Genomic DNA, 69,990 nt, shown 5'->3' with positions numbered 1-69,990 from the left:
GGTTATTACGAGGATACCTCAAAGTATACACTCAGACAGTTCGCCGATACTTCCGCTGCACTGTCTTCGTGCATAATTTGATGCGTAATAACCTCATAATATGACACAGTCACCAGTGGGGCCCATAATAATTGGTATACACTAGAGTTAATATTAAAACATACTGCAATACACATTTTTGTGAAGTAGTATTAGGATATAGGATAAATACGAGGGCGATTTGGTTTGTAGATTTTGACAAAGATTAAACACAAATATGCTGCATTCACTTATTGTGCTGTTTTGCAAATATTCGACTTATTAATCATTTTCTGTCGTTTCAAATATATTTTAAAATTATACTAGAAAAGAAAAATTGCTTATTGATAATCTTTTATTTACAACAATTATAAACCATAAATATGTTTAAGAAACAAAAATCATAAACAGGCATTAATTAATCTAACTTAAACTAATATTGTTTGATACTTTTGTCAAGATATATCATTTTAAACATATTTAAATAAGAAATTACCAAAACCAAATGGATGTATCACAAAGTTGCTGTCGGGAACGTGGTTTCAAGCCTGATTAAAAATGGTGTGGTTTCTGCCCTCGCATATGCGAATATAACGGCTTTGGAGGACGAACTCCAGCTGGTAGGTGTCACACGTTGCTATGGTGATAAACAATGATAATATGTATTAATGACAATACAATTAGGAGAAATTATAGTTTTTTACAATGCATAAACTAGATTTGAGACGGAAACGTGAGTGAGATGGCAGTGATTTGAAGTACTCAGGGATGCGACAGGATGCGAGTATTCGATGACCTAGTTATAGGAAGCTGTGTCTGTTGACACCCGTAGAAGTAGTACCGTATCGTTCTCTCTCCGTCACCCACAGTTGAGTGTCGAGTATGTGTAGACACTGGTAGATGTTCCTCGCTGTTCCTGGTTATTGATATGCAGGTGTGATAAAGCCTAAACAAAGAGTCCGGATGTATAGCTGGTGACAGCGTCGTCGAGTGACAACAAACCAAACCCTATGCGAACTTCTCGTTTCAGATACACCAACTACTGGTATAATCACTGTACGAGTCCATCCTTCTAGAACCATATCATGCCGTCCGTTAGTGTTCGTTTTACACTCTTTGGACCGTACGGCTTTATCTTTAGTGTGAGAATCCCGCTGAAATCTCTACATTTTGAGGGCCACCATTTTTGAACAGGGAAGTACACAGGCTGTCGGGAACACACATTTAAATATAGCAATATATACATAAAATTAAAAAAAAATCTCTTTTAATTTCAGGCGTGACTCACCAGTGTCGAGATTCCTTTCCTTTCCTTTCAGTTGTACCTGTACCTCTAGACATGACTGGCTTCATCGATATGAACTTGTGGTATACAGTATATGTAGGTAGAATTGAGAGTATTAACAATACTGACACGAAAAACATAATAATGCGCCTTGTGCTAATCATTTTGTTGTCTGTCTGTCTGTCTGTCTCGTCAGGTCCGGAATCGCAGCTCCAAATTTACACTGTTGGAATTTTCAACGATCAACGTACAAGTGGACCTTGTACCAAATGTAGTCAATGTTTGTTGCTTTGCATTTAGTTACTCTTCAATTTTGATAAGGATCTTAAACTCTGAACTACGCACGTTTTGCAAAATGACTAGACAGACGCTCACCCCCCCACACAAATATTGGTTACACTTGCCGAAATTGCAAAATATAATGCGAAATATAATATTTCTCAGTCTTCGTCCGCTCTGTCATATTGTCATATTGCCAGTAACACAGATTCTGGAGTGAAAAGTGACACTTTGTGGACATGGCTACTGCATTACCAATATTCCAAGCTTTTTTTGCATATGAGGGCTCTACTTCTATTGGTTCTCGATGGAAGAATTGATTAAAGAAATTTCTTAGTGCCTATAATATCCAAAATAATGCAAGAAAACGAGTAGTACTGTTGTTTATCGTGGTATTGATGTTTTTGAAACACTATCTGACGTGGATGGCAGCAAATGTATGCAAATCAGCTGTAGATACCGTGAATTAATATTTCCCACCAAAGGTGATGAGGTCGATGTTTTTAGGCATGCTACTCAGAAAACAGACGAAATGTATAAATTGTAGTTTTCATGATGTCAATGAAAAAAATAAAATCCCAGGATTTCCATTTGCGTCAACTAGGTTGCGTCGTAAACTCTGAGAGATGATTTAACATTGGAGGCACTGTTTCTGGTCGCTCTGGCCTACAATTACCATGACAACAGCAAGCAACTTTGAACTGTAAATGCTGTGTTTAACGAAAGAATCTAGAAAATACATTTGCAGAACGGTCGTATATTATAATTATAATTATTATACGCCTGTCACCGTAACGCCAAAAGTTAAAGCGTGCCGTAATTTTGCGGTATTTTACGAGGTAAAATGGGAAATGCGAATGCGAATATGGAATGATTACGCGCATAAGTATTCTCTAATAATAAAAACAAACATGGCTGCCACTTGGGTTTGACCGGACTCCACACAAAGAATTTTGCTGATTCTGTTCTAAACTTTTTAGATTTTGGGATTCCCATGATGCATCCTTGGAAGGAAAAGTTAAGATTATTACAAGGATAACTCAAAGTATGCACTCAGACAGTACGCCATCGCCTCAACCTCCGCTGTGCGTCGGTCGATATTCCAGCTGTACTGTCTTCGTGCATACTTTGAGGAATCTTCGTAATAACCTAATATTATTACAGCAATATATGCGCTAGTGATAAATTGAAGTGACTTCTGAAGACTGAATGTTTTTGCGTATACGGGGCCGGTTTTAGTTATAAACCAACGTTATCTTCACGTTCATGTCCTATCCCGTCCTATCCTAGCAACAGCCGAAAAACCTGTTCTTGTTGTATTTTGAGCGGAGCGATTCGCTAGCCAGTTTAGTCGTAGTGCAACGTTTGGGGTTGATGAGAAAATAGACTTATTTGAAAAGATTGGTCAAGTAAAGGGTTCGAACCCACAAGAGCCTCTAACAAGAGAACTATTGGATTACCGGTTGAGGTCTCTGACAAAATCGGTATTAGAAAGGTCCCCCGTATGTCAAATGTAAATGCAAATCATTGCCGATCTTTAAATGTTATCACACTCTTTCATGGTATAAGTCAGTTTATATTTCTAAACATAGGGTACATTCGTTATCCAAATTACATTACACACATATATATTCACGAGTTTCCTCATATACCTAAATGAAAAGAGGGGTGTATTGTTTTACTGCTGTGTTGTTGTAACCTAGTTTTGACCTAATGTTACATTGAATTAATTATGCGGGCATGCTCAGTTGTGTCTATCAGCCAGGAGACAAGTTCTGTCATCATTCTGGCTATATAAAAAACTGTTCTTTCCAATGATTCTTAAAGAACTATTACAGTATGCCGATAAAACCACATCTAGCTAAAAAACGCTTTGGTATTCTTCGTCTGAACTATGTTATGTACAATATATAGACTCTATAAACCAATGGCGGCCGAGGTTTCGTTTAGGGCGAAACAGCCACATAATCCCATAAAGTGATCCATTTTATTGCGTCTGTAGTATATTAAAATGAATTTTGAATATTTTGTAGAAGTGAGCTTGTAGACTGAATATTGTAAAATACTTTATTTTAGCTGGAATTAATTTTCACTGAAAAGACATTTTGGGTGTTTTGTATGGAATTTATTTTCACTGATTTTTGACAAGCTCAATGTAATTTAGGGGAAAAGGTATATTCGCTGAATTTTATTTTCACCGAGTCATCCATTCAGCGAAAACAGCGAAAATTAATTTTTAGCAAAAATAAAGTATTTTACAGTACACGATAATCTCTGGCAGTGACTCGACACATTGTCATATATTTGCGTTGCCAGATTAAATACCAAACAAAAAAAGTAGGATATCAAAAGTAGCAATTTCAATATAGTCAGTTTTTGACCATGGTAGATCAATCATGTGTGGTTCGATCGATTCGATTTGTCTGATTCGATCGATTCACAAGCAATACCGGATCTTAATCAAGTTTAGCAAGATTCCTGATTGAGCAAAGTGTAGCTTTGGTTGACAATAATAACAATTTAATATCCTTGAGTGATGCGTAAGTTCGTCGATGCAATCAAAATAGTCTATACAAAGCCCTGCAGAAATTGACCAGACAAATCGGGGTGAATCCTTCAAAGCTCATAATTTGCGATAAATCTGTTTAAATAATAGCGAGTACGAACAATTTCAGGAATGTCATACAGTACATTGACAATTATTTGCGTTGAGATAAGGTGAACCCCAGGCAGGGTTTGACAGTTGACAATGATTCTGTATTTTTTCTCATTTATGAAATAAAATATTGATTAGACATTCGTCGTTTGTACGTCATCATTTGAGATTATTGCAGAACTCTGATTGGCCAATATTGAAAAGTCATTCTCAAAATACAGACTAGCAAACAGAGATGGTAGATTCGTTTATTCATGAAACAAAGTTAAATTATACATGACGTCGTGTTCCTTTGCCATAATAATTGTTCATCCTTCTGCACATAGCACGCATGAGTTGTTAGTTAAACCCATAATATAAATGACATTTTGTGTATTTTGCGTTTTATATAATTGTCTTCTCTAGGGAGCCAATATTTGTTATTGGCACATACACTATTATACATACTAGATATAAATAATGGCTTATATTCCCATGTAATTATTGGTATACAAGTCGCTGGTTAGTTACCATGGTTACACATATGCATACGCTTCATTTGTGGAGTTTATTCAATAGAATAATAATCCACAGCTTGTGTGGATAACAGGATTAATATTATATGTCCTACAGATAAAAACGAAAAAGTAATCAGCATTTAACGAAATCCCAAGCTCAGAACTGAAATAGTAGATATAAAACCGACAGGTGTGGTTTACAGTAATGCCGTACTATTGCACGTGTAACAGCAGTGGTAATAATTGTAGTCTATAAACAGCTGTGCCCCTTGCAGTTTCAGTCGTGGCGCATTAGACGACTAGGGACACAGACTTCGTCGATATTGTCAATATTGTTGTTGCAGGATTTTACATATCGCCTACCTTACCGGAGGTGAGTATTTACTATGATGTTTTGTGCCGATATCACAAATATTGACTAATAATATGAAAACATGAACAACATATTGATTTTGTACAACGCAGGTGAGATACCTTGAACAAATTATTGCATGTGTGTATTAAGTGTGTACACGTCTCATCGGATGTTTATTTGTTTTGAGATGACACATTCAAAGAAAGATGATAGAGAATACTTACTATTTACTTTTCGAAACATTTCGTTTGGTACACCCCTTATGAAATATAAACGTTGACTAAACTTATTAATTTATTTAAACATACCCCGTGTTCCTACCTGGCATCACAGAACGCATACGTCGTATACGATTTTCGTGCTATGTATGCCTGCACACGAAATATCGTAAGTGTTATTCTGTGTCTCTGTTTCAGTGACCGGTCTCCGAGCGCTACATTTCCATGTGTGATTATAATTTCTACGTTCATATAGTTTAAATATATTCAAATATATTCATTTATATTCAGAAAACCAGGAAATGTCGAAGAAACATAAATTGTTTCGACACTATGCGTGAACTATCATTACGCATGTAATATATTGATTATACATCTATTACTGCAGAAATTCAATAACTATGCAAATTAGAACGCAGAATCCAATAATCGGACGAATTCACAACGTTATTGGATTATGCTCGACTTCCAGATCTCATGAGTAGCTCAACGTAAATACAATGATCAAAATTACCCTTTCTGACTTGAATCCGAAAATATATTTTCGTATTAAAATGACGACTTGCTGTCTTATTCCTTCGCGTAACTTTGTAAGAACGGCATAATTCGGCAGTAGTTGCCAACAATTTCCATCAATTCGGCAGTATTTACTGGTGCCGATCTTTAATGTTGGTCGTACATTCGTCTAACGCCCGTTAAGAGAAGATATATAGGAATATGTTTATTAACAAATAACTGAACTTATATCATCATCGCCTAACAACCTTAGGTCATGTAATTATGCACAACGTCATATTGAAGTCACCAAACCGGCAATGCTTCATACATGCTATTCAGGTAACAATGCGATGGTTGTGTACTCTCACAACTATCCGTTATATAATTGGAATAATTAGGGTAATTGTTTTTGTTTTGAATTATTATTAATATACGTTCACTGTGACAGTTTTACGAACGGACGGAGTTCTCAGAGACCTACATTATGCATAACAAAGCCGCTGAATACGTCAAACCAGGGGATCAACGAAATTGAAAACGTAATAACCATGAAAAACTGATTAACATAATCTGTCTAGAATACGTGTTCGTAAATATCGCCAGCGCTGTTGATGTTCACGTTACGAGAGTCTGAATGTTTTGTCTGCACTTGTCAGTGATAGGACTCTTCGTCCAATTGTTCTTATAGAACGAACGTAATTTTGAATCGATCGTTTCATCTAATGGGAACACGGGTAACTTTATACTTGTGCAGACTGTTATATTATTTATTTAAACGACTTATCTTTTAAACATTCAATGGAATTAGTGAGAGGATTAAATTCATTCAGTTGGAGAAAACAACATATCTCTGGCAGTTCAGTATTTAGAGTTAGTCAGATGAAAAAAAAGTTATAAAAATATAAGTAATATATTTGTATATAATTTCCAAACTGTCCACATAATGTATGTGAAGAAAAATAAATTTAAATTTCCGTGATTATAAAATTTACTAATGAATAAACTAAATAAATCATTCTAATCAGGGTCGTTGCACGGTATAGTGCACAACGTATGCTGTCCGATCATCGATTCCAATAAAGCGTTTCAAGAATTGCTGATTATATTTTTGAATTAAAGTATATAATTCCACTTATTTTAATTGCATATATAACTTTTCAAACCTTCTTTGTTTTCGGGCGCCATGTGTCTGTTAATGGTGTCAATGTATAATACACTACATTGTTCATCCACATGTTGCAATCAAATACACCGTCATTCCAGCTTGACTACTGTAATTTCAAGTGTGCAGTTATGAGCGTAGACTCGCAGTCAACATCCCGTTCTTATTACGCATAGTTCAATGCACTGTATTAAGTTGCAAATATTATTGTGAAGGTGTATCATAGCAAAAGATTACTATTATTATGGAGGTGAGATCGCAAAATCAAGACTGTTAGACAAATTTTATGCTGTTCATGTAACTAGGATTTTACAAAGAAATTTACAAATAACACGTGATAATAAATAATATTCTTTTATATTATCAGAAATGTTTTCAATGCCATAAAATCACAGTTATTGCCAATATGCGAATTAATAACACATACTATTTTAGCAAATATACAAAATGTATGCTTGTGAGTGTAATAGTCTCCCCGCAGTGGGAAAATAGGTGAAAATAAAATTATTAGCTATTAGAAACTTTATGAAACCATTAAAAGTTGCCTTATACACAGTCGTACATTTAATTCATAGTGGGGTGAACGGAGTACGGGTGCGTATTCTTGTTATCTATGTTGACAGTTTGCTTTTCACAGTGACCATTCCCATATTTCCAAATGCTCTACCCAACGTAAGACTTGATTCCCCTATCCATAGTCTGGAACATGGTAATAAGTGTTGTGACAAATTACTAAACTCCTAGGGGCAATACGATTGGCTAAATTTCCATCAAAAACAAGGAAGCCTGTATACCGTCTAGTGTGAGGCCAATGAAATTTATTCTAGCAAGGGAAAGAGCATATACGAATAGGACAGAAAACATGCTCATGGAACACTAAATTTGACAATTGCCTTACTCCCTGGGCTGATTTACCACATATCGTCCGAGGAGGTCGACTTATATGAAATCCACAAGTACATTGTTACAGTCAATATAATGTAACACATAAAGTCAAAGACAATGAAAAGAAAAGATATAAAATATATATATAAAAAAAACGGGCTTATAAATAATAACTTTCTAGGATCTGTATTTGTTCCTAGTAATCTACAGATAACGAGATGAAGCAACGCTACAGTCCATCATCGTTATTTTATTTGGATGCAACCATTAATTTATGGAAGGACCACAGGACATAACTTGAGCGGAGTTAACGCCCCCTCCCCATTTAAAAATGCCTTGATCATTGCAGGGTAGCGTTATTTTGATTTTTCCAAGGACCAATGAATGCATTTTACAGGAATATTCAAAAACTGCAATTAAAACAGCTTGCTGCAATGTAAGCCTGAGCATCACATCCCCGACATATAAGTGGTTCATGCTTTTTTGCATTTTATAACGCCTTGCTAAATTCTAACTTCTATCCAATCCGGTCGGAAAATTCCAAACAAGGATGATTCTCCACAAATGCTAGAGAACGCTATAACCAAACATCTGTCTTCACTTACAAAATAGAAAAATCCAATATTTAAAAACAAAACAAGAGTTAGTCACTCAGTCACGTACTTTCCCGCGCAGGCAAGGAGAGACATGTTGGTGAACTAGCCTTGTAGTATTTGTATTTCTTTGTATGCAGTTGTAAAAAACAATATTTTTGTTACAAAAAAGTGATAAATTGAAAATGCAGACCTCACATAATTATATTTCTGAATGGGCTAGCCATGTTTTCCACATACAAAAATACACAAACTTATGTTTATTTAATCCGGTATTACAATACACTTTTTACAATGAATTCGCTTCTGAAAAAATGAAAACAAACGAATGACCACAAAATGTATTCCTACCCTTCCTTTTTACCCTTCAACATCGTTGGTTCCAATACTCATTCGAAAGTAAGTACAACAAGTTTAGCTAATATCTGTACACGACTCGCCAAACAACTCATTCCAGCCACTCATTCTATTATTGATGAATGAGGGCGCCATTAACAAGCAACAAAGATCTAATGGCGAAATTAGACAGATACAATGTATAGTTTTGTTTATAAAGTGAAAAAGAAAAACATTAGGTAGTCATCAATGTCTACTGCAAAGTAAATGTGTGTTATTTTTCATAGTGGCTGTTCAAAACACATTTTCTCTCTCAAGACATTTTATGAGTGAATTACAAATGAGAGTGCTAACATACATATTCCGTCACGAAACCGTCTGTGTCTGGGAATATTTGTCAAAGATGTAATACCGTCTTTATAGCCAAAGCTAAATTACACCTTATGTAACAAGAATGGTGGTACGCGGGTTTTAAAATATGATGCCCTAGCCTTCTAATCAGTTATTATCCTATTAACCAAAATGCTTTTTCCTATTTAATAGATCGAACAAGTGTTTTCTAATTATGATTAAAGAACTGGCCGTTGTATTAGTGGTGATATGGTACTCACCAATAACTGCTGAATTACCGAATGTAAGTTTATATTCAATACAATAATAACATGAAGTAAAACTCGATGGAATGACAAAATAACATAATGTACGAGTAAATGGGAGGAAGTGAGTGAGTGAGTGGTTTGCGTGGTATTGTGCGTGATAGGAGTTAGATGGCGTGAGTCGAATGGATTGTATGAAAACGAAGTAAGATATACTGAGTTAAATTATTCTATTCGTTTTAGACTCGTGCTGCTCACGTTGATGAACTTCTTGAACGATATCAAAGGAGCCCATTCACGCCCGACTTTCATTATGATGACGAATCGCCATATGACGGAAGTGAGTGATTTTATTAAAGAGATGATGTGCATGCGAACATGTATTTTGCGGGCTTGTGGGAGATGATTTTCAGAAGAACGTAATTTAGGAGATAGTATACCATATTTGAATTTTGCGGGCTTGCGGAGGCTGATTTTTTGAAGAACGTAATTTACGAGATATTTATTTAGCGAAGCCGTCTCACAACGACAAACCATCACAGAATTGGGGTGTTAACTTCTCATACAGGGACATTGCAAGTTTTGTTTATTCTGAAGTTGCATTTTCAAAATTGCGGCAATATTAACTACCAATAAGTATACACAGAATGACTGTATTTCAAGTAACTTGTTAAAAAGTAGCACTGAGATGTGAACAATGTGTTTTCAGAACAGCCAAGACTTGTTGGTAAACAAGAAATTATTGTTAATACTAATGTTTTGTTCCGCATGCTTGTTAATTCATTGGATTCATCATCCCCAAACCGTTGTTATTGTAGCACACGAATGAGTCTATGAAACAATGACATCTGTAATTCATATGTCCTCAATGATTATCATAAAGTTATGATATTCGGAGTATCAGAGTATTCTACCCGTTCTTTACTTGTTCCTCTTAGTTGCCAGCTGTACGTCAGAGTGTGGCGGCGAATTGCGGGAAGCTGCTATTGGATGCGATATTAGAAGCGAGGTGCAAGTCAATTGCTATACTGGATTTATGAGTGGAGTAGTATGCTGCGTCAGTAAGTACTTGTTTAGTCTAGGCACTCAGTTATGTTTTTTTAAGTAAATAAACGCGGATAACCGGTAAAAAAAGAAATTCTTGGCTACGTAAAATATGTCATCAAATTGAATCGTGGTCGGGGAGGGGGTCATGGTGAGAAAGATGGTGGGGTTGGGGGGTGTTTGACTGCTCGAACTTGTTGAACCCAATTGGGGCGGCCATTCCAACTTGAAAATAGTCAAGAATTTGAAGTTCGTAAAATGAAATAGAAAAATTGGTTATAAGTGTGTTTATAAACCGCGTATACACTACGCAAATCGATTCAACTTGATAGTTCAACGTGAATAGCGTGTAACTTTTAGTTTTGTTTGGTGAAACAATTATCGAAGATTTTGGTCGGATTGTATCGACAACTTGAAGGACCTGCTAGCGCACGTTTATCAACGGATTGGTGACTAGTGAGACTTTCTTGCATTTAGAGTAATTAACGTCAACCGTGTATACAGTGCTCTCCTGCATTATTCCTGACTGTATTTGAGTTAATGTGTGCTGTGTCTTAGACACTATTTTATTTTGGCTTATTTAGTTAAAAATACAATTTGTGTCACTGTCAAACGGCATAGAGAAAGGGTATGTCTTTTTTCTTAATAAGTGTGGGTGATACTGCATGTTCAAGTTAAAGTTCACGGTTGTTACAGGCATTATATTTAAGACGTGACAGCCTTAACTTTTTTTGTTAATTGTTTTTAGTGCATTACTTACTTTTTTCGAATTCCCTTTCGGAAGTTCTTATTTTGTGTTAACTTCACTACACTGTTGTATTGAGTACACAACTATCGATTTCAATAAGTTGCTATCCGATTTTCAAAAAACAAGTTCTGCTGTAGACTCTAAAGAAGAGGGATAAGAAACCGAGTCATTTTTTTATGTAGTGTTGGTAACTGATAATTTGTGTCATTAATCTGGACCTGCAGCTGACGGCTCGCGTCCTGTTCTACAGAAAACGTAACTAAAGTCAACACACATGGTCAACGTGAACAAGCGATCAACGCATTTTTTTGAAATTAAATAAATAATTACGCTATTTTATGCGTGGAGTATAAGCTCATAAAACCGATAATGGCTTATTTAGACATCAAATTTATACTAGTATTTTGAGGCTTTTTCAACTTATGTTTAAATTGGGGTATACGAAACGTTCCAACCACCTGTTTTGGACGAGAAATGCATGGAACGGAGACCTTTTCACTGTTTCAATGTACTTTCGCATAAATTAAGATACTTTGTGTTATAATCATCTTTGGCTGAATCTGTGTAAAAGTTCTCGTTTGTTTAGACTTTTTAATAGGGTCATCTTAAAAAAAAAACACGTACATTTCAAAATGTTCTAGTGTTGTTCAGTGAAATGTTACATGTTCATCTTTTACCAGCAAACACATTTGCTAAGTAATTTTAAAATATTACTAGGAATCAAATAAATAAAACAACATGTCTTTTTTCTTGAAAGGCAAATCTTGTCACGATGCGATGGGAGTATGTCGAAAAAACGAGCTTGATCCATTTGAATCTGAACTGGCTAGCTCTGGCATGACATGTCGAGTGGGTTACACTTGTTTTCGCAGTGAGTATCATATTCTGCCGCAAGGTATATCGATTAAAGCGGGAGGGTCGTCACCTGCGCACGCGCGAGAATTGATTCCCAAGCGACGATAACAACGCACGCTAAAAAACGCAAAGGCTCATGGATAAACTCTTGTTCGTAAAAAACGACACGCTATGGCTGTCTGACGCATGCGCAGGTGACTACTCTCCAGTTTTAACTACACCACACTTGTATACGTATAGCACATTTATTGATTAATACCCCTTCACTTCAAAAAAAATTAGTAACCATGTACCGTAAAAGTGGGCGTGTGTGTTTGTGCAACATCGTTTGACACCTGGTCCAGTTATGGACGGGAACTTTGATGCAAACGAGTCATTCAGAGACTGAATTACTCATTTTTATCATACGGAAGTTTAAAGCGGGGGAGTCGTCACCTGCGCATGCGTCAGATGGCCATAGCGTGGCATTATTTAAAAACATTCATCTACTCCTGAGCCTTTGCGTTTTTAGCGTGTGTTGTTATCGTCGCTTGGGACTCAATTCCCACGCGTGCGCAGGTGACGACCCTCCCGCTTTAACGCAGCAAAGCACAATGCCGCTGTTACTTCATATTGGTTATAATTCATCATATGTTCGCGTCCATGAGATTTATATAATTTCTTCTTGATTGACTCATACACAATTATCATCGATTATATTAGAAAACGCATATATTTCGAATAATAATATATTTTTTTTTGACTGAGCTATATATATTTTAAACTATATATGAAGATGATGTAATGACTATAACTATGAAATTGTATAGGTGTATTTCTCAATGGCCGCCAAAATCTCGTTGAGAGGGAGAGAACCACGAGACTTGGAAACCGTGTTTCATTCATTCCAATTACCGCGTCCACTAATCTAGCTACCGTTCATTGCATATTAAGAAGAAGAAGTAGCTTCTATGAGATATCTATAATATTATGTACATATGTTAAAGCGCGGTGGTCGTCGCGCAGCGCGTGTTAGAATTTCATGTAAATAAACAATGTATTTTACACGCGTTGTATACGTCGCTATGAGTCCCGTATCGAACAGGACGCGGCACGACGACTGCCGTCCTTTAAATCATTTTTGAACATTCCCTAGAAAAGTGCGAGTTTTGTGGTGGTGTGTGTACGACCAGTAGCTCATGCTCAGGAGGCTTCAGAAAATATCCCGGAAGAAGCTGCACATGTTCTAAAGGACACATTTGTTGTTTGGACCCGGATTTGGATCCAGGTAAGTTCACGTGTTTTATTGTGTATTATATTATAGCATTGTCAATACCAGCGAAGTTTATGACGTCATTGCCACAGATTATTCGCGATAATGTATTGCATTATTGCACATCAAGGTTCCGTGCAATGCATAGGAATAAAATGTTCGGGAAACAAATAAAGAGACGGGCATTTAATGATAAGGGAAATTATGTGGTGAAAACGAATAAAATGTAAACTAAAAATGAATAACTCTGAACTACATGAAAAATAATTATTTGTTCTTAGTTTACATGAAAAATGTCATTCCCGCCATAACGACAAACACAAATCGTCGTCTGGCCAATCCCAACTTCGCGAGAAACACCCGGTACCTACGTCCAACGCGTATATAAACGTAGCTCAATGTCGACGAAACCCAGTTAAATACGCTCGAAAATGCATGAAATGAAAAAAAATACTTCACAGCAGACTAAATAGAGAGTACATGTTACGCCACCAATTTTGAAGACCTTCCTGTCGTTGAGCTCGCCGACTTCCAGCGGGAATTTTACGCTTCAGCTCGCAAGCAAGATGGGGTGCAGTGAAGCAAGACGTAGCGGTCTCAAGCACACTTTGCACTCCATAATGCAAAGTGTGTTTTCGTTCATTATTGAATACATTATTGTTTAAATAATACACGTGTCATCCTAAACATTGAACTAATATTTGTTTTCTTTGTTATTTATGAACCAAATGGACGTCATTTTTTTTCTATTTTCAACGGTCCACCGTCAACTTGTTTAAACACAAATTTGGAAAAACCATGTATGTTGATGAAAGTTGATAAAAATGACTTTGATGTTTGTAAGGTTAAGACGTGAACAAAAGTGGAAGTAAAAATGTCTTGAAACAGTGATAGACAATAACAAATTGATCGTTTCGAGTTGTATAAATATATGTAATGTCATATCTTTTAGCATCAAACGTAATTTAATTATAAACACATATATACAATTCTAGATTGTCGACAGTCGGTCGTACCTAACATTAATCTGTTATTATTAATATATATTGTGTATAAATGTAATAGGCATAAATGAATTGCGAACGCCGGGACAGGAATTATGGAGTGCCGGTAAGCACGACCGTCTCTTGGGACTAAAGTCTCTCGCTTGAAATGCTTCGCATTTCCCATTAAATACATTCGGCGTTTGAATATCTAGGATACACAATTACATTAGGCCCGATGACTGTCAACAGTAAATACAATTCGTGAGGTTGTTGGAAAACGTTTAAAGTGTTAGGTTTTCTAAAAAAAATTGATAGTGACCATATCGTATTAAGACCTTATGTGCAACGTCAGTGAAGAGCAATCTTGGTAGCATAGTGGCTGTCGCATCACACTCGAACCCTTCTTTAGGCCGAACATCAAAAAGGGTCGGCCCCTACCCTGGGTGAGTGTGCCATAGACTCAATGGGAAGGCCAATTCCGCTTTTGGGAGCCTTGGTTAAATTCCGCCGGTGTTTGTGTTTGGCCGGGCCTGGTTGACGCCAGAACAGCGCATTGAAATTGCTATTTGATAGACAAATGGCCGCACAGCCCTGTCATGTAGTTCCAAACATGAATATGACTTCTTTGGTAAAAATTCACTATGTGTCAATGACTAGCACTTGCAATTTGCAAAGTCAGGAGAGACAACAGTGATATTTCAATGTCCGAAACTGTCGCCTGGCACAAAACATTTGCAAAAAAAAAGGAAAAGCAATCTTGAGTATTACGAACATGTGTGATCTCCTTCACAAACATTTTTTGTTAATAAAATTGAACGAGTTCAAAAGAAATTTATCAAATGTGTATGTACACCGTCAAATATAATATACTCTTCAAAAGATTGTGTATCACTTTGCAACCATTTCAACTTATTGCCTTTAGAAATACTTATTACAGAAATTCTTCCATTCTTATTACAATTGCTTCTAAATTTTGGCGAAAATCCCATTTTACACCTTGTCATACGAGGTTGCGCTCGCTTTTCCTTGTCCCAATATGTCAAGATGCGACTTTTGTCAAAAAATGTTAATACTATCCTCGTGTACTTGCTCTGTTCAATACAAAGTAAAAAAACAACACAATTAATATTTTTAACATTTTTAATAGTTTTTAAAACAATGTAGTCGCATTTTGTCATAGTTATTTATGGTTTTTAAATATTTGTTAAATGTTGTTTTATTTGTGATATTTTTGTGCAAGCCTATAATTGTTTTTTTTTTTGCGGTAGCTCAATAAAAATAAAAAATAAATAAAAAATAATCCACGAATATTTTCTAATTACAGGCTTCAATAGCTGCAAATTTAATTCCCACTGTCAAGGAAGGTGCATTGACAAAGACGAGGATTGTGAACCAACAGAGAAGCAATGCGTGGACGAACCTTGCGTATGCACGAAAAAAGACAAATGCTGCCTTAAAAGTAATTTCATACTTCTCTTAATCCTTGAAAAACGTGTTAAAAGAAATATGAAAAAAAACTTTAACATAATTAGTCACATTCTCTAGCGCCGATACGCTTGTGTGTCGTAAACTGACATTGATGGATGTAGGAATTGCCGTTCTAGCGACATCTGTATTTATCTGTTTCATTTTTTTTATTAAAAACGGAAAAATTAAATTTAAATTAATTCAAGTTATTCGGCATTAATGTTCTATTATTCATCTAGTTGTTTTCCTTTTTGTTTTACAGAATGTAATCTGAAAGACGGAGGTAGGTTCGGGATTTTTACGTATAGCATTACGGAGGCATTACGGATGTAATTTATGATATTTTTTATATATTATTTTTATTCAGTATGCACCCTAGGCCTCCGGCCCTTTGTGCAAAAGGAAATTACAACAGTAATTTAGTGACCTTAAATATAAATACATAAATACATGCGTATAAAAAGGACAGACTCAAGGCATGTATTGTTCTTTCTGTTTGAAAGCAAAAAATAAAAATTTGGCTAAATTTCTCACAGTGTCCACATTGGATGAGAACATAAGCTGAACAAACTTCTCTATATTGGGGTTAATAAAATACTGTCTAGGAATATACTTTTCCATCAAAGACTGGTAGGAAGTACATATCAAAAGAAAATGATACTCGTTTTCTATGTTGCCATCATGACAACTGTGGCATAACCTATTTTCCCGTGGAAGATTTACATGTCTTCCCTCTTCAGTATGTTCCTGGCTTGACACACGAAAAAACGTTAGTGCCCATTTAAAAATAGGTTTCATTGGAATTAGTAGATATTGTTCTAGGGAAAGTGCCTCCTTAAACAATTTATAAGTATCAAGTCTACTAAAGCTGTCTATGTCTATATGCCATTGTTGAAATTCAATGTCTTTACATCGTTTTCTGAACTCAAATAGAAATTTGGGTTCATTTCCAACTCCCTGGTTATACCAAGCCTCAGCAAAACCGTTATTCAATAGGATATTTTTTAGTTCATTGACCCAGCAATCAATCTAGATAACATTGATGTACATATCTGTTTGTATCTGTTTGTATCCATTTTTAGTATTTTTTCCAATATTTTACCATTCTGGGTAGCCTTAATGCACGTAAACTAAATCTCCGAAGCTCTCCTCGTACTGCAGTATTAGTTGCTGGTATATTCTGTTTCAGGGTATATTTACAAAATTCGGTATGTACGCGTTCTGTGTTCGGGGTTTACTCTCTAAGAGAGGCACAATTGTTTTCCCAGAAGAGCAACCTATTGTATAACATTCTAGTAAAGATCTTACTGATAATGGGCAGTAATGTGACCCCCCTGTAATTGTTTGGTTCATCTTTTTTACCCTTTTTAAAAATAGGGAAAATAATCAGACCAGGACACAGGAAACATACTTGTGTTAAAAATTACATTGAAAAGTTGACATAGCAAGGAAATAAATGACCACATATCTTATAAAATTCTGTCCGTATTCCATCAATACCAGGGGATTTATTGTTTTTCAGGCAATTAATATTAGCAATAACTTCATCTTCTGTGATTGGCTGGTCCAATACCTCTATGATAATATCCTCATTATGAATACCCAAGTCCCCCCAGGGTCTCTCTTATTTTTTTAAAAAAGACAAACACTTTCTGGAGTCGTTTCCTTTAAAGCTTGTCCAATTTCTTGTAGAACCTTAGCTTTAAAATTAGCTGTCTTTTCACGTCAAAGATTGCGATATCGAGTTTTTTTTCTTTTATAATTTTCCAAATTTCTCAAATTCTTAAATTTTCTATACGTGTTCAATAGGCAATATACATTTTTTTTAAAATAAAAAGCACTCTTTATCAAACCAGTCATTTTCCTAAAATGCATTATCGTGAAATGGCAATTTAGGCTTCGCAACTTTATAAAACAGTTCATTAATTTTTTGTACCAAAATATCAACACTTTCCAATAAACTATCCAAAAAAAGGTAAACTGCATCTTGCAGCATATCTTCATTAAATAAACTAGTAAACACATTATGAAGAACTTTGTAAACGGTTGAGACGACTGGGACTGATGTGCACTATTTTCTGCATAACTACCAATCATAAAATTCGTTTCTAGCGTAAATTGTAAAGGGAAGTGATCAGATTCCAATCTATTACCGATTAAAAAAATTAAAATACTGTTAAAAATATCTTTCGATACAAGTAAGTAATCAACAAGACTTTTCCCCATTGCGGACATATAAGTAAATGCGCCATAACAGTCACCTTTTGTCCTACCATTTACAATGTTCAGTGATAAAGTCTTGCACAACTCCACCAGTTTTTCACCATATTCATTGACATCTGTGTCGCAACTATTACGTAATCTTTGAACTGTGTCATAAATGTTGTTATCTATCGGTAAGTAATCAACACTGTCATAAACAATGTTGTCTTCAAGTACACCTGTTCGGGCGTTAACATTCTCACATAATAAAATTTTGCATTGATCATATTTACTATGGAACGCAGAAATTTTGCCCTCACTAGTATCAAAGATATCATCGTCAGAATATCTAGAGGAGCCTTTTGATGTAATATAAAGTAAACCAAGTATCAATGGGGCGGTAACTGGAAATGCTAACTTTAGCAATATATTGGCATTATCAGATTCCAAATATGTGATATACTTGCAAAGGCTATGTTTAATTAAAATAAGTAAACCCCCTGACGGTCTGCCCCGAGTATTACTAGGCGCACGAATTTTCGAACAACTTTGGTATCCCTCAAAGGAAAACGTTTGCCTTTTTGTAGCCCACGTTTCTACGTTTTGCAATTTAATTGCTGAATGGTAAATTACCACAGTTGCTGCTGTGATTCTTGAATCACATACACATTTTTCAAAAAAAAATATAAATAAATATAAATATTCGTCCATATTGCATCTTTTAAGATTGTCGAATGACGGGTATTTTGAGATTCGTTTTGATTTAACGTTCTCGACATGGGTGTGGGTTATTCATTATTTAAACTGGAAAGGTATATTTGTATTATTAATTGGAATAGTAAGGATAATCTTAATATAAAGTCAATGGTAACTTCTACTATTGTTACAGTTGACAAGTGTGCCGAGACTTTTCCTGGCCGTGGTAAGTGTCGTCCACAATGTCAACAAGGCTTCGAAGTTGCATATCATTTACCGGGATTATGTGAAAACAGATGTTCTTGCTGTAAACAACTAGGTAAATTACAAAATCACTCTGTGTCAACTTATTTTGAGTCGTTCGAAATATTGTCGAATTAAGTGCAAATAACTGTTCTTTCTGATTTCTTTTAAATAACGCGATATTACGTATCAGTTGACTGTGAATCGAACTGCAAGGGTGTATGCAGCACTTCGCCCATTGATGGATTTGTGGAAAAGAAGTATTGTGAATGCCCAAATAATAAACTTTGCTGGATTCCAAAAAGTAAGTAACTATACATATATGCGTTGTCAATATCTATATTATGTCATTTGCATTTGCAAACAAGTGATTTGAACATACTGAGAACCACAACATAAAGTTCTCATTTTAACCTTGTCTCGTAATTGTATAATATTTTTTTAAAGCGACGTTTAAAAAAAATTACAGTGCCGCAATAATCATTTTTGTTTCAATGTATTTTTTATTTTTTCATCAACTGTAGGAATGGGAGGTGAGTATATGAATAATATCGCACTATTTTTTTTGTTTATAAAATATACATATGCAACCATCGTTGGTCTATAATGTAAACCATTGAATGTACAAAAAAGACTATCACAGACTGTTTTTCCCTGCATTACTGCAGAACGATATTAAAAAACATTCATTCGTTTGTAAAACAATTTATCTCAAATAACCTATTGTTATTTCCACATTACGCTGTTCATGAAACGTGATTATCGATAAATTAAATTGCTACAACTGAATATGAAACAAAAATATTCATAACAAACATACAAACATACAGTACAATCGAATTCTTGTCAATGCTATTATAAGGTCACCCAAATGTCATTGGCGACCCAAAGTACAGTAGTTTCGATGGTATGGATTTCAAGTTCCACGGGATATGCTCATACGTGCTATTCCAGGAATGCGTTATGACACCTAGGTTTAAGGTTATTGCCAAACATGCATCTGCTGAAGACATGATGGGTCACCAAAAAGCTTACGTGGTTGCGGTGAGAGTCATTGTATACAACACAGTTATTGACCTTACTTCTAAAGAAGTAAAGGTAAAGTATCCAAGATGTCTATGCATGCGTACCCCGCTTCTAAAAGAAAAAAAAACAAATAACTAGATAGCGAAATAAAATTGTTATATAGAAACTATAATAGCCCTTATACTTGATCCTTGAATTTCTTTCAATTGCTTTGTTTCAACTTATGCTTTCCAAAGTACCAGTTCGTCCTCGTATTATTTTATTTATGTTGACCAGTTATACGTTGATAATAGAGTGCACGTGAAAAATGTTTCCGTAATCAAAAGCATTGTCAGGATATTTACAATACTTTTTTCTCAAACCCGAATAAATTGGATACATCATGAATAAGTGAACATTACTGTCCAGCTATTTTTTACTTCACGTGTGTATTCTATGACAGTAAATATTCTGGTAAAGCTCGGTACAAAAATTAATGCTTTTTTCTTGAATTCAGTTTTGTGCTACATAACACGTGTTTCTACATTACTCACACTGCTGCATGTAGTAAAATGTTTTAGGAAGTATGTAAACATATACATACATAATTACGTATTATTATCTTCAGATAAATGGAAGTTCTGTTCTATCAAAACTACCGATGACTGTCGAAGGTGGTGTCAAAATCTTCGTCGATACTCTTCATAAGCGAGTGCATGTTGAGCTCTCCGACATATTCACAGTCACGTGGAACGGGAATGGCAACGTGAAAGCATCTGTTGAAAACGACTGGCATGGGACAGTTTGTGGAATGCTCGGTGATTCTGACGGTGATGCCAGTAATGATATGAAGATGCTGTTGCCGACTGGTCGCTTAAAATTTACTCAAAATGCAACTGAGTTCGGATATAGTTGGGAGATTCCAGGCAGGTAAGAACGAGATGTTTTTTTACATAGCTATTAATTATTATGCACGACACAAAGAGTTGGATTTGTTTTTTTATGTTACTCAAAGTTATAGTGATACAGTCTACCTGAGAAAATGCAGGAATACAAAAGACAAACAATGAATTACGTATATTTCAGTTATATTTACGGAATCTGTGTAAAACCATAATTGGCATTTGAAGACATGCTGTAACCACTGAAATCTCGATGATAGCGAGAATGTCACGAGACTTGTTTTTGCCTTCAAATAGTGTTCCATGGCAACCACTGACCTATATATAAATAAGATCAAATTTGGACAACTGCTGCAATAATTTCTTTTACTGAAATGACTCTGCATGTTATATTCATTTCATAAACTAAATATCCCAACATAAAAAGGATGGTTATTTACTCTAATGTCAAATCTCAGCGTTTGAATTTTAAAACGCCATAGCCGTAACGTTGTGTAGTGTTCTATATGAAACCCATGCAACTTATACATTTGCTTGTAACAAACGTTTTTTCACACGAGATTAAAACGCGCGCTTCATGATGCTTCAAACCGTACCTCACGTACTTGTAATCCTCTTTCATTTCAGTTGTGATCCGAGTTATGACTTGTATTAGAAGTATATCATCATCATTCCAGCTGCTGACCGTCACCCTGGTTACTAGATGATCCGTCTAACTAAGAATGAACATTAAACAAACGGACGTTTACGATTATCTGTAAAAATTGTATCACAATCACGAAGAACGTATTGTACACATGCAGAGTTTAGTACAAACATATTAATATACTTTGGCATTATCATAAAATCATTTGTTCTGAAACAATTCCTGCACATGCGTGCCTGATTATGTAATAATTACTAGTGCTTTGGTCTTGTAAATGCAATTAAAACAATATATAGCAATAACAATAAGACTATCTGCTATCTTCATAATAATGTTACAGGGTGTAGTAAATTTGCGGTATTGCACGGGGTATCTGAAAAGCGAACTTCGAATAAGGAACGGTTATGCGATATTCCAAGGTTCAAAAGTTTTTTATTAGTTTTCATCATCTTGCTCATATATCGGCGTAACAGCCGGTTATGTCAAATGATGTACTAAGATTGTCACGAGCACTCCACAAAGTGTGCGCTCATGCACCCAGACATTACTTTCCGAACTCCGAGGCACAGACTTCTCATAGACTATAGTGTCTAAATTCATGGTCGCTTTTATATTTCATTCGCTTACTTCATCATACTTGTTCTTTAACAGGAATAAATTAAACAGATAGTAAAAACATATTCGTCGATTGACAATATCAATTTCAGAGACTGTCAACTTAAACAACAATATCATTTCCATCTCTATTGTCCTGTTTTAACATTTAGCGACGTGATTGCAATAAACTGACTATAATGATAAAGAAAATAACGTTGATTCGCATAAATCTTCATTTGGGACTGTGGTGTTTCGCAGCTTTCGACACAACTAGTACTGTCATTATTGTGGTATTAGTAATAAGAGAAGATGGTTTAACTATGCAATCGACACCTATATGTAACACACAACACATATCTATGGATCACCACAAAAGGACAGCATTTACACATAGTATATCATTCAATATGTATATAAGACAAACACAAAATTACTACATTGGAAAAGAGTTTATTACTGTTAGGTCTGTGGTGTTAAAGCGGAAATGGCTGTAATTTGGGATATTTATTTTGTTGGAAGATAACCACATAATGATGATTAAATATGGTTTTAGACACAATTGCATGGGCAAAGTGACGCTACACAAGACTAAGGTAACAGAAAATGCATTAAGAAACTTAAGACCGAGGAGTCACCATTTTGTTTAAACCAGCCACGAGGTAGAGACTGTGGGAAATTACGAGGCATGACGCACAATGTTATAAGAAATAACACATACCATCACCAGTGCGAGATCATGGGGTAGAAGCCTCTCAAGAAGGCGACATATTTGACATTTCGCCCGGGCCAGGTAAGTTCTCATCTTGTACCATACAGTCCAGTCATTCTAGCAAAAAAGAGGGGCAAACCCGTCACAAACTGCAACAGAAATAATTTCTTCACAGTGCTTTTCGGAAAGGTATCTAGATTGACATACTAAAAGTCTAGGAATATCTAGGCGTCCGATATATACCTAATTTGCATATATTCAAAATGGCGATTTTGCACATTTTTACAACATGGAAATATAACTATTTGAACATATCTTTAATTCTAGATAAGGTATTTTAAAAATTCATGATGCTATGGTATTGTTTTGAGTCATTAGAAGGTAAAAGGGTGCCAAATGTGTTGATTGGGTAGAGGAAAATTAGCATAAATCCAATATGGCCGCGATAATATAATTATTTAATGTAACTTCTGATCCAGCATAAGTAATAAGTATAAGATGCTAGAATACAATTTTAAACAGAATCGTACAGTACAGAAAAGATGTAAATAAATGGTTTCCTGGGTAGACGGATGCTTCATCTGCATAAATTCAACATGGCCGTCACATCTAAAAGAAAAACTAGAGGAATGAAACACCTTGGTTGGATCTACAAATCTGCTATACTATATACATAATAGACCATTTAAACGTACATTTTCAACTCTATAAACTATATTTTTGATTTAACAAACTGTATTAAATAGTTATAATTCTGTCCAAAAGTTTATTGTTTGATTAATGTAATTGCTAATCGTCATCACTATCTTCATCAGATATCTGAACTACATTTGTGCATCCAGATCCTAGACATTGACCACAAACTGCAGAACATTCAAGGCAGGTACACCTGAGACTGCAACAGTCTGTGGAACAGTGGCATCTCACTATCTTCAAAGCAAATTCAGGTGCTGACTCCTTGTCAGACATTACAGGAATGACGTTCGGTTGTGGATTGCGTCCTGTGATTTTCTTCCTGGCAAAAAACCTGATTCCTTTCTTTATCACAACTTGATTGTCCATAAAGGCGATACACCCGTCCGAGAAGAACAGGGCCCCTAGTTCAGTCCGACGCCTACCTGAGGCGAGGGTGAGTGGGAAGACTGTTTTCCACGTCAAAAGTTTGAGTGGTGCTGATCGGAGAAGCTCAAAGGGCAGTCAGGCTGCTTAGAGCGGCCAACACAACCGATAAGTTCCAATTATTTGGTTCCTTCATTCAGGGTCTACGCCTCTGAAAACAGCCTCTTGATGGTAGGACAACCGGCTAGCCTCGTCCCCAAAGAATCCCAATGGTGGGTAACAAGGCTGATCTATAGCCAACAATCGCTGAAACGACAAGTCCATTTTGTTCAAACAATGGACGAAAAGTCAGCTATCTGGCCAACAAAGGGATAGCATGGATCTCCCTTCCACTACACTAATCAGTGTACGCACGTCATTTCGAGGCGCAGGCTGTGTTGGTGGGATCCCTGTTCGCTCTGGCCAGGACGTTTGCAGCCCACTCAGCCACGAGAGGGCGTCTGCTTGACCGTTTCTCGCCCCTGGAAGGTGGTGTGCGGCTAGCTCCTTATTGTATTCCAGGTGCCAAAGGAGAATTTGCTCCACTAGGACTGACAACGATGGGGATCTGTCCCCCCTCCTTGTAGCTACAGAAGACCATCGCTGTGTTGTCCATGCGAACTATGGGTAGAAAGTGCTAATTGCACTTCTTTCAGTTCGAGCCAGTTGATATGGCAGTCCTGAATCTAATGCAGGGGCCATAGCCGTGGCGAGTGGGTCCAAGGGAACCCCCTGCCTGAGGTTGGCAATTGCTGACCACCTGAGGGCAAGGCATCAATCGCTTGGTCCGAGAGTGTTACTCGACTCTCCAGTTCCCGAAAGAGAGCCCCGGTGTTGCAAAAAGTGCACTGTAACGGGCGGCTGCGTAACGCGACCTGGGGGAACTACCCTGTGAACCGCTGAAATCATTCTGATGATCTGCATTACTTCTCGAAGGGACACAGAGGGAACTCTGGCTAGGCGTTTGGCTAGGTCTTTTAGGCCATTGAGACTTCAGAGTGCTGGCGCCAAACAATTCATTCCAGTGGGCTGGCCACAACTTGAAGGTTGAAGGTTGCCACTCTGCTCTCAGTGCGTGGATTGTTTCCGACTAACCAGTCGAAATATTCCATGAACACGGCCACCCCTTTTGCCCGTCCCACCGAATTAAAGAAAATTGTGGTACCGGGGTCGGGGTAGACATTGAAGAATCCGATCGGGCGCGAGATTTGACTCCAGACTCTGCTGGCTTCAGTCTCAAAGTTTCCAGCGGAAAAGGTTGAGCATAAAATTGACCTACCCTAAGGACTTTCCCACGAGGGACCAAGGTCCTCCCATCAACACCGTCTGTGCGTTCCCCCCACGTCCAGCACTCGGCGGGATCCAAAGCAATACCGAATACAGAAATCTGGATCCCAGAAGTGACAGTCCTACCGAGAGTGACTTTCAGCATCGAAGGTGGGGTGGCTAGTTGAACATCGGGTCACTAGTATCGATGTCCCCCCTCACCCCACAGCGTGGCTCACGGAGTCACTACGAGGAGCAGACTCTTAGGGGCCGCTCGAGGCTGCACATTTAAATGATACTATTTTGACGGCCATATTGGATTTATGTTATTCAATCAAATGTTTCACAATCACACACATCAAACCATATCGCAGCAACTTGAATATCTAAAAAATGTCATTTAGAATAAAAGATATGTCATATGTCATAATAGTTATATTTCCCATGTTGTAAAAATGAACCAAACGGCCATTTTGAATATATGCAAATTAGGTATATTTCGGAAGCCTAGATTTTCCTAGACTTTTAGTATGTCAATCTAAGCACCTCCCCGGAATGTATTGTGCAGAAATTATTTTTGTTGCAATTTGTGATAGGTCAAACCATAAATTGACTGGACTAATATTCCCCGCTGAGTTCGCTTGTCAAAACCGGATTTCAATAGTTTCCTCTGGAGACCATCTTCATCAATTTCCAAGTCCAATTTGCAACGTCGGCATATAGCGTATGTTGTCAGTGTCCACGCCTCGGCGATGGCCGTTACAAATTCGTACTAAGGACACAGGAAATGTTTTATTAAAAATAAGAAGATCGATAGTTACACTATTGCCTGTCACAATAACTAATAATGATACTGCAAGTGACATTTCAACACGCCAAATGAAACAAAATTTAATAAATATTTGGATGAAATATCGATTTAAGAATATCGTAATGTATATGAGAGGTCACTAACCCGCGGCGTTGTTGCACGTTATCTAACAGCTTGTATTATTATAATACTCCATGTCTCATCTTACACACGCTAGCTGAAGGAGGATCAATCTGATTAAAATATGGTGTAGTGTACGGGCTTTAATTATTTTGGCTATAAACTTATTTTAATTTTAGTTTTTATTACTTTTGTTATTAATGCCTTTTTTTATTTTATTATTTTACTTTGATTTTGATTTTGTGATTTTTTTTAATTCCGCCCTACATACATCTGATCCGACGCCTATGTAAGTCTCGTTCAAATCTCACGTAAGTAACAGCCAATCACAGTCCCCCTTTTATACAGGCTGTCGGTTGCTTACTTTTCAGTGTAGCGATACTCTACGGGCAATCTTTCTGTACATTATATTGTGCCCACTTGAATAAATCATTAATAGAAAATTACTAGTATATTTTTATTTACAAAAGAAATTCCACAACATTTTACAATTTGTGTCATTACATTGAATATTTTGTTTTCACTTCCAACAAATGTGTACACTTCCTGACACATCTTTGCCAGCCAAGGTTCGTTTATTCAGTCATTGCTGAATAAATATTTCCTGAAGAATGATTGCGATGTGTTCCAAATAAAAATATTTTATTCCAGTCCAAATCAGCTCAATTACTTTAATAAAGAGTTATTGTATAATGTACAAAATGTTGATACATTTTGATGAATATTTACAGCTACGGCTTCAATACCGTAGACGATTTTGGCCCGATCGTCAACAAAACATCACCCGTCTCCAAGGCAAGCGACTGGAAAAAGACACCGATGTTCGGTCCGGTGGAAACAAAATCGTCACTCCCAGAATAACTACGCAAAATAACGATCTAAACTCGAACCATTCGAGCCACAATATAAACATAAAAAAATGACTTAAGTAGCATTTGACAATGATAAACTTACCGAAAAGCCGCTAACGTCGGTATAATCCGCCATTTTATTTGAGTGTGTTTGCCACCTGACTCTGCCCGGTGACGTCATCATGTGCGCTATAGAAGGAGGTCTGTGATTCGTTGACTAAAATCGTCGATGAAAATGAAATGAAAATGAAAATACACTGTATCAGCTAGAGTTTTATCGTAATAAAGAGTCGATAGCGGTTTCTATGTACTGATGTACAGGTTTATTTCGAACGGTAATAAGGAGGACGAATCAGAGCGTCCGTTACAAACGATGCTGGCACTGTCATATAGTGTAGACAATGTCAGCGTCAATAAGCATCACAATATACGTGACACCGTGAACACCGTAAAAACTGTAAAAAATATAAAATAATACAGTACTGAGCGTATACATATGCACCTTACACGTGCAAAAGGTGAAAACTAGAAAGCATAATATGTTTATCATACACAGAAATGGCAGCAAATAATATTATGAACGCAAAACTCCACTCAGAAGGGTCAAACTTACACAGCGGGAACATTTACAATTCGATTTGATGACACTGAGTGAGACCGATACATAAAATGCATATTTACCACGCTGCGACCATTAAAACTCTATGATAAATACGAGTGTCTCTGACTTTCTGAGCCTCATGGTGCGGACCAAAGCGGACTGGTACATAACAAACATAATCATAAAGGTCAGAAACTTCTGACTACAGCCTCTAGAACCCGCCACTAGGCGCTAAGTTCACTTTACCAAAACCAAATCCCAAGAAAATAGGAACCTATAGCTGTTGTGAGCAACCAAACAGCGGTACTAAATTAACGCGTCATGATACACGCATGCAAACAGGTCAATGCCACAATCTCAAGTGAAAATACCAAAACAAAGAGTCCATGCAAGTTTCGACACAGAGGGCGGGCAACATACCTCCAAGTAATTTCTGCCAGTCTGCTACGGCGAGCTACGGCAGCTACATACACGGTTCACCGCCTGAGGCACCCTACTTTCACTCAAACATCACTGACCACCCACTAGAGGGCGACAGATAATTTACGCAATTGACGTATGGCATGGATGGTTCTACACACATGATTCAGTATTATAGGGAATGTGATGTTGTTCGTAGATGCTGCGTGAACCAAACGCACTGTACTATACCACTTCATTGCGCGTATACAAACTGCACAGCAAAGACCCATGAGTCAAAGTACGAGTCTAGTATCAAACGATATTCGTAACAATATAGCACTGTTAATCTACGATATAAACAGAGGTTACATATTCAACCGTTATTTGTCTTCCTTTTTGTTTGCAAATACAATAATTAAGCAAAACAACCCATATAATCCTTCGAAGCACCCGGTACATATTGCACGGATCAGCACATCATGTGTTTAGTTTCCCATTGTTTGGCAGCCAGGGATCGCTGCACATGCCGCTCAATATATGTATTGTTGGCAAGTCGAAAAAATCAATGAGTTGCGGTAACACGTACAATATCAATAGAAAGTCGTATTCCAAGGACTTTACTGTAGCAATCGCGAGAAAGAGAACGATTTATAGAAAAAGATTGCTTGAATGATCCATGACAATATAGTTAACAAATGAATGAAGATGAACGAATAAATAAATAAAAATACATGATGACAATAATTATTTTGCGCATGTTTCTTGATATATTGCTAATTCAGAACAAAAATTAAAATGTATCAGTGATATACGAAGTTATTACGACATATTCAAATACTATTTCGAAACATGAACTTATAACTAAACAATATACATGCCATTAGCAACGTAAGCGAAGATATATATATATATATATACGAAAAAATGGAGTGCATGATCATTGTTTGCTTATTTCAACCGACATAAACGGACAGTACTGACAATAAGAGTATTACCATTTTGTTTAGTCTGTCTGTGTATCATATTGTAACAACACATGCTTATAGCAGTATCAATACTGGCGTCTAGCAATTTCGTTGCATAGTCACATGGACGTAGTAAGTAACCTATTATATCACATTATTAATAATACACCACCACCAGTAAAAAAAAAATGTCATCGAAACCATTTTTAAGGAGTATCTAAGGAATATTTTCAATTATTAGAGTTTTCAACGTATGTACTTACATGATCTGCACTCTTTGGCGACACAGTAATCCAAAATTGGTCATAACAGTGAAAATCATTATTTGTAAGAAGTAGAATATTACCTCATATTTGACATTCTACATTTTTAACGATATTTGCAGTTACTATACACATACATGATGCAATCAAAATTCTCAGATTACTATTACTGTATTTAATAATTTGTAATATTGATATCCGGGGTACACGATCATCGCATAGCCCAAGACGCTTTTTTATGTCCTGTGTACGGCAAAGTCTAATGTTTCAAAAACACGGAATATGTAACAAAACACTAAACCAGCATGTCACATCATGATGCACACAATCGTCATAATGATGGTATTATCGTCTATACACGCAACATTATTAACGCCTGGTCTATCGTGATTATGTCAATGCGTACTGATAAGAGAGTGAGTCGACACTGCTGTTCTGTGCTGTACCGTGTAAAGCACATATTCAAACACGCGTTAATTTGTCTACAGAATAACTACGTCTATAGATAGTCAAAAATACACCATCATCTTTGAAGTATTGAAAGCCAACTTTTGTGAAGGATAGCGGTAAGTATGTTCAATTTATGTACTATTGTATTGTACTATTCAAAGCGAATACATACTCTCTTAATTATTAGGAGCACATCGATCGTAATGCCATCACAGTCGCTGGAAACCAAATAAATATCAGAAAATACCCCATGTTCAAGATCGTAACATTGATTGGTTAGAATGCGATCACGTGGTGGTAAAATTAGTTTATTTTGACTTGGAGTAAATAATAAAAATCCAGTGACCCCGATTTCTGTATTGTGCAAGCGCAGTCGTAGCGGTACAAAATCCAAAATGTCGTCGATACAAACCCGATTTATGTTGTTGTTTTCGGTGTAATAAAACATTTAATTACCTCAGACACGGTTGATATTCAGTTTTAAAGCCCGACATGAGAATTATTGACTTCGGTTACGTCTCGGTCAATATTATCATAGAGGTTACATTATAGTGTGATAATGTGAAGTTATGACGTCACAAAAACCTTTTAATTATGATAGTGGCGATTCATAACAAGCAATAATAGTGATCATCATCTAAAACAATAGTATATTTAAATTATAGATATTTCATTATGCTTCTTTTGATATTGGTGTGTTCGATTCTTATCGCCGTGGATGCCGATCTTGACTTTCAGGTACGCTTACATATTTATATTTTACGTGAATGCATGTGTTCGATTTCTGATTCTGATTCTCCGACGACGAGTCTCCACAGATCGTTTTTCTGCCCGGAACTTGCTGACTCATATTGTCGCAAAGCGCCGGCTTGTCATAAAACTCTTTTTGGACTATCTAAAAACGTGCCAATTTTGTCGTAAATGATCTCCTGCGCATGCGTATTGCGTTGCCTCTCGCATTAGTTTTGGGGTCTCCAGAGGATGTCATCCATAAAATTAAATCAGTGTAGCCTAATGGACAAAAACGAGATGTTATTGTTGTTAACATAACAATGGTTATATATATATATATATAGTAGCACACTGCATTCAATACACTCACATATGTACCTATACCCCACTTAGACCATCTGGCAAATATATACAATTGTAACTGCACTGTAACTCATATACACATTGACTAACTGACATTATTCACATGTGTGTAAGTGCATTGGGTTTAAATTACTTTGAAAAAAATTATCGATAGTTGCTTAGATATAAATGCTTATGTTGAATTTGAATTTAAGAGAAAAATCTATTGACTGTATTACGAAAACGACTTAGGTATTTGAAAAAAATTAAAGCAACAAAACGTGGATCTGTATTTTCTATGAATATAAATGTGGTATTTAAATTTAAATGTTCATAACTAAAATGACTTATAATTGCGTTTAGAAGAACATCGATCATAATATACATCGTTTCCAAAGAGGGCCATGGACACCACATTTTCATTTTGACGATGAAGACGGAGATGGGAGTAAGTACAATTCAGAAGAAACTGGTTCGAATTTGATAACTTTGACTTTAATTAGGCCAATAGTGTTTGCAGATACTCTATCCGCAAGCCGCAAACAGTGGACAGTGACTTGAATGCATATTATAGTTAACGAGTAAATCAACTTTAAGTATATAACCAATAGATGGCGTGCTTACTATTCTTCGGTTAATTCGGTTAATGTGTAGATATACAAAGAACAAATCAGTGTTAGTTGCAGCTAGTCAAGGTAACGAGGTACATGCTACCTTTGTACTATATGACAAGATGGATAATTACGTATGCATGCAGATGTAGAAATAAACAATTATTATTATTATTATTATTATTATTATTATTATTATTATTATTATTATTATTATTATTATTATTATTATTATTATTATTATTATTCGACTAACATTGATTTCATTGGTGATTGCCATGTTTGCGTTGTTACTCAGAGGTGCGGTGTGAAACTGAATGTGGAGGGGTTGTTCGAGATAACTGCCTCCCCGGCGAATATGACCTTCCCTGCTTTGTGGAGAAAATCTTCGTGCAGAAATGTTGTATTCGTAAGTATATCTTGGATATACATTTCAGTACTGTTATATTATGTGAATGAATTTATACATTGGCAATCAACGACAGCGTTACAGCTGGTGATTTCTTGAGAGACAGAGCATGGTATTACTGGACATAATTCCCCACTCATTGCAAACTTGTTAGTAGCTGGCCTGAAAGTTTCAATGTGTTGTTGAGAGGATGTTGTTATTTCAAGTAGCCAAGTGTAGACCCGGCTTCTGATTGGTTAGTGTCAAAATATGGTGGAATTAAAAACAAAATGATTTGTTGATGAACTTATTATGTTAATTTTGCCCAGTACTTCAATTTGAATTAAAGTAGCTAACACCAATGGATATCGGTTAGTGTGTTGTTACTCAGAGTGACCTATAGAATTGTGCCTAATTGACTACACGATCCTAACCCCAATAGTCAGACTAATCAGAAAGCAGCTCGTTTAATTTGTTTTTCGATGTGTCAAATTCTGCTATATATCCATGCTTCGACTGAACTGGATTGGACACTTGTTTCGGGCTACGCCCTTACAACCTCTCTCTGTGCTGTGCAGTTTCCCACACTAATACACCCGTCACTTGCAAATGATTGACAGCGCGAATGACCAATCAGCGACAGCGTCACAGCAAATGATTTTTAGACAAGCAATGATGTTATTAAAGGTCATAATTACCCGCTGTGAACTTTAAATCAACTGGCTCGAATGTTCCAGTGTTGTTGTTGATAGGGTAGATAGATCCTATGCAGTGTTGACCTTGGCCTCCTTCAACTTTTTGAGCAACCATTGTATAACTCGGCATCATTATGGGACAGATGGATGATGTGAGGGCGTAGACAGTTGTAATAGCCCACGTAGCCCTGGATCGACGACGCTGTCAGAGTAGAATGAAGTTTTTTTTTACATACAGTCGTTTTCTGTTCACATAAACACGGACATGAATCCTGCTGTATCAAAACGGGGTAGACGCGTAAGACAGGATACATAGAATACGTATGCGTACACCAGCAATGAACTAACTTTGATTGCTCGTACTCGACAATTTAAGCAAATTGCATTAAATGCGAGGTAATCTGGCTTCCGTAATGTTTCGCCCATATTTTATTGAAAAAAAAAAAAAATAAATAAATAAACAAGAGACTGTATGCAAGTCTGTGTTTCATGTTTTGAGTTACATTTGTTTTACATCTTATTGACTTGCGCCCTCTCGCAACCATTGTGGGGACTATGTTTGAACTCGTCGTTTGAGGGCGCAACTCAAGTTACAATTGTGAGGCGGGACTCGAAAAGTTTCACCGATCAATACAACAAATATTGCGTTTTAAAACTAATTATGTTTGCTTAAAATAATGTGTTTACATTACACCGTGTTTTGAGAAGGTCGCAAATACCTTTGTTTATATTTATATTATAACTAATACTATACAAATTGAAAATGTCATAATTCAAATCAAAATTAGACCTTGGATTATTATAAGCTTTTATTATTCTGCGAAGCTCTCACACGGTGCTCTACTGTCTTAACCCATGACCTCATTGCACGAGCTTCTTAACAGTATATGTCTTAGTTTAATTATTATTTAAACCAAAAATAGGCATGGAATGCTTTAATATTGGCGGAATTTGTCGATCTGAAGCAAAGCAGTATGAGATGGCTATAACATCAACGTACTGTGCACAGACAGGATTCCAATGCTATGTCAGTAAGTAGAATATTAGACAAAAAATATTAGGCTGTGTTTGGTTGGGCCGTACAACACGCATTACTCGTAAACAAGGATGGATGAGACTGACTAGTAAAAATGTTTAAAAGCAGTGAAAAACAACTTAAATTAAATAAACGACAAAGACAAAATAATAGCCATATTAGTTTCCATAAGCACACCAATGCGTGTAATATCGTGGCCATTTATTTATTCTAATGTATTATACATCAATGAACTTGAGATTAAGGCAAAATGTCGAATTCCAAATGTTGAAAACGATTCACAGGTTTTCAAAGACATCAACATTTTGCTGTTTCATTTAGAAAAAACTTAACAAACATTTACACTTTTGAAAGTAATGCCTACTTGAGATGCAAATGATGGCCTTTATTTTATTTGCCCAGATCACAAAGACGCCAATCAATATAATGTAAGCAGGGAAAAGAAAACGGCTCGTTTTATGCTAATTAGTCGGACGTGTCACATAACACTCCACGTTGCTAAGACGCGCACCACTGTACCTTGTACTATTTCTTAGGGCCTCCGTACGAGCTGCTTGTAGAACGTTTGAAGAAGTAATCTTTCTGTCTAAACAACTAGCCGAAAGTAGAGTTTTGCCGGGTGTGTTTCTACCAGTTAATTGTCTCTGAAATTACGATGGAATGTACCAAGACGTGTGAAATTATGGCGCCCTCTTAGTCCACTGAGGGATACCGATATATTGTTATAATATTTTGTTGTCGCTTGATTAATAAGCAGTATACTGTTCGATGTATAGCAATGTTGCTAGCAAAACAGCAATGTAAATTGCAAAATTCAAGTTGCCCAGCGGATTATTCTCGCGATGACAAATAAAACGGAAGGGTCGTCACAGGAATTGAGTCCTAAACGACGATAACCACACACGCTAAAGTCGCAAAAGCTCATTTGTAGACGCTTATGTTTGTAGATATCCTTACACTATTGCCGTTGTTCGTATGCACAAGTGACGCCCCCCTCCGCCCGCGTTTACTGACAAGTATTGACAAGTATTGGACTTCACATTACGTGTCACAGAACATGCACTTCGTGGTGGGCGTGGTGTCAACTTTTAACCAATAAAACCAATGATATTATTTACATTGTATCTATCGGCGTCTTTGTGGTCTGGTCGAACTTTTCATAACAGACTAAATTGAAAATTGGAAAATTGAAAGCACATTTTATTTGGGGTTGAACCTTTGCGTTAAATATATCCTAATTCACATTTATTTTCAGTCACTTCTTATAAGTCTATTGTCGTAATGAAAATCGAATAAACCAATGGCCACCTGATGCGCCTCAGGGGGCATTAAAGGCGGTGGTCGTCGCGCCACGCATGCGCGAGATATATGGGTCTCTTATAAACAAAGATGGCGACTTTGACTGTTGCACAGATCAACAAGTACAAACTGAGACGCTACCAAATTTTAATTAGGTATTTTTTAGGTGATTAGAAGGTATCGAAGGAGTCACCGGCGGTAATTAGTGCAAGTCGCGCCCACATCACATCTCATACTTGAGAATATCATTACAAGAGCGCATTGGATTATGGGAAAATCAATGCTTATCAACACAAATTTCGCACATGCGCAGCCCGACGACCTCCGCCCTTTAATATCAAGTTTGTTAACGCATTATACAATAGACACAGAATAAACGAATGACCAGCATATGCCACGGATTCGCAATCCAAGTTATAGGATGATTTTCATACATACAATTTTTCTTCTGAATTGTACTCAAATTTCAACTTCCTGTGTTACGAGCGTTCGTAACATGAACTGTGGTTAGTGTGGCTGTACGTACTGTACACATGATTGCCCATTGAATTGACAGCCGCCTGAGGGCGCCGTATCACTATAACAGTTGACGGAAAGGAACTCGTGTATGTTTATGACAATATTCTATTTTCGTCCTCAAAGAACGATGTCATGCGTGCAATGGTGTGTGCATCCAGGGCCCCAACTGTCCCCATGCCACCCAACCATACAACGTTCATGGTATGTCCTGTAAATGTCTAACAGGTGAAACATGCTGTCTTCTAGAATGTGAGTTCAAGTTGATGTTTTGGTGTTGGAATTGATATAAGGTGTTAATACTGTTCCTTAAAAAAACATTTGTTAATGCTAGTGACATTGGAGGTAGGCCGCCGCTGTCTCGCCTGACTTGTTTTCATATGCAAATTTCAAGTGTTAATACTGATGACACATGGAGTGCGTTTCGATATACACCGTATTCGTCATTTAGGGTCACGCGACACGATTGTGTGACAGTCTTCCGAGTGTAATGCCATTAATACGATATTCTAGCGTGAACGAGGCCTAAACAAAGATAAACACATTCACACTTTTATCACCGTTTTCCGGAAGTTATATCCGTATAAAGTGAATTAGTGTCCGTCAGTAGCTTCTCTTTATTGAATCTGTGGCACACTCACCTGTAGGCTAGCGGTCAACCTATTTCGCAGGTGAGATTTGCACTCGGGTCAACCGAACCAAAAACCAATACCGGTGACCGCCTGCTATCAATATTATTTTTGCAGCCACTAATAGCTGTGAAAGCCACACTGACTGTTGGGGGCGCTGCGTTCACGAAGCAGACAAGTGTTTACCAGACGAGACGGAGTGCGTTGACGAACCCTGTACCTGTAAATTTGGAGATAAGTGTTGCTTGAAGGGTAACAGTCTTTTGTCATATTATTATTATAATAATAATTTAAAATATAATAACATATGACGTCAAAACATAAATCAGACCAGTAATCGATACATTTTACAGACACTTTAGTAGCGGAAATCACTGTTTACAATTCATGATTAATATAAAAAAAAATCAATAATTTTTTAAAATATTTTTCTTATTCAGAATGCAATCCAAGTGGTGAGTTTGTTTAATAAGCATGCTTTATTCGATTATTCGTTGCCTATTTGACCTTTTTCGTTGTCAAGATGTGTATTGGCGCGTATAATTATTCTAAGTATCCCCAATCTGCTTCAGTCTGAATTATTGCTTGATACGCACATTCTGTATTCATTGAAGGAATTGACGAATGCGCCTTGAGATTTCCAGGTCGTGCATTATGTCGACCACACGGATGTAAAGTGGGCGTCGAGACGCCGGTGACGGTAGTCCCCGGTCTATGCGGTCCTGATTGCCACTGCTGCAAAAGAAGCGGTAAGGGACGTCGACATACTACAATCCATTTAACCATTGCCACGTGGTCGCACAGATTTGATGAACTCATCACACGCCGTGTTTAATGTGAAGGAAACCATACATTCACAAGCAGGCGATTTAAATCGGGGGGGGGGGGTGCACTAAGAACTGTACAATTTATATACAGATTACTATCATTGCAATTCACAGGCTCGTGCAGTGACTGTGGTGGAGAATGTAGAACGGCCTGCTGGCCTGGTGAAATATCCCAGAAACATTGTGACTGCACAGCTGCTGGTCACCATTGCTGTGTCGCCCAGACTAGTAAGTGAAATGTAATTATGTAATTATACCGTTCTAATTAAACTGCAGGTAAAAACCCGTTCCATATTTACAATAAACTATACGTAAAAATTGAGTATTTTTACGACTACACAAATTTCCTGGTACCCCGTAACTTACGTGAAACTCAATTGTAATTCAGTCTTTTCGTTGTTAAATGTATTCCACGGACATTTTATTTATCTACTGTATATTTATTTCGTTTACACAGGAAATGGAGTTGGAGGTACGTAATAATCAACCAATATACGTATGATCATTATGTATAAATTATCTGGTACAACGAATGGCGCGTGCATCATTACAAACCCTACCACTTTGAATATATTCTTATTTTACTTATATTAAAACACACCATTTAAACATTGGATTGTAAATGCCTACATTAACATTTGGTAACAGACCGGTTTCAGTCTCATTGGATATTTATTGTCTTCAACTTCGCCAACTTGTAAACCTTAACACTCGGGATGTAATACTCACTAAACTATCCGTCAAGACTTAGCATAATAGGCAAGTGACAAGTGACAAGTGTTCGTCTATGCACTTTTTACAAAGCTTCGAATACGTCTTGTATATATTAGAAAACATTGCATTATTTGTTACTGAACATCGAGAATATTTGTAACATAATTTTTGTATGATAATTTTTGCACCTAAAACACGCCGACCTAAACGGCAACGGGAAACAAATCTCAGTGAATACTAACAGTGTAATAAATGTGTGGAATTACGTTTTGTTTTATAACTTAATTGCAAACAATCCCCATGTTTGTTCGCACCGACTACGATGAAGAGATTAAGAACAGAAATTATCTCTCGTAACTGAGTTATCGATTACATTTTGTTGATTTAGGTTCAGATGTTAATTCTATGTCTCATTTCTCCAAATAGGGGGTGGAATTCATGGTTCACCCAACTACACGTCCTTTGACGGGTCAAAGTTCGAATATCACGGAACCTGCTCATACGTGTTATTCCGAGAGTGTACAACAGATCCCCAATTTGTTGTTATAACTGATCATATGAACGGCCAAGACACAGAGGACCACTATCGTTCGTATGTCGTCAATGTCCGAATCATACTGGCCTCGACTAGAATTGACATCACCTCGAATGACGTCAAGGTAAGCCAATAAAACTTTGTCGTGTTTGTCCGTCTGTCGTCTGCACGCCCACTTGAAAGTTACAGCTACGTGCTGACGTCATTTCTTTGCATACTATTTGCTCAAAATATCTCAAAACTCAATTCGTGCCTTTCAATATGACTTGCTATATAATTGCATGCTAACAATGATAAAGATTAGTTTTGGATTGAAATTCGAGCATAATAATTGTCTAATTTGCATAATGTGCACATTTCAATAAAATTTGTTTCATAGAAGCTCGGGGATGATTCAGAGACGTGAATAGTTTATGTTGACATGCATATTGTTTATATAATTATTATTAGCCAATTTCTCAAACAAATATTTAAATTGAACATGTGGTAGAGGTGCTTTTGTTGAATAAATTCAGACTGAAAACTACACTAAGATGTACAATTGGAGCTATTGAAAGTCTGTTCTTAAATTTTGAATTGATTTTTAAAAATTTCTTTCTTTCTAAGCTTTCTTTTATTCTTACTTGTCCTCGAACCTACCAGGTTTTCAAGGAAACTACTAGTACTCTTAAACAATTTGGCATACAATCAGTACTGTAATATTCATAGTTCCTGAAAATTGGAATATACAGGTTTACTTGATCTCTCATCTGAGGTGTTGTCTGTACGATGATTAGATAATCGTAGATGATCATCTTTGTTATGGGTACAATATACTAGTATAGCCAGGATGATCTAGAGCAGCTATAATACATCGTTATTGCACCATTAACTCATTCGTGTCTCAATCGTAATCACTATTCTGAGCACGTACTCATCTTATTATTTGGAAGGTCAACTCAGTTATGTGAAATGTATACATGTATGAATGATACCACTCCAGGGAGTATCGTCGTAATAAAAATGTAACACTTTTATTCTCGTCTATATGTGTTCATCCCACGTGAATACTTATTGAAAACATAATTCAGACGGACGAGATTACACCCTTGGAATCATACTTATTACATGAGTTGATGGGTGATAAATATGCCATTTAATATACGACTTGATATATATATATATATATATATATATATATATATATATATATATATATATATATATATATATATATCAGAAATTCAGAAAGGGTACTTAAGCTTATCAAAAATACCAATTGTTTTTACTTGCATTAGTATAGAAAAGGATCATGGGAAAAACAATTCTAATTTGTATACAACTAAACTTTTTATATATGATCTATTTCATATTTTCCACAACGACTGTCAATCGGGATTAAAGGAATCATCAACTTTAATTTCTGGCATATTTGCACAATTGTCACCGTATTATCAGATCTAATGTATGCAAAACATATATGACTTAATTGCTAATAAATTTGAGCAGCAAACGTAATTGTTGTCATTTTTAAGATAATAATAATCACAATTGTTTTGTTGCGAATTAAAAAAAATTAAAGAAAAAACCAGAAAACTATAGAAAATACATAGAATTGGGTAAACTATTACCCCAATATTTGATAGCAGACATTAGGGAATACACCAGTTTTGAATTGAGAAAGTATTCTCGAAATTTCAAATGATCACGGCATAAACACACGTATCTTTTTAATTATTATTCAGTACCTATGTACAAATAACTGAATACGTATACAGTAATTTAACGTTAATATCTTCAGAAAGTACGATAAACTTTATAGCACTCACAACGTTTTAAACACTTTTCTGAATGGCACAACCTAAATACATTGCAATGTCTGTAACGATGTGTTGTCTTTAAGAGACCAAATTTGATGCGATCTGGGTGTGTGAAGTATGATGTCGGCAAATATTGTTTTCGTATTTCAGAGTAAAAAGACAGCAAAAAGTGAAATTCGTTTTCAATACAGCTCGGCCAATAATTACCAAATTTCTGTGATTTATATATATTTTGACTTATGTCTGTTTCAGTAAGTAAGTTATGTGTTGATATTCTAAATTTACAAAATGTCCTTCTTAAATCAACAGTTTAGTTTCCCATTTCCTGTTTAAAACACGCAACTCCCAGTCCGTTCGAGAACAGTAGGTTTCAACTAGTGAGGCTCATCATAAGTGGCTATTTTCGGATTTTTTTTATACTGGAGTTTATAACTAGAATAGATATATACGTATCAGCTTGGATAATATGTAGATAATATTTGACTATTCTTTTCAAATATGAATTAAATAGTTTAACGTGCTAGTTCACCTTGTACCACAAAGGCGTGGCTGCCAACATGAAATTACATTTCAAAGGGTAAAACTTTACTAGTTTTATTTGCTATTGAATTAAAAATACTACTTTTAAACAGTTATACTATGGAACATTTCTAACGGGTTACCTTCAAAAACCCAATGCTCACATTTCTTAAACACGCCCTACTTCTAAAAACTATATTTTTTGTGTGTTTGTGATATTGACTGTTAATTTCTAAGTTGTGCAGATGTGACATGTTTTTCATTCTGGACCAGTTAAACAACTATATGAGAGGAACTCTGACAGGCTAAAACTTCTACATTCTATATTTTATCTAAAATAAGCGGATTTTAATCATAAGCTCAATTACACTACTACTAGAAAGACACCTGACATAAACGTCTGAGTAAACGTGTGGAAGAAGGTGTTTTCAAATATCGTTTTATATAAAAACAAAACAGTAAATTTGATATAACAGAAAAACTTGAATACTTTACCCCGTATAACGGTTTTAGCAAACTCATAAAATATACAATAGTGATTGTAAGTTTTGGAACGGCTGATGATTTACGTAACGGTAAATTATATTGTTTTTGGGGCTGTATGTTAATAAATGTTATAACCCTTATAATTTGATTGTTGCTGCAGGTAAACGACATGTCTGTTACTGGCATCCTTCCAATGACCACCGATGAGGGAGTACATATCAATATTGGTTATGAGTATAAACTTGTTCATGTTGACTTTCCGGAGGTTTTCTCTCTGTCATGGAATGGCAGGGACAACATTATCGCAACTATTGATGAGGACTTTCACGGCTATGTATGTGGACTCCTTGGTGATGCTGATGGTGATCCACGTAACGATATGATGATGATACTACCAGATGGACTGTTCGAGCTCACTAATGATGACAATGAGTTTGGTAACAACTGGGAGGTTCCTGGCAGGTATGATATGGTATTTGTACTCGTATTGTAAACTTGATACAAGATTGATTCAATATACTGCAATCTATATTATCAGTACATCGTACAGAAGGAATATGTTTTGAGACTCTAGTGTAGAAAAACGTTCGCCATAGAAACGTCATTTTATATTACACAAGTGCAATAATGCGACGTACATCCTGTTTTACACCCCTGTTCATTAGACCGCTTATATTCTAAAACCAAATCCCCGCTAATGCCTACATTTACCCCGCTGTACTGGACATATACATTTTGGTATTATTTTAATAACCATATCATAGGTTGTTACACTAAATAACCTTTTTTCGAAATTCACCACTCGTCGCTGTCTGTGGCGTACTAATTTGCGAACACGCAACATGACGCACATATTTCGTTGACACATATTCTGGTTGTTCGTTTCATACACAATCTAATAACGTCAGCAATTTGCATAGTTATTGGACTCTGCGCCCTAATTTACATAGTTATTAGATGCGCATTCTTAGATGTCATTGTATCCCGAAACACCATAGGTTGCATTGGTTTATTACTTGTTATGACGGAGAATGAGCTTGGTCGTCACACTGTTACATATTTATGATTACGTTATTCTTTTCATTATACCAAATATGTAATATCCCGTTTGTCTTTCATAGTTGTAATATTCGCCGCGCTCCTTGAGGACCTGGGAATATCAACCTGGACGTGCAGTGGTTTCTTCAACAATTAGCAATAACTATCACACATATGCATTCAACGTATGGACCAGATCGACGCCATTGATTACTGAAGTGTTTTATTTGTCTAGAATGCTAACACTTGCCGCACACTACATTCTTTTCTATACATGTACAACATATATTTCATCACGCGTAAATTTAAAGTTTATTTTCTGGATCAGAACTAGATGGGTTGGTTTTCTTAATTCTGAGTTTGAATAAATGGCTGTAGCATTTTTACATTTCGATCAATAATCTAGAATCACATAAAATCTTCTCACATAAAAGGAAGGTTAAAATGACAGTTTAGTGGATGGGGTGTAAAAACATTGTTTGGTTGTCTTCAAACTATGTTCTAAATGGCAACATAAATAATAAATCACTTGAAAAGGACATTTTCTGCAAGAATAATAATTACTCGCGCATTGTGCAGAACATAACTCGCAAGGCGCTGCACATCTAAGTAAGGAATGTATGTGAATATTACTGTGAATAAAAAACATGCAATATGGATTTATAGAGATTACATATATTTCTAGTCATTCACGCACATGTGTCATTTGGGGAATCTCGTGTGCATTAAATCGAAAGTAACTAGATCTGAAAGTGTCCACTGCGTATTGACGTATCCATTTCAGAAAAGCTAAAATTCATCGAGTCATCAAACCCATCGCCAAGTAAAGCGAGAATTCATTGATGCGTGCCCACCGACATTCGGTTATCTCACGTATAACAATACAGTCACTACGTTAATAATCTAATTCATTCCGGCGACGAAAGGAAAGAATCATTAAAAGCAATCGCACAAGAACTCCCCAGACCCGTGACATAGAAACGTAATGGGTCTTGGAGAATCCCATAGGACTGATAGTGAACTCGATTAGAGGTGTTAGTAATAAATGAAACACTTACAAAATGCCAGGAAACCACAGAATTATACGATCGATAGCAGTTACACAATCGTCGTGTGATTTAATGTTGCGCTGACATTATATTTAAACATGCAGCAGAGTTCAACTCCATGCTGCTTTGTATATCAAAACAATACAGTTGAAAAGAATCCAGTGATTAGTAAATTAGTTAGTAACGAGATTAGAAGAAGAGAGAAAGTAATCGCCACGAACCCGCCCACGTGTTTATTTTTGAGATAAGCGTTTCAAGACAACTCCCATTTATTCCTCACGTTTTTCTAAATGAGCTAAGATATGAGGAAACTGCGCGGGCTGGCGTGCAAGTTTAAGAACCAATAAATGCGGTAACAGACGCGTAACTGACTGTTCCTATTATACCATTTGTTGTTTTCTGGTTTGCGTAACGATTACCAACATATTTCCCCGTTTGCGCACCTCCACCTAAATTAGACTGCAGATGTTTTTAACTAAAAAAACAAATGCCATTTTTGTATCCCGATGGCCTACTAAACCCACAACAATGAAACAATGTCAATACTCAACGTCAAAAGACAAACTCCAACATTTGAACCCCCAAGCAAACACAACAGAACACATTTAAGTTGAACACATTCAGCCCAACTGTTTCACCTGATACATACACCCACTTCCGGGATATAGATCGTAGTATAAGCCATGGGAGATAGGAATATTACTGTCAAGATGTGGGAAGTTTATGGTGTCGAAATTATAATCTCCATAAATACGTTGTTTATACGAAATTCAGACAATACTGATAATATCATTCTTACTATCGAATACCTCATTAGAATGTGTTATCTTCAGTACGGAATAAAATTTATTAAAAAATATATATATTTATATCTACGGGAACAATACTTGCGAAATAAGGTGATGTGATAAATAGTATTTCTCAACCGTTTCTCGTGTTGAAAAATCCAATGTTTGAATTGGTGTTCAAAGGAGATTTGGTTTTCTAGCTCTTTGGAATCACGCAATATCCATATCTGATGTATACCACATGTACTTCTTGTATGACATATGCGTGATATATATAATTTTCAACTCGGCTCGAATCTATCGAATTTCAGTCAGACATCGTCGGGAAAATCATAATTTCAAGACTAGTGGTTCATTCATGGAAATGCAAATAGAACGCCAACCTCTGAAAACTGGTAACAGAGTAACAATATCAGGATTGATTTATATAAATAATACCAAAGCACAGTTAGGAACTTGAAGATTCTCCATTCAGCTATATTGACTATAATGCAAAAAACAAACAAAACTGTTTCACTATTGTGAAGTAGAAATAACGTACCTAACCGTAGGCCTTGGAACACAAGTCATATAGAGAAATTTGAAAGTCCAAGAACAAAACAGACGACTAGCAAATAACAAAACATATTCATAGGAACAAAACTGCACACAGCATAGTAAATCAGTATCAGTAATATATATAGATTCATTGTACACATGAAATAAAGTGTTTCGAAGACAGGCAACATATATCATTCCGAGTCCAAATGGGCTCTGTATGAAACCTTGGTTCTACATCAGGCATTGATGCCAGCTGAGGTGTGAGTGTATCGTTGATGAAAGAAGACAATGTCTTTTGTGAAAATATGCAAATGTACTACAGGCACGGGTATAGCAAAGAAGCTGTGGAAATGTAAACTCCACTGGCTGGGACAGAGTAGGATATTACTGTACATATATGGGAAATTGCTGACTTGAAATAGAACTATTGTGCGTACAATATGATCACATGACTTCTCCTTGTTATAGACATACTGATAGCTGAATGCATATGCTGTAATAAACACTTGCGATATTGGAATGATTTTCTTCATACAAAAGTAATCACGCTGTGGAGAAGTCAATCTTTTCAACGATACCCTACACTGTATTATATGCAGTCATGACTGGAGGCTAGATAAATGAAATGACATTGTGGCTGATATAGAAGTACATGAAATAATCGCGATAATGGAAGCGTGAACTGGAAATAACACACAAAGCCTTGTGTACATTGATTTTCATATAACCTTTACGTGAAAGTAGTATCAACATGGTAGGATGTTTTTTTAACAGTAGAACGGGCACTTCTGTTGTTTTTACCCTTTTCTTTGCTTTTCATTAAAATAACGTACTGCTCTATCAAATTCGTGTAGTATCGTGTAGCTTATCAACATGAAATTGTTCGCTGTTTTGAGCACTAAACCACGTAGCATGCCATAAATGGGGGTTTCGAAATTTTAATATACATATTCAAGTTAAGTTATGCAATAGAGGTACTCTAATTGGCGTGTGTCTGACTGATGTGAAATGGTCCCGTAATATGGCATTACGGGGCAATTTCGTTCCCCATGCCGACATCCTTAGGACTGTTATATGCCATAGACATTTCATAGTTTCGTACTGAATAATTATGATAATTCAACACTTCGTCGAAAATTTTTAATATGTCTATAAATCATTTTCGTACGTGTGTAAAGAAAATCTTAAAAAATAATTACCTCACCTGATTATACACATTTACGTTCAAATCTGTGGCATTGGTGAGATTAATTCCCCGGTAATGACGATCATTCTTGCGAAATTCTCGGTTTGATTTCTTTGCGTTATTACCGGACATAAGTTCTTGTAGTATTTGACATTCTATGAATACTTACCGAATTTAATCGATATATAACATATACTGTAGTGTGGATTAGCACGATAAATTAGTATGGCTTGATTGAACGGAGTAAACGATCGGCTGTATGATCTGTTATTCCATCCGCTGGATAATTTGATTTGATTGCATATGGCTGATTCAAACACAATGTCACTTTCACATTGAGAGCACGCACACGATCATAATGGAATGCTGAGTACCGGAAATAATTATACACATTATTGATAGTGTTCTTGTATTTCTTCCAATTCAACTCTGTAAGTTGAACAGTGAAACTGTATCAGCACGGCGTAACTCTCTGTGGACGCTTCTGAGACACATTTTTAATTGATAGATTAATAGATTATCGAGATGACTGTTGTCAATCTCTCTTTCAATGTTAAATATCAACACATTAGCAACTGCTGCTTGCAGTTTGTTACTAGTATGATGTTTGCATACCGTATGACCTGAGAGACCTTTGTCGGGTAATTTATTTTCTACTATGAAATATACAGGGTTTATCGTTGCTGCATGTGAATCTGTTTTGATTTGTTCGGAAAGCCACTATCATACCAGTTCTTAGGGATTCATACAAACTTGACGGCGTTTAAATGTTCGCTGCTTCCAACATGATGTATTAATGCAGACCTCTGCATGACACCAGCGACGCGTACTCTTTATTTGGTTTGCCGCTGCCCTTACTAATCAAACGTTAGCCCTCAATAGAAACGTCTGGCTGGGTAGATGGATTGTGTCTCCATGATTTCAGTGTTCCGATAGTTCCCCCTGACATCTTCTGTGGTGGTCTTGCCGTGAATTTGAAACGGAAATAATGTTCTGTGCTTTAGAAACTCATACTGAACGTTTGCGATGACAATAAACAGCTAAGAGGTGGATCGTTTGAGATCATGGGGGGGGGGGGCATGACACTTGTCAAGAAATGCAAAATGTATTTTCATACTTTAAATTTGGAAGATAATTGTTTGAAGGAAATTGTTTACTTTCATCCGGTTTTAACGTTAAAGCGGGAGGGTCGTCACCTGCGCACGCGCGGGAATTGAGTCCCAAGCGACGATAACAACACACGCTAAAAACGCAAAGGCTCATAGGTAGACGCTTGTTTGTAAACAATGACACACTATGGCCTTGTGGCGCATGCGCAGGTGTCGACTCCCCTGCTTTAAATACTCATTTGAATTTTACAAAGTGTATGAATATCTAATTACTAAAAAATAGTAAAATTGGTATTTTACTGATACAGTATGCAAACGGGGTTATGAAAATTGCCGGTATGTAGCTGCCTGAAAAGGAAGTGTGGTACATTACACATAACTCTGACTTATGTGGTGTGTATTCGTGAGTGCGACGTAAGTGCAACATCAACCTATTTAATATAAGACAGCAGAGCACAGAGAGGGGCGTCTGGAGGACAAACCAATTGACTGTACGTTTGATATCCATTCCTCCTCGTAAATGATTATTTGACGGGTTTATACTTTAGTTGTTTGAGGTGCTTCTCCTGCAATCGATATAAGAAAATCACGAAGCATTCACTCGAGGTACTGACACTCATTATCCAGATGATAGATCAATTGCAACGTGTTACCAGTCACAATGTTCTACATTCTAAAGTCGTTACATGTGTCGCAAAGTGATGATCTCGTTAGCAATAATATGAGGTTATTACGAAGGATACCTCAAGGTATGCACGAAGACAGTACAGCGAGAGTATTGACCGACGCACAGCATACTTTGCATACGTCGATGTATTCTCGTAATAACCGCAGTATTATGCATCTTTTTTCTTCCAAGGATACATCATGTGAATGTCGAAATCCAAAATATTTAGAACAGGATCGGCGAATTTCTTTGTGTTGCATCCGGTCAAAACCTGGTAGCAGCCATGTTTGTTTTTCCTATTGGAGTAAGTTTACGCGCGTAATCATTCCATATTTGGAATTCGCATTTCCTTATATGGTAGGATGAAAATATCCCGTAAAATACCGCAAAATTACGGCGCGCTGTAACTTATGACGTTACGATGACAGATGTATAATGACAGACGATAAGCCACGACAGCAATGTGCGCATTATATAACAATATTGTATTTTGTTGCGCCTCCCAAAGAAAATTCTTAAAAACAAGAAGAAATTTTGTAAAAAAGATACACATTATAATGTTTCGCTTTCACCAATAATATTGTTTATAAGTTTAAGTTAACATTATATATTGCTATTATACACATGTCAAATATGCAAAATTGTTGAATCCCGGGCTCATTGAGTTAACTTAAGTGCTGAAAGATTGATAACTACCAAGTCAAAAAGTATGTTGTACTAATCCCAACATTGATTTTAGGTAATAATAATCGATGATTGTATAGAATAACATCAAAAATAGATATGATGCAGTACTTTGTTCTTTGATAATGTCGACATTAACGTTCTCTTGAAAGAGTCATTTGAGACGTTATCAATAACGTATACGCTATGTAAAAAACATATAACTAACAAGACACACATTATATGTTTCAAGATAATTATGCCATAATTAATCCAATATTGTACGTTTCTATCAATACTACCGATACTAATATTTGAATACGGTCTGTAACGCTGTACAAATTGTTGTATTGTTACATCTAATCTACATACCAGTTTAAAATATTTTGTTTTTTTGTATTTTCATTATTAATTGTGCAAACAAATTCGAAACGAAACGCCATTCCTTTACTGGTAGTGTGTAGCCATGACAACCTTCCATCTGTGAATTTTAATTGAAACTTTTCTTAAATCTGGAACTTATAAAGGTAAACTTATAAATAGTAAACGTGGCGGTAAACACCCACGTGATAGCGCTATCAGTAAAGTGCCATTTACCCCTTTTTTCGAGCCTTCTAAAATTATTCCTTTGCTATTTCTTAAAGCGGGGGGGGGGGGTCGTCACCAACGCGTGCGTCTGGTGGCCATAGCGTGTCATTGTTTACAAATAAGCCTTCTTAGCGTGTGTTGTTAATCGCTTGGGACTCAATTCTGCGCGTACGCAGGTGACGGCCCTTCCGCTTCAAGACCGACCTATCCACGATTATAATGTTATATCATTTAATGTTATTAGCATGGGGACACGTATTCTAGTTATTGTAGGCATAAATGTAGGCAATTGGATTGAATTTAAGATTTATCGAAATAAATTGATTTGAATTGAATTACAGTCATTTGAATTCAAATGAAATTATTTGAATCAAAGTGTTTCAATTATATGTCGCTTGATGTCTTATGATTTGACGTGCGTATTTTGCTAAATCGAATTCAAGTGAAATATCCACGATCCGTTTATGTAAAGTATGAACTAAATGTCAAGTTCATTAACTTTATTGATCTACAAAATGAAAGACAGTATAATTTGATGACCACATATGCACTTAAAGTTACTTTTACGATAACCGGATACACTAACGCGAGCCACAGGCAGGGAATTCCATCTATTAAGAGGTCAGAATATGTTAACAAGATACGTTAATATATACAATATAAAACCATAAAATGGGAAATTAGTTTATCGCTCACAAATTTTGCATTCATTGCAAAACCATTCGTTCATCGTTCTGTTATAAGTTCAGATGGTTCATATACCAAATCTAAGTATACAAGGCTGTGGATACGACTATAATTTCGTAATATTGACATTTGCTTCCAATCCTTTTTGGATTGTTCTAAGTAGTACAGTTCCTCGTGAGCCATCTGACCGTGTTAGTGATACATCATGTAACTTGATATTGATTCAGGATGTAATTGTTGTACAGGAAATACATTTATCTCATACCATTCCACTCGAATTCCACAATAAAACATGAACGCGCATGTCATTGTGGTGAAATAGAGTAAATGCTCTCGTGTAAACGATAGCAAGGGATATGTACCAGGAGCGTGATCAGGTGCGTGTACAACTGCATTATGAATATTGTTTGATGAACAGATAATACACTATACAGTATATTTATTATCCACAGGACACATCCGTTGAAATGACTTATTAGGTTTGTAATCCATCTTGAGTAAATATAACCGTTATGTACACGAGACACGATGTTCAGACTGATCGAATATATCACAGCTAGCGTGCCTATGGCATTACTGACGAATATAAACTAAAACAAATCACACTAAACACCAATTGATCATAACTATAATGATCGATACGTGTGGACTCAATATCGAGGACTGTGAACAAATATAGCGGAAAATTCTTAACTTCTGTTTCGGAAAGGTGACACTGAGCATGGCGTATTAGGTATCATGGAACTGAAGTCGAAGCTTTCATCGTTTTTTTTCGAGGCAAACAAACTCCAGTAACTCATTCTTCTTTACGAGAGGGTTTAAATTTCCGGTGGCCACGGGGAAGCGATGTAAATTTGAGACGTGGAAACCGTGCTGACAATTCTCTATTCTTCACACCCACACAAGTTAAACTTAGCTGACATCATTTAGTGTTGAGAAGAAATGAAAACCCCACAGGCTTCAAACGTGCACAGTAACAATAAAGTGTCATGACATTTCGTTTTCGCTTTTTGGGTTATTTAACAGACACGAAATTACTTTGTTGTAATTTACTAATGCTTTAATTTGCAAAATAATATGACGTATTATGTTCGGGTCGAAGCTTTTATAGTGAATCAACGCCTTGGGATATTATAGTTTAATCACTGAAAGAGCATATTTTTTTTTTTATAGTTTTGAATATATTCAGTCTCATTATTTGTCTAAAGTCGTCGTATTTCAGTCACAAGGCATCACCTGTTCTAGTTACAATTAGTGGTTATAATTAAACATGATTCCTCAATAATAATTACAACACTGTTATTATACTGTTTCTCATAGATACGAGATCTCGCTAAAACACCTGAACATGAAACAGATATGGACAGGCAATAACGATATTTCAACCCCCAAATGTCACAAGAAAGTTTATAGCATTACCAAACACCTTGTTTAATTAATCAGATTACGTAATGCTCAGTGAAATATGCGCAGATTATCTGACGTACTCCGACAAAAATACCACGTGATACTGTAACCCGGATGTCGTCTATTATCGAAGATTTATAGAACTAGGATAAACACCCAGATCAAAATCTATGCGTGGTGCGATGACACATGTGATAACCATATTTATAATAAATTCATGCTATTAGTGCTTAATCATAGGTTTATTTCATGCGGCATGCGGCACACGACGTAGGTAAATGTACCGGAAACCTGTTCGTACTTTAGCTAGGACATTCAACGGTATTACCTTACTTCTCAGCATTGACCAACGTCATTTCCGCCCACTAGATATTAACATAGCACTCGCAATGAGATTTACAGTTTTACCAAATTCAACTAATATAGATAGAGTATCACGTAGGCCCGTAGCAACGACAGGCAAAGTAAAGCGGATTACGCATTTTAATGTCGATACAAAGAATATAATTAATATTGAATGCTACAGTATTTATTCACACATTATTGGTCGTTAGGAGTGCGTGGGATTCAATTGCTGCCACAATCCAATTATTCATACATGGATAGTCACCATTGAATATCTAATAACTGTTCATGAACTCCATTTCAGTCACCAAAAATGCAGTAGTTTTCCGAAGGCGCCATTTTGAAAATTCACATCAACGAATGCGCGACACGTCATCGCCAGTCTACTTAGACGCGGTTGCTAGAAGAACAGCAGGTTGTGAACTTCAGGCACAATCCACAATATAGTACCATTTATAGTCTACCTTTTCACATGAAATGTTGTGGAAATTTCAAAAATTGTGACTGAAAACTAGAAGCAATGTCACATTTTGTCTGTTTGGTTCAAAATTAAGATTGAATTCAGTGAAGATTACAGAAAATCATGAAAACAAATTTACCTAAATTCTAGCGGGAAAAACAAAAATCTTTACTCCTAAAACTAATATCAATTGTTCCATCAATACAATTATAATTATTGTTCACTTCAATTTTCTGACTGCCTTTTCAGAAGAAACTCCCACAATGCACAGACCGTATGAACATAATTCAATGTAGTAATGTTGACCTGGCAGACTGACAAGTGAAAAAATGATTCATAAACTCAAACAACAGTTCATCTATAGTTGTACATTTATCAGTGAAGCATATCGTTTTGTAATTGTTTATGTTTGAAGCATTGCAGTGATATTTGTAAATTTGACAGAAAATGAAAAAAAAAACAAATTCTACAATTGTTGTCTCTCACTGTAAAGAAAAAAATCAATAATTTGCTAGCTGTGTTTCATTGTTACAGGATGCAAGTTGATTGTCAACCATTATGTCAGTAATACAAAGGTTTAGTTACTCAGAAAATGTATTGTTTGTGTGTGTATTTTAGCTAGACTGCGTTTTTCGTTTTGAAACGATATCCTCTGAGTGCTTGATAACACGTTGGCGCCCACCTTGCACGGTGGGTTTGATTATAATTTACAGGGTAAGCCAGCCTATTCACAGTGCTGGCGGAGTTGTATCCTACGTAATATATATACATTGTTCTACAGCAAATCGATCCACTCGTATGAATGGCTTGATTGACACCCCAGTTTTTACAGTTTTGTTCTATTCATAATGATTTTTCTTCATGTTTCATCACATCTTAATTATTATTTCTACTTGCTGACTGTTCCACAAATCAAATCCATAATATTTCTGACCAGCTGTTAATGGCAGTTCCTTCTTATTATTGGTGGTGCGCAACTTGCACACAAGAAGTCCACCTCTACATAAACAATGATAGCTGAGTTGTGAATAATAGGTGATTTTCCGTACAATTGCGAGATCTCGCGAGATGCATGAAAGACGCGCGTCGAACGTCTGCCGCAAAAATCGAACGATTTGATTTTGAACTGGAATTTCCTTATTTCGTAGCTCACACCGACCGGCCGATCTTCGACAGAGGAATATTGCTTCCGAATACCCTCACTTAATCGAAATTGCCTATCATCAAATGTATACAGCACATTATTAAGCATGGAAATGTCCCCAAAATACTTTCGCGTTTGTCGAATCCCACGCGATGTTTGACGCGACTACGACGCTATGACCTTTGTTTGTCCTGTTTTTACGTTCGATTTCACGCATAACGCGTGATTCTCGCAGTGTACGGAAAATGGTCAATTCGATCTTGCTGAACTATTATAATCATGAGACTAACGTTGTATTTTCTTCATCACAGGCTTTCCTGGTACTTTGATAAGTTTCAGCAGTATATAAAAAGACATTTGAGATGATAAAATACCAGATAGAGCTATTCTGGTTCCAATACTAGTTAGTGTGGAGAATGCCAAGCCTCTGGTACAAACTAGTGTCTGGAATAACACATCAAAATATCTGGTGCAAGTCACTTTCCAGAATACCAAACTTAGCTTGATGAAGCCAGTGTCAATGCATATTACATGTATGTGATGCAAGCCAGTGTCGCCCATTTGGTTCACATGAGGTTGCAGTACTGTTTAGGATCAACAACTTGCATGTTTAGGGTAAAAATTATAAACATATATTACAGGAATTTAATAAATGATTTTTTTTACTAATTGTCTTTAGTAGTGGCAACTTCGCAATGCTTTAACCGTGAGACACACCCCCTGATAATCACGTGATCGTGCCGACGACTGCAGCTTTTGGCTGACTGCTTGTTTTACTCTGCCACGATTTTCTGTAAACGTAGGCTTTGCAAGTGATCAACCGAACTCATCAGCCACACCTCTAATAAACACTTGCTCGGATTAAATGTCCAGGGCATTTAAGATAGTGTATAACCTGCTTAAAAACAAAACATTTGCCTAAACGTCGAGGGAAAATCTAATTTAATGTGATTTCAACTTTTAGATCTGTGACTATGAATATCGCAGCAGTGATTCAATGTCGTATTTATGACAATAAACAACGTAAAATTTAAGATTTTGTTTTAACGCACATGCCAAACAGAGCTCGAGTCCTTACAGAATATTGGCCAGTTTATCAAATGACCGTGACTGCGTATGTTCTATTTAGTTATTCGGCACACAGCACTCAATTAGCAAAAACGGCGTTATCTAACAATATCAGGAACATTTTTGTGGGAACATTTCATTTTTATTATAGTCCAAACAGATTCGCGCTTTTAGCATTGAATATATTTGCATATTGACTTCTCAGTGTCAAAGACGTAATATTCGGCTTCTGCGCTTGCGCAGACGTTACCATCGATTCAAGAAGTGCTGATTCATCGTTGGGGTTAGTCAGCGTTTCCTCGAGGAATCGCCTGTAATTTATAAACAGGTCAAACAACTGTAACATTTTCGGTTCAACAGTGTATCTTGTAGTACTTGGACCAAGTCATGTTCGATGTGAATACTTGTATCCAGAAGATAATCTTAGAACAACACGATTATATCAGATGGTCGGACCGTAGTCGTCGAACCGTGTACCGTGCTAGCGCTGATTACTAGTATTCGCATTTCGCCAGAATTTGTTGAAGTCGTAGGCCGACGTTTATCGCTTCTATTTAGTCCATCAAGGTAATTTTATAACTGGTTGTGTATCGTACATACATGTTGGTTTCATTAAATTGTTCATTTAACCGGGAATATTTTGTTAAACTAGTATTGCGTTTTATTTAGGTCCGATCAGGCCCGATTGACCCCCAGTGTAGTCTGCTGTTTTTTGTGTGTACGCGCATGTCATGTACGCCCATCGCGGCTTCTGAAATGTCAAAAAGTCGTCAATAGCTAATTGATGCCTACAAGAATCTTAAATTTGACTGTAATTTGGAAATTATGGAATATAAATATATACGAACCATTGGAAGTGGGAAGAAACAGCTATTTGAGAATTGAGACCATTCTGGGTGTTGTCATTAAAAACTTGGCAGGAGAGATTTTGCGTTTTATTCGGTATAATAATACAAATATTGACGAAGCTTCGGTCAACAATACTCACTGAGGGTCGATAAATCTGTGTATCGACCTTGGCCAAGGTCAATATTTCTACAATATAAACATGTTACTGAGTAATTGGTCTTTAAACAAGTAGGAATTGATTGTTTCTCGTAACAAGCAGATATATGATTCGGAGGTTGTCGTGAACTTCCATGACGATGACTATGTGGAATGGTCGATGGAAGACAATTCAGAAGTGACTCGGCCACACTTAACTAGAGAATACCAATGATGCTCTGTTTCATTTTATATTTCTCTATTATGAATGTTATAATGCTTTATAATTACTTTATAATATGTGTGGACATATCTTGCCACTCCTAAATGTGTACACACCCCGTACACACCGGTCTTTGTTGGTCCAGTTATTTTGGAAGGTTGTGTGTAGCATGTGTGAAGTTAGCTGGCTTAGCAGTAAATGACTTGTTTGTTTATTTGTTTACGGTATTATTCTGACTATATAACGGACCTACAGCAATTTGTATTTTGACGAGAGATTTAGTAAATCTACATGTCTTACTATTACGAAATTGAAAATCTGTATTTTGTTTTGCGAATATCATACTACTTATTGCATACCAAATTTATATTGATTACTGGAACATTGGTGAAATTTCCCTGTAAACCAATTTAGGTACAAGGGCTGATAAAACAAAAGTAGAATTCCTTGAACTCTTGTCAATACATTTCACGTTATTTATTTATTTACAAGCTGATATAACTAATACCCGTAAGCATCTCAGTGTATAACAGACCAGTCAGACTTGCTTCTATCATAGAGCGATGTACGTATGCTAAAGAAGCCAGTAAATGAATTCGTACTAAGTTACATCCAACATAATTGGTCCGTCATCGGCAACTCTAGTTCGTACACACGTATCGGGCGTAACAGTAAACAATACTGAACACAGTATTCATTTCCAGGGGACTAGGGGCATTTCTTGCTCGTACTCTACACTCTAATTTGCGAACTGTCTTCGTTGATTCTGTTACTGTACTGCATATATTCATAGTCACATACACCCCTTTTTGCATAACATTTGGACCTGTAATTTCGAGAAAACACGACTTGCAAGGAGATAATCTCTGTTGTTTAGAACTTAAGCGTATACCCGTAACACGTTACTAACAGAGATGTTTCCATCCCGAATTAGCATAGCCACATCTCCACAACTCTTCGTGAACAACGGCCAAGAACTCCAGAAACACTGCACGTACTAGCAAAACCAAAACACCAAACTAGAGGGACATTTGACGAGGTAGCATTTAGAATCAACACAATTTATGACTCAGAACAACTGACAAAGTTAGGCACTGAAATGAAAATCCTTTGTTACTGTGAATGTTCGCGTTTGTCCCTTGAAGAAGAACAAACGCAAACGGCAGCTCTCTAGGGACAAATTCTTTAATGCAACCCATAGTTAATTAGATTGTAGTGGAGCTGAACCGACAATTTTTAAATATTTATCTTATGATGCACGATTTGTTTAAATAATTTAAATTCCATCAGGTCGAACGGGACATTATTACATCACTGGCGTAAATAAGTATTACTTACTTAGGTACCCCCGTAACATATAACGCGAACATGTCTGTGTTTGTACTGATCACAGTCATTTTAGTGGAATGGACTGTCATACCAGAATAACATTTAAAGGAATATACAACAACAGTATACACCAAGAGGCCCATAGAAAACTACAAATAGTAACAGACAACAGTTTCCTGTCCTGACATTTCTTCGACCTGAGAAAATGGCTGCCACCGGATATACGTACGATCTAGTGATCTAAACCCTGAATAAAGACAACATCAAACATATCTGTCTCTGTCCCGGTTTTTGTTCGTGGGAGTGTCTAATAAGCATACCATCTTCGGAAGATAGTTTCAATGGTGTGATTCGTGAATTTGCGACACCGTTTGGCGTCGCACGGAAAAATACAGATCCCTTCTATGTTGGTGCAACATTTTCCCTTTTGTATTAGTCTATAATTACGTGGATAGTTTTGAATCAAATGAATGTATTTAATCGGCCTTGAAACAAAAGTTTGGAAACATTATATAGGTTTTGTAAAAGTTTGACTTTGGCTCTCATAAGGTTGAATGATCGTCCACTCTAATGACATAAGTCACAATACATTAACATTTATTTGCATTTGTAATTATCAAACACACGTCACATTAATTAATAAAGCAGAAGATCCAATATATAAAAAACAGATGTTACGCAACAGTTTATTAAAGATAGCACGTTTTAAATTTCCCGCGAAACAATCGAACGCGGTATACTGTATCGCAACATATATAATATAGTATATCAGTATATTATTTAGTTAAGTATTCAAAATAATTTATTTCGTGCATTGTCGTGTTTTATTCTTAAAGGAGTAGCAACGTCTTTTTTAGAAAGAAGACAAAATAAATTATTGTATTTAACATAAATAAATAAATAAATATAAAAACGAAACCTGAATGATTAAAGCATAAATAGTTTTTTGTCAACGAAATATTCGTTACCCGAATTGACTGTTTAGAGAGAAGACTGTCTAACCCGACGGTTTATTCAACAAAGCTTCTCAGATCGGTAGATACCAAGAACCTGTCTAACTCTACCGATATATTCAAGAGCCTGCCTAACGCAATAAATATTCAAAATAATGCCTAACTCGACAGCGATTCCAATTCACTATACAGATTCGCCGTTTCATATGGGTTTCCAACAAACATTTCATACTGGCTCATCGCAAATATCTTTGCCATTTGTACGCCAGCAACTCCAGTATCGTGACTCTCTGCGTACCATTCAGCTGCTTGGCTCGCAAAATCGTTAAAGGTATCGAACATAAAAAGTGGGCATCTTTTGTAGTTACACGCACGCTGAAGACATCTCTGTAAATCTAACCTCCAATCAGCTACTCGAACCATACAACCCAGGCAAAGATAGCAATCTCGTTCTGGATTACCTTCAGTGATTTCCTGGAAGGAAAATCGAAAAGTAAATAAGTCGTCGTGGTCAGGTAGTCTCATCACAAATAAACAAAATCAGGTATAATCAATACCAACACGTCGCCACATGATTAGTTATGTTGATTTGCAAAAATGAAAATAAATAACTAATAAACATTTATCAATATCCGCGCGTTATTACAATGACAATGGGGAGAACGTTTTGTCTGTAAAAAATCATTTACAAATATTTTTCTGCATGAAACAAAACAAGTAACGGGTACGTCGATCAGGATCATAATCATTAATTTATAAATTCCATAAGACAAAATTAAATAATGTTCTCAAGTCTTGTAATGACATGAAGAAACACGGTCACTGGAAAAGAAAACAACCACTGACAAACACACACATAAACAAATTAATTTACCGTTGCACTTCTCTTTAAGGCAGTCGGTAAAGTATTGTCTCCTTTTTGCTTATTTATAAACATTTCTTCATCCATTCCATAAGTTTTAACCACTAGAAAACTGCAGCAAATTACTGCAACTACAGCCCACATCGCCTGTGAAGACATTGTACGATCTACAACAAAGATAAGTTGCAAATAATAATGTTATAGCATCATATAGATATATGTGTAGGTCATTTGTTACAATGTATAATTTTACAAAGTTGTGCCATTCGAATTGTGTATTTTAAAGCACACTATTTGAGTCAGTGACTTCCTTAGCAGTGTAGACATAATACATCTTTATTGGTCGTTAGGTGTGGTTAGCACAGTTATAATGCTTAAATCATATTTGCATTGTGTTGTTAACGAGCCAAGAAAGATGACTTTATAAAATACGGAATTGAAATATACAGATATACAGGTGTTTTGTCATTGTCCTATGCGATAAAGACACAATGTGTATTAGTGATAAACGGATTTCAAAAAATCAATGCGATTATTCATCGTGGATTACGAACACGTGTATTTGTTATCTGCAGATCTGTCCACACGAACCCTATTACATTCATTTGCCATCTGCGTCTCAAGCCAATTGGTTTATTGCAAGTAGTTTGCTCCGGAGTGGTTGTATGTAGTTTATCATTTTAAAGTATAATAAGCACGCAGTCTAATAAATCTCACACCGATATAATGAGAAAAAAAAAATAGAAATTAGGCAGTACAAAATACAACAATCTAAATTTAGAAATAAAAATGTGAAAAAACCGCGATGAGTTACGAGATGAATATGCGATTTGAGGTAAAAATGACGTCACTAGGTAATATGATTATTCTGAGAAATGCAAAAGCTGTAGTATATATTATTCTTTCCCATGGGCGATCCGCGTGAGTTGAAAAAATCAGCGTCGTTTCGCAACGATCACAAAATGATCAACTAAACCAAATGTGACTAAGAAAGCACGCAGACACGCTCGCACACACACACACACGCACATTATTATCCTTCGGTAATGCGTATAAGCATATACATTACAGACCACCAAGCCACCAATATTCTATTACTGTGGAAAGGGTCACCTATCAGTTGCATGAGACACATGATGAATAAATTCTGTTTTTGCTGCTACTTTATATTTTATTAAAAATTCCGAAAATTGCGGATGTTATTTCTCATCCCGTCTAAGAGAAAAAAAAAGTTAATTGTTCTGTTAGTTGCCAGATTGAATCTTACGGGACATCTGTTTTTTCCGGGTTTTCTCTGTCGCCACAATAAGTCCATGTGCTAATTAATAAAACATTTGCGCTGTCATTTATCAAGTTTGCGTTTAATGGACCATACTTCCTTAATCATGCTAAAGGCAGACACTAAATTATGAATTACCATTACAAATCATATGCATACAACACAATCTAAAAAAAGCCTTTTATCGAAATGACATGTACGAATACATAATTTATTTCAAATGTTTGAAAATTAAACGATAGCTAGTATTAAGTAGAGAACGCTTTTCGGGATTCTTGTTTAACGTTCTATAATACAGCACAATTAGAGCAGAACGCGTATTCGTATTCATGGTTCACTCTAGACTTACGGACCATTAAGTGACCGAGTAATTAGTTCGCTGAGGATGAGAAAATTAGTAGAATACTAACGCGAATTACGAAAGAGAAAGTTAAATGCTATTACACATTACACGTGCGATTTTTTGAATTGGAAACCAAACTACTTAGCATTTGGATGAGCGTTTTTAAAAAAAACGGAAGTATCGAGCACGTTGCATACAGTATGATAGTAGCCACATTCGTCAAAATAAGTTATATGTTGAATAAGCTTATCAAAAAGCTGAAATTAAACGATCGATAAATTACGCGAAAATCGTTATTGACAGAAAATAATCCGCCCAACCTACCATACATAATAGTTCAACCCCGCTGACGCGTCGAGTACGTCTCGCGCGCGCATGCATAAAGGCGACTCTTGCTTGTTACACATAATTAACATAAATGTCCGACTACAAGCCACCTCATGTAATGACGATTGAAGCTCGCTCATAATGTCCTTCTATTGGTGATTTATAGTGTTCATATCAATTAAAATACCTCCAAGAAAGTCGTTTACATTAGCATTGAATATAAATCATTAACATGTCACCCGACGTGCGTGAATCTCGTTATTTCATGGACTAATCATGTAATATTAAAGATCATATATATATCTCATATACCAAAACCAGACGCCGTAGTCGGGTTATGGCGTACCACGGATTTGGTGAAATGAAAAGTTGCCATGGAAACGTTCAATTTGTTTTTTTAGCTTGACAAATTGGAATCTGTCGACGGAAAAGAATCTTTCTATTGAAAACATCCATGACTAGATGACCGTCTTGCTAACAGTATGGGTCTTGCGTATTGGAATTGGTTTTTATGTATTCCATACAATACATTCAGCAATGTCTCCGAGTACTGTATATCAACCGTTTATAGTGTAATTGAAATTACTACGATATCGTGCCCATAGTTACTGTAGTGCAACATAACCACGATTAATAATAGTTAAGATAACGGCATGGACTCATTTTTTGTATCATTGTGTTACCTCTCTGTTACGCGTTTCGAGAAGGGTCATGAGAGACGGTCATTATTTGAACCGCGCCTAATATTTTAATGTTGTAATATAATATTTTAATCCACATAAGGTGAACACTTCGTAATTACGCACAATCGTGCTACATTATTATGTCCAACGTAAAGAGAAAAAAATGCACTCCGACTACAAGATTATAAATAGTGATGCCACGGCGAAGCATGACGTGTAGTAAACCGTTGTCTTTGCAGCCACTTTACCACTAAGCGTTTGAGTTAAATATGTACATGTAACGTGTACACCGTAGAGGTGAAAATAGAGACTCAAATCGATGTTAGGTTACGCATATCCGTTATAATCACAGTGTTAATGTAAATGGTCTAATTAGATACTCCAGTGAGCAGTTCTTCACGCCGGTACGTCAATCATGGATAGTGTAATTGACACTGTGGCGCGGAATCAAATGCCACCCATTTCCTCTCACTCAGTTTGTATAATTCACCCGTTATTCTCAAACAAATAGATACAGTGCCTATGAATGGGAAAATCTTAATTGGATAGACGCTAGACTGACGAACTGTTTGATTTCCCCAATAATGCGTTGCATTCTCGTCTAAATCGTAAGACTACAGGCGAATTCTACTCGATGGCTACCCACACAGGATTTCTAATTACGTTATATTCGCTTAGGACGTTTTGAACTCCCATTTCCACAATAATTAGAGACCATTTGCACAAATTAAGTGTTTGACTTCTACACGCTATAGTAGTACTGATGTGACTTCGTTTAAATGCATTCGAATGAAATCATATCGATTATGGCAACACCCACGCTTTTTTTCTTTCGCAACTCAGCCATCGGCAATTGCTTTCTGAAGGCTGTTTTCTGTAAAACGTAATACTCCTGTAAAATGACGCCGTCCTGTATAATTTACGCACAGATTTGTTATAGAGGTACTCTTCTAATGATTCGGGAACAGACAAATGTGAAGATGTAGTATTACACACATCCTGTCCGAATTATGGAAACACAAGCGGGAAATAATTCATTTTATTATATTGATGATCATTCAGAATATGTTTGTAGGGTATTTGGGGTTAAATAATTAAATAGAAATACGACGTCACGTGTATAATTATATTATTTAAATGATCCATAAACTAATAGTTCTAGTGATTGTCGTAATGCATACATTTAACTAATTAAACTTTTCAAAAAAATGTAATTAGAGCAGGATATTACGTGTTAGTGCACAGTAATGATCAAATTAAAATGAATTCGAGGGAAGCTCGAAACTAATATCGATATTGCAGAAATTGGTATGAGTGTGGTATGTATAGCGAATTCTTAATTCAGATTGTATTTGTTATTACATTTTTAACAGCTTTATCGAATTATAATCGTATGATGTAATCAATATTCGTACTTGTCAATTTCGGATGATTTTATACCTTACGGCTGATGGATTTCAACCTAGTTATGGATGGAATCGCGCAGCTCGGGACAGCGACATTGATTGACGACACACCTGTGTTCGTTCAATACAAATTGCAGTGTTTAATCTGTTCTTGTTACACGACGAAAAGACATCCATCGATAAGTGTCACGCGATAGTATCGCTGTCTCCTGATGTGTCCAGTTTTGATCGCTTCTAACGAGCTGTGACGGCCGGGCGAACTGAGCGCGGAAATATCGGCGAGCCGCTGAGAGCGCAGTTAGTAATATACGTGCATTGTGTTGATCCACAGAATGGACAGTTTATTTAACTGAGTTTTTATAATTATAAAACGACGTACAATAAACAATATGTCATATGCGATAAGTTGATATAAATAGCCACCTTTTGTAAACATATTTAAATACATTCAAATAAAATGAGGCAAAAAAAAATATTTTGTCCTTACTATATTATGACTAACTTCAAATGTATGTTATTGGTAAGCCAAAATTGCAGTATACATATAGAACCACGGCGTATTTTTTTATAGTCGGTTACTACGAAATTACATTACTTCCTGTAAACTTTGAAAGGATTTTACGCATGTGTAATTTCTATTAGTTTAAGGCGTGTACTAGCAACACAGAGATCAGTAGAATACGTCACAACCATTTCGATTCGGCAGAGCGATTAACACGAGCACGTCATGCCCGATAGTGGATCAACTAAACAAACCTTATTGTAACAGTCGAATGGCCTTGTTGTGGATGGAACGCAAAAAGCTGATATCATATCAAAGCATCGGAAGTATTAAAATACTGAATGTACTGTGTTCGACACAAACGAGTCACAACTAATATTTGCTCGCGTTAACCACTCAAGTAAGAACATAAAAAGTGACTACGAAAAGGTCAAATCGTTCAACATACTCGGTGAATATCGTTTGCTGCGTTTCTTCATACGGGACGCGAAACGTGTGAAAACAAATTGCGACTGAGAATAAAACACAGTACTCACCAATATACGAAAGGTAGAAAATATCAAACGTGCAGCACACAAAGAGATCGAATACTCTTCTCACTTCCCGTTCGTTCTACTGAATATTAGTGATACTCTAACTACTTATATAGCACGAATGACATCACTCACAACAAAGAGAGAGAAAATACCGGCTTCCGGCCACGTGAGAGTCACAGGTTCTTTGGCAGCCTGCCAACCGGCTTCGTCAACTGTCACATTGCCCACCCATAATTTGATTTTCGCTGCTTGAAATACCGATGACGTAGATCCGAAAAGGAAATTTTGCATGAAAATTTAATAAGGATCTTCACTCTTCATATGCATCAGACCGTTCAGTGATTCCTGCGCCAATCAGCTTTTATTATTGTCTGAAGTTACACTCCAACAAACCGCGCGATCACCCCATTCCGCTTAATACTATTCCAACGAAACATATACCACGTGACGTTTATGCACTTCCTGAATTTATATTGATTAGTTAAGGGATTCAGCGTCACCATCTCCATGACAACAGAAGCGCCGAATCGTGCGGAAGTGGCGAATGTGAGATTCAACCTGCAGGGCACACCTTTTTGCTTGTATTTGATATTCACTGGCCCAAGTGTGGAAAACAATGACAACCTTGAACGAGTTCCTTGGCCATGATGGCTAAGCGAAGCGTGACTTTGTGACGGGGTGGGGGCTGATTTGCTACAATATATGTAATGTATTCAAATCGACTTTTTTGTTTTATTTGAACTGATTGTTATTTTGTTTCTCAGTTTATTCATAGAAAAGTTAAACACACTCACAGTCAATAGTGCGTGTAACTGTCACAAAATCATCAGTGTAGGCAACGTGTTGCTGAATGATTCCCAGATTACGTTACATTTATATTATGAGCACGGACCTATCAAATATGGCGACACACAACGACGCTTGCCACATAATCCCTTAATGTCCAGGCTATCAGAAAAAAATAATATATAGACGTAAAGGAGGCATAGAGTTAGCGTTAGTTTTAGGAATGGGGGAGGGGTACAAAGGGAACTTTTTCACAATTTTTAGCAATTGTCGATTAGAAGTTAGACGATATTTTCTGACACTGCGATTTCGGCATAAGTTTTCATAACATTAAAACAGTACTTCACATGTTCCACATGGAAATACGAACATGCATTATGGCGTACCTTCATTACAAACAAACAAATATATAATGCAGACATTTAAAATACATCACGATGAATGTAGTAGCGTACATTATCTGTAGCCACTACGTTTAATGCGTTTATAACCTTCAAGCGCCAAAGTCAAGTTTTGTCATTATTCACAAAATTAATATTTCTGTTTTCATTTTTTCCCAACATTTTGAACGAGACCAGTAACCAATATAAAATGATGGCCATTTTCTTCAAAATTCGAGAATTACATAAAAATTGTCAAAATGTTGCAACACAATATTGGCTGGTTAAGAACTCGATTTGATGGACTGTTTGAATCGTAGTTCAATTATATCTCATACATGACGTAATCTGTGACATCCGATTTGAAGCCTCATATACACGGCATCAAATTTCTCAATGACATTTCGGAAAGCGAAATTAAATCTAGTTGAGCCTGCTTTGAAGATTTAAGGGACTAGCATATAGAAAATTAAAAAAAAATGGAATAACCAGTTTTCGAAAAACAGAATCTCAAAAAAAAATGTCAAACTTTGTATGATATCTTTGGTTTGGTATTGGTTTCTATGGTGGAGTAATTTCTTCATATCTTGAAATATTCTTTTCTCTGAATAAGACACATATTGCAATTAATATAAGTCTTAATAGTGTACCATTAATTTAGATGATATATTTCTATTATATTCATTGTTAGCCCATAATGCATTAATTTGCACTATGATATTTGAAATTAGATGGAACGCCTTTAATGCTTTGGCTCAAAACGATAGTAACGAAATCTCACTGGGTAAACCTGATTGAATAATTATAATATCATGCTCCAATTAATATTAAATTATATTATATACGAAGAAGGATAAATTGAAATTTGCATCGTTATGCAAATGAGTATTCACTGCATGAACAATAGTCGCACCGTATTAATTACGTCATAACAATTTCCTGCTTTTAAGTATGAAAGGAAGCTACGCCAGAATTACTTACTATGACATATATATTCCTATGTCTAATCCAATGAAAGTGGTAACCGACTATAAAAAAATACGCCGTAGTTCTATATGTATACTGACATTTTGGCTTACCGACAACATACATTTGAAGTTAGTCATAATATAAGGACAAAATATTTTTTTTTGCCTCATTTTATTTGAATGTATTTAAATACGTTTACAAAAGGTGGCTATTTATATCAACGTATCGCATATGATATATTGTTTATTGTACGTCGTTTTATAATTATAAAAACTCTGTTAAATAAACTGTCCATTCTGTGGATCAACACAACACGTATATTACTAACTGCCCTCTCAGCGGCTCGCCGATATTTCCGCGCTCAGTTCGCCCGGCCGTCATATATATATATATATATACACAGTGATAGAGTAATTAATACACAACTACATGGATATTGAAACTCGACAGCACTGTTTCGTAAGGTACAAGTACCTCACTCATCAGGAGCTTTATGTTTAATCATTCACTGCACCAAAGAGCATACATTATAAGCTTCGCAAATTAACATTAATGGGGCCGTGTGGTTTCTATATCTTGTTTTGAACTCATTACCAGTAAGTCCGACGTACATATTCCCAATACCTTCCACACAAATAGATTAACTGATCCGATGATTAACAGACGGGGAAAATACATAAATAATTATTTTAAACGTTAATTAACTTATGACTTTTGGCAATATATTTAGTAATTACGCTACTGTCATTACTCAATGAAGAGAATGATGGATCTAGTGAAAAAACTGAATTCAACAAAAATAATTTCTCTAAAGTTTTGCTTTCGATTCTGTTTTTTTGGAATCGTCGCCCATTTCAGTTTTTGGGCACACAGTCTGTGACTTATGTTAAGTAAAGCTTAAATTCTCCAAAATTTGATTTACTATGATCATAATCGGCTTGTGAAGCAAACAGGGAAGAGTGCGGCAAATATAGTGCGTAATTTAAGCTAAGTTGTGATATTTTATATTCAGGATATATATACGTTGCTATAGTTACATGTAAGATGAATCGTTTGATGAAGTTTGTTCACACCGAGATACATGTTATCACCGCATTTTTGCCGCGTATCATGGCTCTAGTCTTATTTGTGAACAAAGAAAAAAAAGCAAAGAAATACAAGTCACTTTCTAAAGTCAGGTATAACATATTCTGAATAATTCACCGTCCGTCACTGTCTATGATACAAAAATCGACTATAACCTCAATGCTTTGTAACCTCAAGGAGTAATATATGTTTCATATAATATCATCCGAAAGTGCGTTTGGTTTAATAATATCTATAATATTATACACTCATTATGTGATATCAACACATTATATGCAGAGAAAAAAAAAACACTCTTTAAAAAAAAACGACTTAGTTTTTGTTTAGTGTATTGCGTTTTATTCTGTGATTTGTGCGTAGTCCGCATTTAGAATACGATGTAAGACCAAACAAAGAGTATTTTGTTATTACGATTTGATCTAATACGTCGTCGTTGTTTGCGTATATGTCTGTAAACTACACACGTCCATGTTAATAAATCGCCCTCTCGCTGCTTTTATTCTCAATAATGCCAACGGTTCACCATTCGTCAGATCCAACCAATCCTATTTAGTTTACAATCCACCATTTAATCACCACGTGAGTGATTATAATATGTCTTTAATTTTAAATCGAGATGATAAGAGTGTATGGTACGTGGTATATGTGTCTGAGTACGGCTTCGCAGCTGACATTGTACTATATTGTTAGTCAAATGAATAGTCTCCATGTATCCATTAAGGTTGTAGCATTTTCAAAAAACAATGCGTAATAACATCCAACTTCGATGGAGACTACTATCTAATGACGGAATCAAATAGAATATCACACGTTTCAGCGGTCTTATAAATGTATATTTGAGGAGAGGGTGAATTAAAACAAATCCGTTGCCATGGAAGCGTAATACTGACATACGTAAACTGATACGCTTGTTGGGCGTGTAATACCTTTAGCTTGTTAGACCGAATGAGGAAGTGAGCACTGGACAAAGCAAGAGTTATTCGATATTGTATATACATGTTATACATCAGAAGATGTTTTACGACGTTTATGCAGAATAATCACCGACCATTGAATCCCCGTGTACACATTAATACAGTGTAATCATCGATGTATTATTATTATTATGCACCATTCTAGCATGACACTCATCTAAATTTGTCAGTACATCAATATCAGTGAGTATGACTCGTCTGGTTTAATGCATAGTTTGAAACATTGCCAGACAATAAATCATTGCGCCTTGTGTTATTACCCCAGGCAGGAAATAGTGCCATTTAATTATTCCAAAGCATGTATTGAATTACGCCACTGATAGCGTACTGTTACACACTCTTGGTTGAGGCACACATGATGTACAGCCCGCTCTCCATTATTGCCCCAAACGTGTTAACGATCCCGAGAAACAAATCTGGAGAATTGAAACAAAACAAATGATACCGCCGAAGTCGTATATTCCGTGTTTGAGTTATAATACACGAGATAGTAAATCCGGTCTAGGAAATGAAATTTATTACCTTAAGTGAATGTGTCTGTAAATTATTAAACTGGTAATATACATGCTCCTATTCAAATTGTGTTTTAATGTATTAGTCTGCTAAACAGCCTACTAAAAGATGTCTTCCAATTCTCCGCATGTCAGTTCACGTGTAACATCTACTCTGAAAATTGTTCCGCGGCAGTAAAACAAACACATCACTGTTGATGCGATTTTAATTGTGCTGGCTGACGGCTAATTCACATCCGGTGTTGCCTGTATTAAACAATCACGTTAATCTAACTGTGACGTATTAGACAGAATCCCATGAATTGAGTTAAATTTATACGTATCTCAACACGCATACTTCTCACTCGGGATACGTCATTCGTAATCTTGAATGAAATATAAGGTAAGCGAAAACGTGACGATTCAAATCCATGTTATTAATGTGTGATTGGACAGTTGTTATATGGAAGTCAAACACTACATTTTTAATTTTGTAAACCATTAGTCTTGTATACATGTGTGGATTCTACTTCCGAGAATTTCAGAAATGCAAACCAAACTACTACTATCTTGCTTGGATAAAGAATTGGAATTGATTAATCGGTCATCATAAAATGCAATTCGTTGTCTGGATTTATTGTGCGATAAAGGATGTAATTTTACATCTCTGTTGTATTTATTATTAATTATGAACTTCAACACTCCTTAGCTATGGCGAAACGTTTCTGTGACGTGGATTGGTTACATGGAAGACTTTCAAAGCATCGATTTCGTTTTGATATGTATTCGTCCATCAATGAAAAAATCAATCTAAAAGCACCGATAAATTAGAGTTTAACGCGGAACTGGGGAAACTGCAAAGTTGTTTTTTATGAAAAAAATCGAGTATTCTTTTTATTTGCCTTTTATCGTTTATAGTTGATGAAACCGTTCAATTTCCGCTTTTACATTTCCCTATGTGTCCTTACAATTATTTGTTCGTGCAAAACAATGAGTCTAACATATATGCAAATGCAGGTAGTCAGTCACCCATTATATAGACTCATCATTTTTTACTTTTATAATGTAGCTTTATTTTATGTTTATAAGTCCAGGTTAAAATATAGTCATCGAATTACTTTTTGCACAACAATGAGTCAAAAAACCATAAAAATGACATTTTCTATTGCAATTTACTATTTGTTCAACATAATGAAAACAATATTTATATATAAAATAGTACTTATAATAATAATAAGATTGGGTGCTAAATTTATCTGATGGATATTATAATTATTTTTTGTGAAATAATGATTTAACATGGATTCCTATTTTATTTATTGCTTAATTAGAATCCGAAGTTTTATAGAGCTGAGACAAAAGTACATTGAGAGAAGACTAAAATGATGGTTTTCCGGAAAGGGCGCGTACTAGGTAGTGTTTCTGGCGAATCTATTACAATTACCTAAGGTATTATCATCGAGAATCACGTGGACAAATGACGAAATAACCATGACGAAACAAGCCATTAACACTCCTAACTTACTATCAATTGCAAAACGAAAATGCGGTTATCTGACCTATGATTGCCATCACAAATGTTGTTATTAATTAAATGATTAATTATTTAACATATATTCTTATTCAATCTTTTGCCAAATGTAACTATATTTTCAATTCTACCAAATACGCAATAATGATATTCTACACTTATTTCATGGTAACCTCTGACAAGCTTATATCGCGAAACTACATCGAGTCACACGTGAATCCGTCGAATAGAATGTGATGCAACCAATCTCTCGGTGGACAATGGGCATAATATTTTTCTTTGTGCCATAATTGCTATATCACACCTTTTATTTGTTCATACTCTTCAGAGACATTACATATAAACAATGCAGCTCTGCTTTGTTAATTATGTAAAACTTCTGCAGCCTTGTATAACATCCTACAATTAACATTTCCTTAATAATTAATTATGATGCTTTTGTAGTTTATTCATTTAGAAGTAGTACATAATAGCATTGGTGCGTTCTTCTGAATAAGTCAAAACCGAGTTTAAATATAACAGAGACCTATAAGGTGCATCTCAAATATAAACAATTCTATATGCCTTTGTTCTTCATTGGTTAATTTGTCTTTTTTTTGAACTACCATTCCTCACACGTGATATAAGAAACAGTTTTAAACCTAGATCTGCATAATTCGAATTTAAAGAACTTGGAAGCATTTTGGTTGTATGGCCCGGGAACATGTTTACGTATCTCCCAAATTAGAGCTTATTTTGGTCGGTGTGTACTTGTGGATTGTATAATCTGAATCATTGACATTTGTTTATTCTTGAACTTTATGATTGATTGAATACTTTATTTATTTCTATTTGTTTTATTCCCGCTATTTAGAGGGCATGAACAGGGCATGGGCCGACTGTTTAATCGGCTATACTGTCGGTTCACTAAACGTAATACAAA

The 69,990-nt window shown here is 36.1% G+C and overlaps 3 protein-coding genes and 2 long non-coding RNA genes across 7 annotated transcripts; 3 read left to right on the top strand and 2 right to left on the bottom strand.

The window, feature by feature from the left end:
- The first annotated feature begins 9,347 nt into the window (after window positions 1-9,347).
- Window positions 9,348-20,408, top strand: LOC100374601 (uncharacterized). The gene is made up of 10 exons (XM_085491870.1): window positions 9,348-9,416; window positions 9,622-9,718; window positions 10,317-10,439; window positions 11,928-12,041; window positions 13,161-13,292; window positions 15,993-16,013; window positions 18,822-18,947; window positions 19,396-19,404; window positions 19,734-19,969; window positions 20,394-20,408. The coding sequence occupies exons 1-10, from the start codon at window positions 9,348-9,350 to the stop codon at window positions 20,406-20,408; spliced, it is 942 nt and encodes a 313-aa protein (XP_085347996.1).
- A 220-nt stretch (window positions 20,409-20,628) lies between these two features.
- LOC144343453 (uncharacterized) lies at window positions 20,629-21,732 on the top strand. Its single transcript, XR_013418956.2, has 2 exons — window positions 20,629-20,806; window positions 21,406-21,732. It is a non-coding gene; the product is annotated as an uncharacterized LOC144343453 (long non-coding RNA).
- On the bottom strand, window positions 20,974-27,100 carry LOC144343454 (uncharacterized). Its single transcript, XR_013418957.2, has 3 exons — window positions 26,980-27,100; window positions 21,375-21,494; window positions 20,974-21,096 (listed from the first exon to the last, which is right to left on the bottom strand). It is a non-coding gene; the product is annotated as an uncharacterized LOC144343454 (long non-coding RNA).
- A 2,408-nt stretch (window positions 27,101-29,508) lies between these two features.
- On the top strand, window positions 29,509-42,395 carry LOC102800731 (BMP-binding endothelial regulator protein-like). Of its 3 annotated transcripts, none has more exons than XM_085492198.1 (14): window positions 29,509-29,673; window positions 30,223-30,295; window positions 30,998-31,079; window positions 31,541-31,651; window positions 33,249-33,356; window positions 35,303-35,428; window positions 35,923-36,057; window positions 36,246-36,260; window positions 36,420-36,554; window positions 36,747-36,860; window positions 37,090-37,104; window positions 37,773-38,005; window positions 40,846-41,147; window positions 41,807-42,395. In XM_085492198.1, exons 2-14 carry the CDS (start codon window positions 30,233-30,235, stop codon window positions 41,829-41,831), a joined length of 1,464 nt encoding a protein of 487 aa, XP_085348324.1. In that variant the 5' UTR covers window positions 29,509-29,673; window positions 30,223-30,232; the 3' UTR covers window positions 41,832-42,395. The 3 variants fall into 3 exon arrangements, with proteins under 3 accessions (XP_085348324.1, XP_085348323.1, XP_085348325.1); XM_085492197.1 differs by having other exon boundaries at window positions 30,995-31,079; XM_085492199.1 differs by lacking the exon at window positions 37,090-37,104 and having other exon boundaries at window positions 30,995-31,079.
- A 14,141-nt stretch (window positions 42,396-56,536) lies between these two features.
- LOC100374447 (uncharacterized) lies at window positions 56,537-63,044 on the bottom strand. The gene is made up of 3 exons (XM_002741725.3): window positions 62,852-63,044; window positions 57,788-57,942; window positions 56,537-57,387 (listed from the first exon to the last, which is right to left on the bottom strand). The coding sequence occupies exons 2-3, from the start codon at window positions 57,932-57,934 to the stop codon at window positions 57,073-57,075; spliced, it is 462 nt and encodes a 153-aa protein (XP_002741771.1). The 5' UTR covers window positions 57,935-57,942; window positions 62,852-63,044; the 3' UTR covers window positions 56,537-57,072.
- Between the last annotated feature and the right edge of the window lie 6,946 nt (window positions 63,045-69,990).

The sequence above is a fragment of the Saccoglossus kowalevskii genome, chromosome 17 (assembly GCF_978046115.1).
Source record: "Saccoglossus kowalevskii chromosome 17, keSacKowa6.1, whole genome shotgun sequence".
Classification (NCBI taxonomy): domain Eukaryota; kingdom Metazoa; phylum Hemichordata; class Enteropneusta; family Harrimaniidae; genus Saccoglossus; species Saccoglossus kowalevskii.
The sequence above is the reverse complement of the archived record's forward strand: the minus strand, read 5'-3'. Positions and strand labels throughout refer to the sequence as shown.

Excerpts from the sequence above, each read along its gene's own strand:
- LOC100374601 (XM_085491870.1), top strand. The coding sequence starts at position 9,348 with ATGATTAAAGAACTGGCCGTTGTATTAGTGGTGATATGGTACTCACCA. Across the intron at positions 13,293-15,992 it reads GGACCCGGATTTGGATCCAG|AATGTAATCTGAAAGACGGA; the intron begins GTAAGTTCACGT and ends TTTGTTTTACAG. Across the intron at positions 16,014-18,821 it reads ATGTAATCTGAAAGACGGAG|TTGACAAGTGTGCCGAGACT; the intron begins GTAGGTTCGGGA and ends CTATTGTTACAG.
- LOC102800731 (XM_085492197.1), top strand. The coding sequence starts at position 30,233 with ATGCTTCTTTTGATATTGGTGTGTTCGATTCTTATCGCCGTGGATGCC. Across the intron at positions 31,652-33,248 it reads CGTGCAGAAATGTTGTATTC|GCATGGAATGCTTTAATATT; the intron begins GTAAGTATATCT and ends AACCAAAAATAG. Across the intron at positions 36,555-36,746 it reads CCACTGCTGCAAAAGAAGCG|GCTCGTGCAGTGACTGTGGT; the intron begins GTAAGGGACGTC and ends TGCAATTCACAG.
- LOC100374447 (XM_002741725.3), bottom strand. The coding sequence starts at position 57,934 with ATGTCTTCACAGGCGATGTGGGCTGTAGTTGCAGTAATTTGCTGCAGT. Across the intron at positions 57,388-57,787 it reads CCTTAAAGAGAAGTGCAACG|GAAATCACTGAAGGTAATCC; the intron begins GTAAATTAATTT and ends TTTTCCTTCCAG.